The sequence below is a fragment of the Phasianus colchicus genome, chromosome 4 (genome assembly GCF_987193195.1).
Source record: "Phasianus colchicus chromosome 4, bPhaCol1.hap1.1, whole genome shotgun sequence".
NCBI lineage: Eukaryota > Metazoa > Chordata > Aves > Galliformes > Phasianidae > Phasianus > Phasianus colchicus.
Genome location: NC_143439.1, coordinates 46,837,433 through 46,909,132, shown reverse-complemented (window position 1 = coordinate 46,909,132; position 71,700 = coordinate 46,837,433). Strand labels below are relative to the sequence as shown.

Here is a 71,700-nt window from a genome sequence, read left to right as displayed (position 1 = left end):
GAAGTCAGCACCCAGCTGAATGGGGGGACATGCTGTTTCCCCAGAGACTTTCCCTTCACTGCCCAGGCCATTCTCTTATGTCATAGAAATGTAACATCATTAACTCTGGAAAAAGCCTTTTAAACTATTTAGTCCAACGGTGTCCTCTCATAGCCCTTATGATTTCCTCACAGAGGACCTCCTGGCTCCTAAAGTCACGTTGAGCCTTTTCTACCTGGAAGCTGTGAGAGGAGAAACTGACACTGTGGGTATCACAGTGGTGTCACTGGTGTTCCGAAGCAGAAGGAGCTCCAAGCCTGAGTATCATTGCACCCTTCTGCATCAGGGTGATGCTGTCACTAGAGCTGCAGGGGTGCTGCTTGTGTGTGTGTCTGTCCTCAGTGTAGCTCTGTGGAAGTAATTCAGGGAACAAGTGGGTATTTCTGTCTCTTTCTAAAGTTCAGCACCAGAAATGTGGGAATATTTCCTTGAAGTATTTAACGATTTCTTAAAAATGAGAGGGAAAAGAAACGAGCTTCTGTTACCTGCAGTGTGAATGGTAATGTATACTGTTCAAGGACTGAAAGGAAACAGTGACACTGTAGGTCACGGGACCTCAGTGTGCAAGCTGTGCCACTGAGGCAGCTGCTGCCATCACCAGACTTGTTTTTTTGATTTCAAAGTGAGCATCGGATGTGAGAAGAGCTCTCCCCATTCCCATACAGGAACAGAGCTATAGGTGTGCCCTGACGCATCCTGAAAGGCCGTTACAAAGGGAAACAGCGTTGCCAGGGCAGCCGAAGGCAGGGACAGCAGCAGAGGGGATGCAGGAGCTGTGGGGGTTTGGCTGAAGGGCCGCGGGACAGAACCCAGACAGCAGGTTTTTCCCTCCTCGATTCCGTGCTATTCCATCCTTGTTGCAACCGCTGTGAACGAACAGCAAGCTCTGCCCTCTTACTTTGGCACTTGTCACGGCGGTGTTTGGAGGAGCTGCAAACGCGGCCGGATTTAGCGCTCCCGCGGGAGCAATCCATCAATCGCTCTTTAGGAGCCCGCGACGGAAGGAAGGCTCAGCGAAACGCGCACGGCCGCTGCCGCAGCGGCACCAGCACCGCACGGCTCAGCAGCACCGCCGGGGACAGCCGCCGGCCGCGTCCCGGTGCCCCGGGTACGGGCGGTGACCCGGGGGCGGTGACCCGACGGGCACCGGGCGGAGCGGAGAGCCGCGGGGGGAAAGCGGGCGCTTCGCCCGGGGGAGGAAAAGCTGCACCGCCCTTCTCCGAGGCCCGAGGGGGCGGACAGAGCGCTCCTGCCGCGGGTGACAGTCCCGCATTGTGGTACGGCCCGAAGCAGCCCTCCGGGCTTAGGCTGCTGCAGGCGAACCCAAAGGGACCGGCAGCGTGTGCTGCGCGCTCTGGCAAAAGGACTGCTTGCAGATTAATGAAGGAGTGACAATTTCAAGGCTAACGTTGGCACTGCCCAAGCCAGAGCGTGGGGAGCTCGCCAGGCTTTGCTGTATATTGTCTGCTTTTCTGAAGAGCAGACAAAGATGGATAGAGGGACATTGAAAAGCGGGAGGCGTATTTCAAGCAGTCCCATAAAGGGGGTTGTCACTTAAAGACAAGAACCATAGTGCTTTGATGACTTTGTATTAGCCTCACCGCTTCACAGAAGTGACTCCGCTCCCTTCAGGGAATTCACCGACTTTCAGCAGATGACACGTCGGTGCGACAGCTTCGGGCAGTGACCGCAGCCCCTCGCCGCAGGGCAAAACTCCGCCCGGGACTTATTTTCTCGCTCCGGGGCTCGCTTTGCTTTCCGTCCCCAGACCGAGTGACCTCTATAAAAAGGTTTGCAGTGTATGAGGACCTTCAGCGCAAACCGCGTGCGCGCAGCCCTCGCGGCTCCGGGAGGCCCCCGGCACTCCCCGTCCCTCGTGTCCGCTCGTCCCCGTGTCCTCCTGTCCTCGAGCCCACGGCTCCCCACGTCCCCCTGTTGCCGTGTCCCCAGGGCGCCTCCCGAGACGCCCCCGCCGGTCCCAATCTCCCGTTCGTGTGCGGCGGGGCGGGAGGGCTGTGCGGCCGGGCAGGGTTCTCTGCCAAAACCGAGCATTTCTTCTTTTTTCTTTCTTTCTTTCATTTTTTTTCCCCCCTCCTCTTTCCTAAGACAGGGACCCCCGACCGCTGCAGCCCCACAGGCTTTGAAGGCACAGCGAAAGGGCTTCGCTGTGAGTTTGAGCGAACCATTTAGTCACTGTTTCATTAGGCGCTATTTGAACCTTGCAACATGTGGTAATTTCTGGGGCAAGCTGAAAAGGGGGGATTACGGAGGAGGGACACAAGGAAATTAGCCAACGGTTAATTTAACTCGTTTTCTGGTAGAATTTTCGATACATTCCTAATTGACGGAGGAGGCAGGTGAAGTCTTCGGCTCCCGGCAGACTCATTCACGGTGAGAATAAATGGCTCTTTTTAACTCACGCTGCTCACAATATATCATCGGGGAAAAGACATGCAATGAATATGTTGATTTTTTTATTATTATTATTAATGGAATTACACCCTGCCACGCAGGTGTGAGGGTAACAACCCACATCGCGACGGAATCAGATTAACGATGAAATGAGAATTTTATTGGCTTTCTATGTCTCATAGACCTGGATTCAAACTGTCAAAACAAGAGACAAGAGGGGGAGAGAGATACTGTGAAGAAAGTGGTGCCGATCAGCAAGCAGAGGCAGCGGTATCCAAATCTTGCTATCCAAATAATAATTAGCTGTAATTCGCAGTGAATATCCACAGCCCACACTCCACTCTGTTTATACCGCCCGTAGGACGTACTGTTAGCCTATAACGGCCAATCTCTGCCATTAGCCCCCACCGCCTCTCTTTGCTACGAAACCCGCCCGCGGGGTCCCACATATATCACCCCGTGTGGGACAGCGGAGGGGTTCCTGGGCTGGGATCGGTCCCCCCGCGGGCGCTACCTGAGCGATGCGGAGCCGCCCGCCCGCCGCCACCTCCGCTGGGGCCCCTTTGGAACCTGCTATAGAAAAGGGAGGTACTCTGCATGACAAAGCACAATTAAGCTCGCTATTCAAGAGCGCTGCAGCTGGTAGCCCATTGGGAGAGTGGGAGGAAACGCGAATATATTAATTATGCGAAGGGGAGGTGGAAAAAAAAAAAAAAAAAAGCCAACAATAACGCAACAACAACAAAACCAACAACAAACGTAGGTATGGGCTGGGTGGCTTGGCTGATGTATGTGTGCCGGCTTCTGTTGTTTGTTGAATATCTGACGGCACAGCCCCAGCCCTACTCGGCTATAGGTAACTGATATCCACCAGCCAAAACTCGTGTATTCCACCAGCAACAGGTCCACAAAGACAGGAGCACGCAGTAGGAGACAGCAACGGAGAAATTCAAAGATGTTTTCATGCTACAAGTACTCCTGACCTTCACAAATAGTGTGAAGCATAGGCCAGAATCAGCCAACCACTCGTGCAGTTGATGCAGGTTGCTTTGAGCTAAGAAACTAAAGTTTGTTACTCTAGCTATTCACCAGTAGAGTCAGCTTTTAACTAACCTATCACTGTTGTTCCATTCTACAGAGCAGTATCGGAGCAGTCACAGCTTCAGACTCTCAGTGTGGCTACAGAAATCTCACCTCCAGTCCAGGTACTGCAAGGGGGGAGTTCTGTAGTTCAGCTCCCTAGAAGACTCAGCCTAGCCTATAGTACATATTCTGGAATGAATAGACGAGTCCTACACCGGCTTTCATTAAGCTAACAATCATAGTAAAGACACCATGAGATTTTTAGACACATGAGTGACTTCAGTGAGTACAGGGGAACTCCGATCATAAGTCGATTCTGCTTGTGCAGAAACCTCATTACCACTAAGGGGTTGTAATGAGATAATGGGGAGCAATCAGAAGTTCCTATTTTTTCCAGGTATCAGTACCTACCAGTCTTTCACAGCTAAAAGATACAATCTCAAAAATCATTGTATTAACATGCCATTAAGGAAAGGCCCTAAGACAGGAGGCATTTTGCTATGTTTATTATCAAGTTTCCTCCTGATAAAAAGCCATTTTCACAGCCAGATTTATCTTCTGTAATTACTGCAAGACTGAGTGAGCTTAGGCAATGTGTGATGTAATAGACTGTGGCAGTTCAGCCCACTGGATTTTCATTGAGAGTTGTCAAATTGCAGTGAAGTTGTCAGAGCATTTTTTTCCCTTTCACAATTGCTGTTAAATGTGAGTGAGTGACTGAGCACACAGAAAGTAACTCTTAAGTTTTGGATTTTCCTAAACCAGGCACTGAGTTCTTTGAGAGCCTTGATTTGTGGCTTCAAGTTCTTTGAATACTCAGGAACAAGACTGAGGAAGTCATTTCGATGCTTGGAGTGTGCCTGTGTGGCAAATGCCATCAGAATGAACAGGGGAGCAGATGCGTCCCCATATGGCCCTACCAGGATGCTGCTGAGCTGAGAACAGCAGTATTGGAGCTCCTCATCCTGAGGACACTGCCAGGCAAACAGAGGGGAATGTGCTGCTTTTCGTTTTGAGGGAAATCCTGTGACAGTGAATTGCAAGAAACATAGGCTACCAGGCTGGTGTGTATCAGCCTTGTTTGTGCTGGAGGGTCACAAAAGAAGACAGCAGAGTTGTTGGAAAAGATAGAATCGTACAGAACAGCTTGGGTTGGAAGGGATCTCAAAGATTATCTAGTTAAAAAGATGGCATTTGCCTCCTGCCATTGCACGTCTCTTGTTTTCTGGCCTGTCCCCCCCTTTACTCCTCTTTATTTCATACTGAAACTTGTGCCCTTGCCTTCATCCCATTTCCTGAGAAGGACAAGAAAGCAGAGGGTACTACCAGGTCATCCTGTTTACAGCTCTGCCCCTGCAGGGAGGTTAGGGCATGAGTATATCCTTCAGAACTCTGCTCCTTTCCTGACCAACACTGGCTCATGGACCCCAGAACTGCCGAGCTGAGTGGATGGGACAAGTCTGGGAGACAGACAGGGAGGGACTGGCAGACTGCTCTCATCCATTTCATCTCCCTGGAAAATGCAGTATTACAGCTGCTGGCAGAAGCTGCACTCCCGGAGTTGCTGGATCAAAGTTGAAATTGTTTTAAAAATCGTCAGTGCAATTGCAGCCTTTGTAGGAGGTATTTCTTGCAGGAAGAGTGCTGCAGATGCTGGGGTACAGCAGTATCAGCAGCACCATGTTGTTCCCAGAGCCACAGGATGACAGACTTGGGGTCCTTACAGCTGGGGGTCTGACCTGCAGAGAAAAAGCTTCCATAAAGCCTCAGGAAGAGGAGAAAGTAAACACAGTCTGTATTCAGAGCAAAGGGCAGCACAGACATGTTTTCATAATTGGTTTTTCCCCTCTTAACTTTGTGCTGAGTTCTTCCTACAACTCTGAATGGAAGTGGAAGGGTTCTACTGTTTTTCTTTATGTCTGCATTTCTCCCCCTAGGCAAACCCAAGGGCGTATGAAGAAATCCGATCCTCAAAATTAGGGAGTAATTTCTGTTTCAAAAGTCAACACGAGAAACAAATATTTGAAAGTTATTTCTGTTTTATATTCATTTTCAGCATTCAGATTCAGCCTCCCTAGTGCTGGGGCAGAAAGCAGTCCTCACCAGGGCAGTCCATACACCTCACATCTCCCATTTCTATTTATCATGCATTTATCATGATCTCCTTGATCATCTTTTGTAGGAAGGAAAAATACAGGTTATCTATGACTCTATGTTTTTTTTACGTCCTTTTCCTTTTTCTTCTTTTCCTTTTCCTTTTTCCTTTTTCCTTTTTCCTTTTTCCTTTTTCCTTTTCCTTTTCCTTTTCCTTTTCCTTTTCCTTTTCCTTTTCCTTTTCCTTTTCCTTTTCCTTTTCCTTTTCCTTTTCCTTTTCCTTTTCCTTCTTCTTTTTCCTTCTTCTTTTTCCTTTTCTTTTTCCTTTTCTTTTTCCTTTTCTTTTTCCTTTTCCTTTTCCTTTTCTTTTTCTTTTTCTTTTTCTTTTTCTTTTTCTTTTTCTTTTTCTTTTTCTTTTTCTTTTTCTTTTTCTTTTTCTTTTTCTTTTTCTTTTTCTTTTTCTTTTTCTTTTTCTTTTTCTTTTTCTTTTTCTTTTTCTTTTTCTTTTTCTTTTTCTTTTTCTTTTTCTCCTCTCCCTCTCTCTCCCTCTCTCTCCCTCTCTCTCCCTCTCTCTCCCTCTCTCTCCCTCTCTCTCCCTCTCTCTCCCTCTCTTTCCCTCTCTCTCCCTCTCTCTCCCTCTCTCTCCCTCTCTCTCCCTCTCTCTCCCTCTCTCTCCCTCTCTCTCCCTCTCTCTCCCTCTCTCTTCCCTTTTCCCTTTCCCTTTCCATTCCCTTTTCTCTCAGAAGAAAGCTGACTGCATTATACCCTGGATTTTCTGCTACATCTTTTTACTGTAAAGAACCCAACTGCATTTTTGGAAAAAAAAAAAATGTTTTGAATGATTTGCTTTTTTTTCCCATTGCTGTTCCAGGATTCATTAAGGAAGGAGATAAGGAAAGACTTGCTTCCCTCTTACTTTCTGACATCTTTACCCTTTGAAGCAAGCAGAATAATGTTGGACACTGGTTTATAATTAATGGTTGGTTTTGTACACGTATTTTCAGTTAAACACAGAAGTACATGCACTGTTCTTTCCATGCACTGAAAGCTCTAGAATATCGCAGAAAATTGTGTTCTTTAAAAGATTATTCACACGCACAGAATATTTGCAAATTGTTGCAAGGTTTTGGCAGGGGATGCTGGCAGGCCCGCAGAGCTCGCAGCGCTGGGGGTGGAAGCCGTGCAGGAGCGGGGCGAGGAGAGCGCCAGGAGGCTGCTGGGGGCTGTGTGCTGTGCAAGAGGGAACCGGAGCGAATGCCACCTAATGGAGAGACCCAACCACGGCCAGCCAGGAGGTCAGCACTCAGGATCAGGCAGGGAAGCTGCAGCCGGTCCCTGTAAAGCCTCTCTGGAAGGTGTGGGGAAGGCAAAAGGCAAGATTTGTAAGGGCAAATGGAGAACAAAAGCTTGCCCGCCAAAAGGGATATTCTGATTCTCTGTCAAATTTACTGTTCTGCTGCCAAGCTATAAAAGGGGAAAGGGAATGACAGACAAATTAAAAAGCAGACAGGGATTTGAAAACTTCATTCTGATAGTAGTCAGGACAGAAAATGGCACAACGTGAATCCATTCTAGTCGCAATGATTGTAAATGGGAAAGGGACTGGCACAAAGGTAACCCTTTACAGCCTTAACAAGGTGCCCTTGTGTGGTCCCAACACCCTTTGGCTCTTTATGTTGTGGAATTTGCTGGTTTCTTTGCTGGACTGACTGTATGGTCACAGCTCTGGAACTCTGCATTAACAAATAGGTATTCATCTTTGAGGAGCAGGAGCTTCCACTTTAATTACATCTATGCCGATCAATTAACATCTTCATACTGTTCTATAGCATCACAAAAGTGATGTCACAGTAGTTAAGAACACATTTGCCATAGCAGACTATCCTGGTCACTTTGAGTGCTGCAAAAAGCAGATTTCTGTCTAAAATGTGCTATGCTTATTTTCAGCAGAAAAAGTCAAGAGACAAATATTTCAAACTGTGTGCCTTGGCTAGGACACAGACAAACAACAGTACCCATGAGCAAACAACACATGCAGTCTGCATACAGGCGTGCATTTGCACATACAAAATGGGATTCGTGTGTGTAAACAAGAGTCTGCTTACACACACTGATTAGCCGCAGCAAAACACAGTGGGAAAAAGTTGCTTTAATTGTTTTAGAAAGCGAAACAGGATGGTAATATTTGCCTGGAACATTTCATGCTGTTATCCACTTCCCACTCTCCTGGGAAAGAGCTGGGAAGGGTTCGTTGGGCTGCAGATAGAGCTCGCTTGTTTTGCATCCAGCTGGAAGAGAAGTGGGACGCAGATCCAGGGATGAGTGACAGCGAGAGTCAGACGGGTCTATGCAGAAAGGCTCCCAGGGACTGCTTGGGGGCTGCTGAGCCTCCAAGCCAAGGGTGGAGCGGTTCTGGAGCAGTACTGGGGGAAAGCAGGGGCAGGATGGGAGCCAAGGCTCTCCAATTAGGTGATGCTCTAACTCTTTGTGGTGTGTTTCTGTATCATGTCCAAATTTGTAAGGCAAACTTGTTAGAATTAAAATCTACGTGATTCCTGTAGGTGTGCTTGGCACCTAATTCAAACACTTTGGGAATCCTAGCATGAAGTGCCATTTAGCAAAACATGACAAATTCCAGAGATGATTATGAGGGAAGTATGCCCAGATTAAATTCATAAAAGTATCACATATTGTTTTAATAAAATATTAATACTATAAATAAGAAAATGGGGTGGGTGATGGCTTCATATTTAAGGTTGAATTAGGCTTTCCATCTAACACGAAAGATACTTTTATAAATGTGTTTTAATTATCCATGCCAAAGGCGTTAGCTATTTTCCTTCATTTGCATTTTTCAATATTTCTTGCTGCTTCATAAACAACAAATGCTCCTTTTTTTAGGATGCTATTGTCCTTCTGCTGGTGTGGTATTGGAAAACCACCCACCACGTACGTACAGTCAGTGATCTCATCTTAAATCTATTATCAGTATTCTGAGGAAAAAGAATAGATTTGGAATAAAAGGAAGAAAATGCATCTGTTCATTTGAAAAAAAAAAATCGTAATGCACTCCCACATTTCAACAACATTAGGGAAAAATAGTTTTCCATACGCAGATTATAAAATGTCTGGACGTGTCAAGTTCTTGCCTAACCAAAATGGCTTCTCTGTGAGGTTTGTATTTGAATGCAAATTTGAAGAGGCTGATGTTTGCACTGCTTTTAGATACCTGTAGGACATGGAGATCAGTGCTATCAGGGCACGTCCTCAGTACTGCTGTGGGCAACGCAACAATAAAAACAACGCAGGAGATTTTACACCACCTTCCTTTTTCTGTTCTGACAAGTTTTTCCTAAGCCAGTGTTAAGTGTTTGTCAGAGCTTTCACTGGCCCAATGCTTGGAGAAGAGCTATCAGCATGCTTAGTTGGATAATGGGGAATGAAGGAGCACCAGTACAGACTGATGACCAAAGGACACATTTTGGAACTGCTGTTGGATGTGTTACTCTCTGCTCAAGATCATCCCAGTTCTGAAGGCCTGCTGTGCATTTATCTGTATCCTTGATCTGTTTCCATTTCTGCATTTAACAGATTGCCACTTTCAGATTTAATAGGTTGTCTTCCAGTCTTCCACATCTTCCTCTAAGTTACCTAAATGAATATGGTTATCTGAAATCAGAGACAAGGATCTCTTTTGGTTTCATTTGCTGCAGGCTCACATCCTAAGGCAACATTGACTGACATAAGAACATTTGACATATACAGTCTGGACTGCAGTTGCACAGAAATCAGATATTCTTGTGATCCTCTTCAGTGCATTCAAACGTATTTTTCCACGAATGCTTAACCTCTTCCGACTGAAGATTTTTTTTCTGCTCTTCAAACAATGGAGTGAATGTACTCTACTAAATTCTCTCAGTGAGAAATTTTTTACATCAAATTGCTGTGCACAGAGGTTGTCCCATGTGACCAGCAGATCATTGCGTTTGGGATCCAGGAACACTACAAAGCCTTAATGCACATTCAGCAGATCACCACTTTTCTCGTATTTGTGATGAAATCTTGCAGACTTTCTTCTGAAGATGATGAGGCACTATGACCAGTGAAAAACAATCATAAATATAGGAAGCACTAACAAAGCTTTACACTGCAAGGCAAAAGTTTCATTCCTATCTATTTTGTTTTGTCTGTTTGTTTTCGAGTGGAAATATGTACATGGATTATTATTTTTTTTAATATATATTAAACAGTAAAAGTTAAAATACACACTTGAAAACAATTTTGTTGAAAGCATGGCCACTCAAGGACAGTGAAATAACATATACAAAATACAGTTTGAGGTCACTTCAGCTCACTTCTTCCATGGACTGTATCCCAATCTGTATACACAAATAGCCCACACTGCATGCCTGAAGTAAGGCAATATGGATCCCTCCCTGGCCAGAAGAAAACAAAAGTTCAAGAATTGGCTATGCTATATATTTTACAAGGTGTCAGAGCTTCCTGTTTTTTCACATTTACCCAGTCTACAGAAATGTGAGACTCGTGAAAGACCCCTCTGCCCTAAAGAATGATCGTAAAATGTTGTTAAGTATGTCTATGCATTTGTACCTATCTTACAAATGTATATATATACACATATGTAAGTTATATATGTATATTTATGTGATGAAATTAAGTATAAAACATTGTCAAGGAACTTTTTTTTTTTTTTTTTTTTTGTGCCTAGAACACCTGGAATACCCAGAAGTGTACTTAAACTCTTTGAGAAACATGATCATTATGATGCAGAGATTTCACCTTGAAGTGCTCAAAAAAGAGAGAGGGAAACACCATACACACACTCCACTATAAACAAACATTTTTCTGTAATGTTTCAAGTGAAACATTAGTAGATTCAGTGCTGCTGTTGCTAACTTCCCTCATCAGTCTACAAGGATTTCCCCTTGGGAACAAATCCAACACGACTCTGAACCAGAAGACTTCCTGATTTGACTTTCCAGGGCCAATTCTGCCTCCTCACAGTGAGATGTCCTCCTGCCACTTTCGCAGTAGTCCAGATGCAGGCTGTGCCTAGCAGAAGGCACTGCATGCAAGCACTCTCAAGAATCTTGCAGAGAATTTACATCATAAGGGAAGACTAAATTGATGCTAGTAGTACTTTGTGTTCGTTGATTTGTCTCTCGTCACTGTGGCTGTATGCTGGATAAGTATCCAGGATTTAATTAGAAAATTCAATACACACTTCAAAGGTTAAGGATGTAGTGAAGTATTTCCCCAACTCACTTTCTCCACCTCAGCTCAAGAACTTTTATGGTTCTCCCTGGGAAAGATTATTCCTTAGAGTGGATGGTATCCTCTCAAAGGAGGTTTATTTTGAATAAGGGGGTCTAACAGATGTGCTTCAGAGCAAGCTCATAGAGCAGTTCATGCTTGGCTGCAGGTGTGATGGAAGAGGAGTAGGTGGGATTTTCTGCTTTCCCTGTCAAGGAATCAAGAGCAGCCTTGGCAACAGGGCCAGGACTGGGCTGAAACCAAAGAGATTTGATTTATAACTACCATATTATTTTGACAGCTTTATAAGGAGAAAAAAAAAAGAGGGGGTAGTACTGTAATAATATAATATTTTAACTGCACATTAACTTCTGTGTGGTTTTATCTGAAAGAACATTCCCATATGATAGAGAGCATTTTTAGATGGAAGTAGGGCACATGGCATAAAACGCTAAATGTAGTTTTATTGAGGACATTACTTTTTTACATCCATGTTGACTCTAGGGTAACATCACCTCTGTAAGTTTCTGTATTGTGCCCCAGAGTTATTCCACTGGTGTGTTTTCCAGACCAGGTAGATTTCTTAGCGTTCTTTGCTTCCTGTTCCTAAACACTACTAATTCGTGTAGCACTTTTGCTTACCAGAACCCAACCAGGGTTGCAAAACCCACACTGTGCATGAGAAATCAGGGCTGGAATGATGGGAGAACTTGGAATGGTTAAGAGAGATTGATGACTTTTTAAACAGAAAGGAAGCTGTATTTTAGTATGCTGAACACATACACATGCCTATAGATACACAATAGGACAAACGTATAGAACATAAATTCCTCATACCTTTTTTCCCCAGGAAAGTAAAACTATTCCTTGATTTCAATGGTGCAGAATCTGGCCTATCAAGACATCAGTGTAATTCTCAGGTGGCATACCCCATTTTCAGATTTATGGGGTTAACTCCCTTACAGTTTGATTTAAAATACTGTTATAATAGGCCGTGTGAATGTTTCAAATGATTCATTATTGGAGTAATACTTCTTTCTGCAGTAAAAAGACCAACTGTTATTTCCATTCCTCCAGAGTACTGAAGAGTTATAGTCTCCTGGCATAATTTGGAAAATTGTGTCAATTCGCTTCACTTTAAAAGCAGTTTTAATGTATGATGGGAAAATGTCACATACTACATCTCCTTTTGTTGAAATTGCAATTGCTGTCTTTCAATATTGGGAAAGCACAACACTAGAAATGATGCAGTCATAGCCTTTATTTTTGCATAATCAGCTGTCTTGAGAGGGAATGATAAACTGAAGTCTGGAAAAATGTGTTGTTGTCCCTGTATATGATGAAGGAAATTTTAAAGCCAGAAACAGGTGGAACAATTGACTCTTCTACATTTGCAATCTCTTCGGTAAAAATTAACGAATAATAAAAGAAGACAGGAAAGGATTCTTCAATTTTTCTTTGTTGCATTTGCACTTGATACCAGCTTATTGATTTCAGGCTGAATCTCAGATTCCTGATGTCAGCCTGAGTTGCTGCTCCTCTCCAGAGCAGAAGAGTAGTGCCTCTACCTGAGAGTTTCACAGAATCACGGAATCATCAAGGATGGAAAAGATTCCTATGATCATCTAGTCCAACTGTCAGCCCACCACCACCATGCCCATTAAACCATGTCCATGTAACTCAAAGCATGTCTGAGTTAGACTGAGCTGCAACAACATGCTAGAATAAGACACTCAGGCTTTGGTGCTGCGCTTCTGTCTGTACCTGAAGCTGCTCCTACTTCACTTTACATAGTCAGCCCTTCATGTTACATAGTGAGGAGAGATGGACCAGGTTAACTTAATCACTTCAAAGAACAGAATTTTTCTAAGCTGACCTATTTTGTGGATAACATCAGAACCCTACAAACAGCTCAGCAGATAGGACAGAAACTGGTGAGGTCTTCATACAGAAATGGGAACATAAGAGATGAGAAACTATAAAGGCCAAGCTGCTCTGATGCTAACAAGCTCTGCTGCTCAGCAGGTCTTACTAGCCTGGGCACAGTGCCATGCAGCTGAAGAACAGCATGCAGGCTGCCGTGCCCCTGGGAGACCTGTATCGTGCCCCACCACTTGGTGTCTGCGTCTACTTTGTTTTCTTCACACCTCTCATGCTAGAACTGTTTTTAAGACGCTAAAAAGCCTCAGAGCTGACAAGGTATACAGAGCTGAAGTCTGAAATGAAATCATTACTTCATCCAAAGTGTGCTGCCATATATCTCAGGATACTAAATTTCACCTTTTTATTTTCTACAGCCTGGAACTGGCCCAAAGCCGACTGAAGCCCTTGGAAGTATTCCAGCCGATTCAATGGGTTCTGATTCAGGCTTTGAATTGAGCCTTAACTTTATACATTTCTGATTATTGAAAAGACTCTAATTCCCTCTTGCCTCTATGTGTGCTGATACAGAGACCTCATTTTCCATTGGTCCACACTAGAATTTGTCACTCCACAGGAAACATGCAACACTTTAAATTGTTGCAGCCAGTCAATGTACTTTTCTAATGGCCTCTGGGAGGTGTTAGTGGAGCTGTGCGATGCAGATTGAGGACACGGTTGACAGAACTGTGAGGTTGGAAATAGGAATATTGTCCTTCAACTTCCAAGTACATGAACACCCAAGAGCCACCTGTGGGGAGAGAGTGACACACCCACAGATGTCAACCAGCATCCCTCTGCTGGCACCAAAGCTTTACAAAAACTTAGCTGCCTGATTGCTAGAGCAAAGAAAAGTGGATGCCTCCATTGCAGCATTAGAAAAATAACAGAGGAGAGCAGAAAGTCTGGGCCAAGGCAAAATGTTTTGATTTCTGGATGCAGCAAAGAAAGAGGAGATTGGAGAGACAAGAATGTAAATGCACAGAGAGGAGGTGGCATTTGCTCTGGGAGTCAGAGCAAACATAGGGAAATACTTACCAGCACCTTGGAGAAATCTGGGTTTTGTGTCTCTCAGCAACCAAGAGGCAACAAGTACACATGAGTGAGAGGAGACTGGCACAGTACCAGCCCCTAGATACTCTTATTTGGAGAAATGTAGATGTGAGTGCTGAAGAGCAAGAAAGCCCCGAGAGCAAGTAATGATGGCAGCTACATACAGAATTACCTATGAAATATCCACAGATGTAGTTCCACTGTATTATTTTTAGAATAAAACACGGCTGATGTGTTGAAAGAAGAGAGCAACGGTTAATCACTTTACAGATACAAACAACATGAGGTCCAGATCACTCTGAGAATACAGCTTCCAGCTATGCCTGCTTTAATATCTTCCCTTTACTCCTGGCGGTGCAATAAGGCAATTCAGCACACAGCCAAGGTATTTTGTGATACGCTGTCATCTCCAGCCAACTTCTGAAAGGCTGTGTGGTGAGAAGGGAGGATTCACAAGCTGATACCTTAATACTGCTGAGCTGCTCTCAGAGAAGCGTGCCAACTCATAGTGGAGTTACCAGGTCGCAGCCTTGGTTTCAATCCTGTTGGTTTTTTGCCTCATTCTCCAGACTTTCTGATGACCTACTCAGTAAATGAGGAAATCCTGACCAAATGCTGAACTTCAACAAGCCAACTGATGAACCAGCAGCATCAGTGCTTCTTTCCCTTTATTTAAGACAATTAAACATCGAGATGAAGATATTACTTTCTCTCTGCACAATGACTTTTATTTTTTCCTTTCTCTGCTGTAAATTCTTGTCCCAAGAAATCCTATTATCTGTTTGCCTTCTTCTGGCCTTCACACATCTCAGAGCTCAAAGTTATGCTGTGAATCTACAATCTCTCTTCTTCCACAGCAAAAACTTTTAACAGTCCACTGTGTTATGACCTTGCACTTTCTTATCATGGATTTTATCTAATTTCTCTAACTCCTGTCATTAAGTTCCTCTTTTTGCTGCTGTCCGAGTCCTCCTGCCTTTCAATCAGTGTCAATACACAAGTCTTTGAGAGACTTTTGGGACTGTGTGTTGTTGCTGGCTGCTCAGCTCCTCTAATATTGAGTTTGGTCACAGCTTTTAGATAGGCAACATCTGGAACTGGCAACTTAACTGCTTGTAAACTCTAATTTCTTCCGACATTTTCATCTGCAAGAAGATCTCATATTTCTTAAAGGAAGTAAGCAAGTCCAAGGCAGGCATATTTTCACATTTCTGATGATAGATGTGGATGAAGGGAAACTTTAGTTCCTCAGCAATTTATTTATTTTGAGTATTCCCTTCTGTCCCTCATGAACCAGTGGGCCCTCTTTCTGATATAGGTTAAGAATCTCTTATTGTATTAAAAATTCTGTACTTTTCTTTATAAAATTTATAATTAATCTTCATATTAATTTCCTTATTTATTACCTGCTGTGATTTATGCTTCTCTTTAGTGGCATCCCTAAAGCTTTATTTCCTCATTTTGACTTTGTATTTGAGCCTTTCCAACGTTGCTGGTAATAGCTTTGCTGTCAGCAGTAATCATTTCTCCAGAGTATCTTTGTTCAGTAGCACTCAACCCTTATCCAAAACAAGGGCCAGAGCAGCTTCATTTCTGCACAGTGATTGATACAGACCTGAACTCTACTAAATTCTTCTAGGACTGAGGGCTGAGACAGAAGCAAGGGGAGCATACGTCTGCAGGCTTTGGGATTCTATCTGCAAGCTCTATCTATCCATCCATCTATCTATCCACCCATCCAACAATCCACCCATCCAACAAACCATCCATCTGTGTGTGTGTGTGTGTCCATGCAGAGCAGCCATCACTATAGAGCCCCAGCCTTGGTACCTTGGTGGTAAAAAGTACCGTGGTAAAAAGTAAATGACAAAATATTAGTGGTAAATAATATTGTTGGAAATGAACAAATAAATGCAGGACAAATCTAAATGAAAACCTAGAGAAATTAAGAAAGTTGCTGAAAAAAGTATGCCTGGACATCATGTACAGAATAGTGTTATAATAACTGACTTGTGAATGTAGCTGACTCATACAGTTCTCTATGTTTTGGTTTTATTTTCTCATTCATTTATTCTGCAGCCAATTAATTGGCTTTTGACACCTCTTGGATTAATTAGAGGAGGAAATAATGAATGATGGTAATCTTTCTCTAGAAGAGATGCCTTGCGAAGTTACCTACATTGCTCCAGAAATGATGCAACGCCCTTCTGTTCTGAAAAAGATCTGTGCTAAGGGATGGCAGTGCAGAAGCATTGCACAACATCTCTAGTTCATGGGAATTTGGCAGGTCATGTTAACTCAGTAGCGTTCTTGAAATCAAAGTCTAAGGTTCCACCGCCAACTGGAAATTATACCTGTTCCTGCAAAATACATCATCATCAAAGGGGCAGGTAATGTACAGTACACTACACAGACTGGGTACATGCATTTTTTCTCTGAGGTTGCTACTCAGATTTTTCTTCACTAAAATGACCCTTATTAGAATATAAAGCTCACAGATTAGGAAAATAAACTAGTAAAAGCAAATAGTGTGACAAAAATATTTCAAAGAGATTTCAAAATAAATCCCAGAGATAATGTTTCAAAACTGTGCTGCTGGGACTTGGTTTTCTTTTTAAAGTTTTTCTGTGATAGGAATCATAACAGGCTGATAGTGATTAAAGTTTGTAATGAAGCAAATCCGATGCCATGATATAACTTTTTGATCTATAGCACCACACCCACACCCTTCACTAACCTCTGCACCTCAAAACTTTGATACAAGCAAAGGAAATGAAAGATCTTTCCAAAATGCTGATTTCTGTTCAAAGTGGCTGTCAAATAAAATAAAAATCAACCTAAGTTTCTGGTATAGTCACATTCTTCTAAGTTTTTCTTGTATGACTGTTATCTGATTTACTGGAAATACTGCATATCTCATTTTCTTGAGGCAGCATGCTGCACACCTCTCAGTATTGTAAGGAAAGTAAGGTACTTTGTTATTGTTGTTGTTCATTTTTCTTTTTCCAGAATTTCCTCCCTTTTGATATCCTTTGGATCACTTGGGATTACAGACCCTACCTGTTGAGCCCTTGTCCTACACCTCAGCTTTAACCAGATGAGGAAGTGACAGAGGAGGGAGGAACAGGAAAGGAGCAGCTCGCATTTCTTTAGATCTGTTTCTGCATTTCAACATTTCCTGTTTTCAAAACTACTTAGAGGAGTTTTGGACCCATACATCAACCAAACCCACCTTCTACTGTCACAGATGTGAACACCTGTCTCAGTGTAGCATCCAGTATGTGGCCCACCTGTGTCCCCAGAACAGCTTGAAGACTTGGCACTTTCTCTGGACCTAATTTCCTCTGTTCCTGCTCCAACAAGTGGGAACATGTTTCAGCCTAAGAGAAGACAGGCAGAGGGAGCATGACAAGAGGCAGCTGTTGCAACAGCTTGATGGCAAGCCAGCGGGCTGCATCATTGCATAAAGGAGTAAACAAGGACAGCTCAAGCACATAGCTGGTGCTAGCGGGACAGGCAACCTTTAAAGGGGACTTCTACAATTCTCCTTTCTTTCTTCCTTTTTCTTTTCTTTCTTCTGCATGTCCTGGGTAAAAATGGAGAAAAGGAAACTCATTAAGAATTGCAGAAGATGAGGGCGTTTAAAATAGGTTTTTCTATTTTAAGGATTTGAGTCTGAACACACACACACACACACACACACACACACACACAAAAAAAAAAAAAAAAAAAAAAGATTTCTTGGAGAAAACTTAAAACTTCCACTAAGGCCTTTTTAAAATTTCCAGGAGTGATCTGTTTTGGCTAGTTGAAGTTTTTCCATTTCTGTGAGCAGCTCCAAGGGGCCCGATGTGAGCAGTGATTTTGTAGCATTTAGCCACAGAGGGATGTTGGATGGGAGCCTCCTGCCAAACTGCACTCACTGCCTGAGTTCCTTCCACAGGTGTGCAGAAAGGGGACCTCTAACATCAGGTGGTGTATGCATGCATGCGCTGTGCTGAAGTTCTTTACTCACCTTGTAGAGTGTTTGGTAACATGGATATTAACCCAGCCACAGGTGGTATGGCCAAGCAGAAAGGCTTTTATAGACTAGGCACAGTTCTAGACAAAACACTTATACAATCCTCGATTTACTCTCATGTTACGCTATTGTGTCTAACTGCTTTTTCAAGACTAAAAGCTACTACACTACCTCTGAGTACTATTACTGGTTGTTCACTACAGAAATATCTCAGCAACTTCAGAAAATATTCAGTAAATTATTTAATACAATATTTAGTATATTACAGCTTTTTTGGTGATTTTCTTTTAAATCTGACATCTGTAGAAACTAAGAGGAACCCCACAGACTTCAGAATGCTTTACTCCTTGTTATGCTACAGTCCTGCACTCTGGGACATCACTATCAGCAGAGTTTGGTGACATGAAGGAAAAGCAGCACAGGTAGCATACATCAGGCATAAGGATCCTACTAAATGTGAGGTTTCAATTGACCTTATTTTCCTCTGGATCAGAATCTCTACACTTTAATAGCTGTCTGGCTTCTGCACAAGTCCCTCAATTCACATCCTTCCTCCACATGACAGCATCTCCACCAGATGCAGCCTATAACCTCTTTGAAGAGCATCAGATGTCGCTGGTGCTGCATGCTGGGAGAGAGTCATCCCCTTTATTCTGCCCGGCCAGTCTCTCCCTCTGCAACACCCACATATGTTGAGCAGTAGGAAACATCAAAATGGATCATCTCGCTGAATGCGTTGTTCAGTCTGTGTCAGTGCATGGGAGCTTCACACCACTGCCCAGTGCTAGGGATAAAGCATAGAGCTGCTCTGTAGGCAGAATGGGTTATAGAATTGCTCACTTGGCATCACTTAATATTACCTTCCCTACAGGTGCCCTGGACCAAGAAGCAAACCTAGCAGGATTTGATAGTGAGGCATTCATTGTGTCACAGAGCACTTAGATCTACACAGGAGACATCTGCTCCAGACAAGAGAGTTTCTACATGTTTCTGGGAGGATGCATGCTAGAGGGGTGGGATGCCCTGTGCATTGAAAGTAGTGCTACGGAAGATGCTATCAAGAGGAATGAAAAAAACAATAACTGATAGCACCATGGAAGGGTTTCACAAGCCTTCTTTATAAGCCCACTGCCCTGCAGGATTGTGACCTAGAGTGTTGGCATGAGTTCCAATAGGATTTCCTGTCCCCTCTGGGAGATGGGCCTATACAGGTGTTGTGCCATACCTATGCCATAGGATCCAGATACTTTCCTCCCAGAGGCACCTTTATGTCTCCATGGGCAGAGGTTTGGATGGCACACAAGGGCGCACAAAATGCCTGGGGAGAGCACTCTGCTCTGCTGTGAGAGGCCATGGAATCTGAGCGGGTGGTCAGCTCCTGGAGATGAAGGAAACAGTCTGGTACTTAGGCTAGAGCAAAAGCAAATGTTGCTGGAATGGCAGATGAGGACGATGTGCTTCACTTCCTGGAATTTAGGGCTGGCAAGGACATAATCATTTTAATTTGCATCATATCAAGGTTTTCTGCACATTCCTTGTGAATAGGAGATGCTGGAAGTGGAAAGTTGGCTCTGTTTTTCATGTGTTTCCAAAGCAAAGCCTTGTCGGTAGTATTCTTAACACAGACCAAATGAGTGACATGAAAACAAAAGAAACTTTTCTTTGAGCCCCACCTTTCGGACAAGGATTTTTCTCAGAGACATCTAGCAGACCCTTGTAGATAACAGCTTGTTATGTGTAACATCCTTACAGATTCTCTGTTTCACAACTTCAGCTTTCCAAATGTGAGAAACATGGTGGCTGATAACTGTGACCTCCAAGAAAACATCCCCATCTTCTTTCCACACTAATGTGGTGCTGCTGTAACTTTAAGGATTTCAAGAGTTCCCCTTCCTTTACATCAGTAAATTCACTGCACTGTGAAGCCTTCAGTTTTCTTTCCCAATACAGCTAGCATCAAACACCAGCTGACTTGTTTCATTCATCTGATTAATGTTTATAAATATCTAAAGGGAGATGGGAGGCAAATGGATGAGGCTCTCCTCAGTGGTGTATGAGAATAGGACAAGGAGTAATGGCCTAAAACTTGAACATAGGAAGTTCCATACTAACACGTGAAAGAACTTCAAGGTGACTTCAAGGGTGACAGAGCACTGGAACAGGTTGCCCAGAGAGGTTGTGGACTCTCCTTCTATGGAGATAACCAAGACCCATCTGGATGCATACCTGTGCAGCCTATTGTAGGAAACCTTCTTTAGTGGGGGATTGGACTTCATGATCTCTTGAGGTTCCTTCCAACTCCTGCAATTCTGTGATTCATTCAGTCTAATCTAGTGTCTTGAACTGAGTCTCTAAGACAGCCCAAAGATTTTCCACAAATGGCAAGTAGTTTAAACCTGCACCTCTGTAGCTGTTCTGGAGAACTTCTGAGTGCACGATTAACTTTAATCCCAGAGAGAGAACACAAACACTGCCTATGCTTTCTCAACACAATTAGCTCTTCCTTCTACCCTGAATTTTCTCTGCTCTGACAAACTCATGCGCCTAACATCGACAATCCCTATCTGCTCTAATTGTCAGCAAGAATACACTTCATCTGTCCAAAAAGTTTGAGGACTGACAACACATAACAGTCAGTCTAGAGACCCATCACCTCTGCTGTAAAGAGCGAGTGAATTGCACATCGGGCATCTCCCATACTGTGTTCCTGACCAGATTTCAGGTACCTATGTAAGTCAGGAGACCAGACTGGGCCCAGACCTCTCCAACAGAGCTGGCCTGATCTTTAGCACTGAGGACATCCTGCCAAGTTCTGGAAGCTGGCAAACCTCTAAGTAGCAACAAGCACAGCAAAAAGGGAGAGAGATGCTTTTCATTTCATCACCAGCACATCCCCCTCACTTACACTCAGTCCCACTTCAGCAAAAGATGTTAGAGGGAAACAAAGCATTCTTGGCCATTTTTGAGCTTCTGTTACTCATTATGTTGACATACCCATGTATTGCATTCAAGCTCTGACATCAGCGTGACATCAGATCTATCTCAGTGCTGACTGCTTGCCAAAGAGAGCCACAAAGCCAGGATGCTTTTGGCTCCACCACCTGCTTTCAGAATCAAATCAAGGTCAAAGCAGTCATTCCTGGTGTGCTTTAATGTTTGTGAAGCTCTAGAAATGCACTGCTACGGAGGACACCTTGCTGTGGGATATTTGGGCCTGGTTTTGTGGTACCTCTGTGCTGCCATGGCTCCTGGCAATACTGCAGGCTGAAGCAAAGTGAAGCCCAGGCAGCCTGCAGGGCCATACTCAGCCTCTGCTGCTTTATTTTTGCTTCTGGGTGGGAATCCAGCAGTTGGTTTTAATCCTGCTTTGAAGGCATCTCTCTCAGAGTCTGGCTGTCTTTGTGCAGTGCAGAGATATTCCGGGACACTCTTACAAACCATGGCAGAGCTGCATTCCCAGAGGCTAGAGTAAGGGTGTTTTTCCATGCAGGCCCACATGTTTGAGTGATCCCAGCTGGGAAATCCACTCTCCCTGGTGGCCCAATGGAGCTTATTGCCCTTCCTAAAGCCATGCCCCCTTAGCAGCCAGCCCCATGGCCTCCTCCCAGCCAGGCACCCTGGGATCCCTGTCCTGGGCAGAGCAGCATGGGGCAGGGGGTGGCACTTGAGGTGGTGTGAGGACACGAAGCAACCTGTCCATGGCAAAGGGCTTTGCTCAGACTCTAGCAGTCCCCTCAAAGGATCCAACATGCATTTTTGAAGGCAGCTTTGTTACTTCTTTAATGCCAAGTAATCCCTGCTGCTGAGATGAGAGTTAAACATTCTCAGCTGTGATTCCACTCCTTTCCAACTCCAAATAATGGAGGGGCTACACTGACACAAGTAAGTGTATGTACACACTTAATCTTACACTTACACCTCCTGGCTTCTTGCAACCCTACCACCATTCAGATGCTAATGGAGTTTAAGCCAATGTTTGTGATTTGAAGCCTAAAGCAAAGTGAGGCAGAAGGTCTGTAGGCAGCGTAGAGCTGGCTGCTTCTAACTCTCCTCCTTCCCTAAGTCAATATTGGGACAAGCAGCAATGAAAAAGGCTTCAAATGCCTTCTCCATATGTCAGCTGGGAGAGCTTCAGAAGCCACTGGAACAAGCAGCTCTACAGGGCAGAGGGCAGCAGGGGCACCGGCAGGTGCTAAGTGGGCTGTGAGGCCATTTGTCTCTCAGAAAAAAAGGCACTCAACTCCTTAGCTATTTACAATGGCTTCTGTCCACCCGAGCTGTCTCACTGCTCATATATTTTAACCTCCTATGAGCAGGACCACGTGCTGCTGACTTCCTGTTCATGGCGGAGGACATGGCCATGCTTTCCAGCACTGATCTGACCAGCCCCTGGCTGCACAGCTGCTGATGTTCTGGAGGAAAGCATTTCCTCAAAGCCTTCCTGTTGTCATCTTGACTAAATCCTACTGCTTTGGAAAAGAATAATCTTGCAGGCATCTTAGATTCATTTGGATCTCCTGCCTTCTTAATGAGATGTTCCCAACAAAGTTTTGTATAGGAATGAATTTAAAGAACAGTTTTTGTAATAGAAATATAACACAAACGAAGAGAAAAATAGCTAAGAATAGGAAACGCGGGTTTGGTGACGGATAGGAATTTCAAGAATTTATTTGGATTTGCTTTGGCACCACAAATGTTTTCTCTTGTCACAAAAAGAGAAGAAATGGAAATTCTGAATTCTCTTGACACTGAGGAAAACACGTTTCTATTCCCCCTGACTGTAAAAATAGAAAATAGGGATGAAGTGACCTGTTCCTACCCAACTCTTTTTCTGCAGTGCCCTTGACTGACAAAGAGAGCCAGCAAAGAACATTGCTCTGATTTAGACATTTTTTGTATCCTTACTATGTAGGTCATTCCAAAAGTAATGCCTCCTATTTATTTCAATGGAAACTACAATAAACACAAAGAGTACAGTGACACTATTTGATAGAGCAAATTCTCAGCTACAAAACACCTTTTTTCAACGTAGTCACCACCACAGAGCCCATGTCATCCCAGTGTCCGAGCTCATAGATTCAGAGAGAATTTCTCTGGCCAGAATAGGGTGGACAAGTCTCCATGTTCCTGTGCTTTTGAAATAAATAGGATTTACTTCCCTACTTCTCCATCTGACTTAAAAAGCTAAAAAACCGCCATGCTGTGTTCTTCAGATGCCACAAAGAAAGAACCCAAGTCAGGCACAGCTGATGCAGTTTTCCATTCTTTTCTTCCACATCTTGAAGAATGTTCTTATTAATCTCTGGTGAATATCCAGGACCACTAAAAGCAGCATCAAACCTTGTGATTTCATTAGGGCTGAATGGCAGACCTGGGACACTCATCTAACTACACAAAGCAGCAGCGCCCTCTCAGCAATTGCAATAAAATGACAGTGAAGTCATTTTGATTGGGACACGGGACTAATAAATGAGGTGGCAGTGGACACAATGACCATTAAAGGACATCTTGCCATGTGGTTCATGAGAGCTAGAAAAATGTTCAATAATTTATGGATCTTCAGTTTTTCAGCATTCCTTTAGGGACTCCATTCAGGTTTGTTTCCCAGAAATACTCAACAACTGCCTTCTGAAAGTCGCTCCACCTCAGTAGGGAGTTTAACATTCAGATAAAGTCTTCACCATGAAAAAAAAACAAAAACAAACCCCGTTGACAAGCAAGTATAAATTTAGAGCCATTGCAATGCCTGCATTTCTTTGGGTAGGATAGTGAAATGTATGGCTTTATCCTCAGAGAGAGGCTTGCTATGGCAACAATTTTAACAGTTCCAGTGATTTTTTGAAATAATTTGGAGAAAGTCCTGCAAAGTGATGTTTGTGTAAGGCATTTTAGCCACACTTGGTTTTCAAGGGTTAACCCAGATTGTGGAACCAAAGTGAAAGTTTTAAAATACTGCTGCCATGGAGAACAAATGCCTTCAAAGAGCCTATAGCGTATGTTATTTAAAAGAGCACTGAAACAATGTTCTGGTTTGAATTATTTTTCTTCACAGTACTTCTCTAACTTTATTGCCAAAGAAAAGACTTCCAGAGCCAGTTTTTAATCTTAATTATACCAGATTCAATCTGGAATATTTTCCTTGAAGTTGGAGTTACACCAGATTTACACAATGCAGAATCTGTCCCAGTTTCCCCATTAGACACTTTGTGTTTGTTTCCAAAGGATATTTGAGACTAAAACCAGAGATACGCGACCAGAACAGCCACCAGTTTGAGGTCAAAGCCTACCTGGATGCTTCCACTGCCTCATTCTTGAGTGTCCCCTGAGCCATCGCTTCCCATCCTGGTTGGGGGGAGAGGGGCTGTGCCTGCCTTTCCCTCATCTCACTTTCTCATTTCTCCCTCTGAAACCGCCCCACTCAAGTGAAGTGCAAACAACTAAGCGCCCTAAAGGACTCTCGACAATGGACAGGCAAATAAACACGTAACTGGAGCAACAAGTAGTCCCTGGAGAATGAGATGAGGGACAGGCTAAAACCTGTTGACCTCAGACAAAAAGAAAAGCCTCATTACTCATTTATCGAAGTGACAGTAAAGAGAGAAAGGATTTTCCTCTACTTTTCAGTGTGTCAGTCCCACCTACGTAAAGAAAGCCTCTGACCACCTCCTGGAACTGCTCTAGATACAAATTCTTGATTTCCTCTGTCTCAGAACAGGGTTATAAGAATAACCTCAGTGTCACATCTGAAAGCAGGAAAAGCACAGCACTGCAAGAATGGCAGCTCCTACTGACGCACCTCCAGCACAGCCTCAGTGCTGCAGCAAAGAAGCAGCTCAATTCATTTCCCTGTCTGGAGCTTTTGCTGCGTGTCAGCACAGATGTTTATTATTCCAATCCCAAATGGCTGAACTAGTTTTGAAAAGCACTGGGTGAAACTTGCAGCTTAGGAAGCCCAGTTTTGCAAGCTTTTAGGAGGCACTGAGGGCTTTCTCTCCTCCTCACCAACAGGAGGGATGAGACCCATACTCAGAATCTCCCCATATCACATAAAAGGGAGGACAGTGCTTGTTTGACATAGTACTCAAGAGCAGAAAACATCCGGGGAAGAGAAAGATCCTTTCTGAAAGTCACTTGCTACTCAGAAACTGTGGCTTTAGCTTCAGTTATGCTACAGCAGATTGTTCCGAAGAGATGAGTACCTGAGGAAAAGTTACCATGGAATGGTGCCCTCCAGAGCTGGGCACCTGATGGTGCTCAGTTGCTGCAGTCCTTCCTTGCCCATGCAAGGAACACGTGGTAGACATGGGCAGTCTAGGCACATCTAAGGACCCAAACCCAGGCTAGCTGTGTCCAGCATAAGGGCAGTGTTGCCTCAGGCAGCTCCTCTGGGTACACCTGAAGGCCCTGAGCACAGCAGCCTGGAGGCATAAAGCCCACCCCAAAAGGAGCCAGAAACAGAGCAGCCTGGCTCAGCTGTACCTGTACCTTACTGCAAACCTTTAATTGTTACACTTCCAAAGAACAAGAGCAAAAATAATGGTCTGGGGACCTACGGATCAAAACCAAACCTGGGCTGAACAAGCAGAGGATGTCCTTTGATTTCGGAGGGAAAACATCTCATTTGCAGCGGGGCAGAGACTGCTCTTGTAGCTTTGCTTGCCGCTTCCCAACAACCCGTGAGCTGCTGAGGGCCGGACCCGCAGGGATAAAGCCCTCGCGCTGCTCTCCGAACCCGCTAGCCCTATAACCAAGACCAGCAAAACCAAGCAAACACCACCCCTCTAAACCTTGCTTAAGCGGGTGCTATTTAAGAGATGAGTTAATCAGCCCCAGCTGCGAGCCACAGGCGCGCACCCAGCGCTGCCCCCTCCCTAATGCGGGGGGCGGGGGGCTGCCCGTGCCCGCTCTCCCGGCTGGGTCGGGCCGCTCCTCTCGCGGGCTGCGGTGCCCCCTAGCGTCCTGCTGCACCTCTCCGCCGCATTGCCTCACCCTGAGCCAGGCTGGGACCGGAGCAGCCTGTTTATTCTGCCCCGGCCTGAACGCCAGGGCGGGAGCAGAAGGAAAAACAAAGCCTGTTTCTTTTCTCTCTCTCTCTCTCTTTTTTTTTCTTCATCACAATGAATAAAGCCTTCCCGGCTGTTTTGGCAACTTCTAATGTCGAAAGCCAAATGTAACACTGAAAGCAAAACAATTCGACGTCGCGGCAGCAGCGGCCTTAGTGGGAGCACGGTGGGCACAGGGAGCTACCTTAAACACCAAAATAAAGGTGGGGAGGGGAGGTTGGGGCCGGGGAGCTGCCTTTAGCTTCTTTTCTCCGGCTACTGCCCACCCGGAGATACCGAATCTCCGCTATGCAGATCCAGATGATGCTCGAACAAACAGAATGGGGGAATTGTGGAAAGAGTGAAAAAATAACCTCCCGATAAACTCCCGTGGACCGAGCAGCCCCGATGGGGCCGACGCATCCCTGCGCCTTGCTCCCGTTTGCCCCAGGCGGCCCTGGCGGCTGCGTTTTCCTTTCTCCGTGATAGATGTGAGCACAGATTGGTAGTGACAACCGAGGAGAGGCCGCTCGGCTTTCTCCCTCTCTGGAGGTCTGACGGCTCTCTGCGCCAGGTTGGAGCTGCCCTACACAGTACTAGGGTTCTCGCTTTGGTGAATGTTTTGTTAGGGCGGGACTGGAGCGAGCCGCCCCGTCGGGGCCCATGGGCGCTGCGAGGCCGGAGCGAGACCCTGGGTGCGGGGCGGGGACGCAGACGGAGGGAGCGGCCCCAGCGCGGGCGCCACGGTGCTGTTCGGAACGTGCAGCTCCCATCTGTTGCCACATAAACACACGCTCCGGGATGCCTGATGCGGCAGCACGTCGGGGGAGGAGGGGAAAGCAGAGGGGGCTGCCGTGCTGAGAATCCCCCCGCCCCCAGCCTGTCCTCTCGGTAACCCCGCGCCTCCTGGACGGGACCCCCCTGCGCCTCACGGGGCGGGAGGCAGCGCTCGGGAGCCGTCCTCGGGGGTTTGTGTTAACTAATGCCATGGCCCTCCTGCGCGGGACCAACCCGTAGGCACCGCCGCCAGACGGACGGGACCGAGGCGGGAGGTGGAGGGTCTCTCCCGTGGTCAGGGCCCTCGCCCCTTTTCTCTGCGGTGGTGGACGTGGGGGAGCCCCGTCGGGAGAAGGGGGGAAGGGGTACGGCCGGCCTCGGCCCGGCCCCGCGGACCACTTTATCAGACCCAAATTCCTTTTTTTTTTTTTTTTTCTTTTCTCGCTCTTGTGAGATCCCACATGGAAGCCGTTAACGAATGCTCGATAATGATCACGACAAAGGTATTATTCAAATGAGGCAGGTAATTGCAACCAGAAGGCGCCTTCTCCCCTTCCTTTTGCTCTTTCCTTTACCAAGAGCGCCTTTCGCATCGCATCCGATCCCGGCGATGCTCCATCGGGGATCGCCCCACCCGCACGTCCGCGGGGTCTCCGCGGGGCTCCCAGGCGCTGCCCACGGCCGCATCCTCGCGGTGCTCGAAGCCCTCGGCTCCACAGATGGGACTTTTCCAACTCAAATTCCAGGGTCGGGCTGCTGCGTGTGTTCGCCCCCAGGCAGAGAATCTCCGGGTGTACTGGTTTGTTTTGCTCCTTATTTTTCCCCTATGCTTTTGATTCACTCGCAGCGTTGTTTATTCACAAGCATTCCGGTATCCTGTTAGCATTCCGAGCAGAAGCCACTCGCAGATCCGACTCCGATGGTTTCCTGCAGAAACATGTGGAACCAATAGCGGGGACGTGAGCTCCCCCAAGCCGGGGAAGCCCCGGAGCGGAGCGTGCCTGAGGCTGGCACCCCTTGAGCCGCACCGGGGTGCTCAGCCCCAGCCCCCGCGCACACGTCGGGAATGGCGGCCTCGGTTTTGCTCTCGCTACATTCGGGGTATCTTCGCTTCGGAGGCTGAGCCTTAGGATAGGACGGAGAAAACCCGCCTAGCATCCTGTCGCTGGAAATTGAGGACCAAATTTTGTTTAATGTTAAGAGGGAAAAAAGAGGTGTCAGACGGAGAGCAAGAGGCGGGCGAAGACACGGGCTCAGCTCCGATGCCCTCCGTCCCCGGGGAGGCCGGGAAGCGCCGTGCTCGGGGCAGCACTGCCCTCTGCCCGCGGCCGCCGCACCGCCGCGCTCGGTGCCCGCGGGAGGAGCGGCTCCCGCTTATCACTAGCAGATAGCGGTTCGGCGGTACCCGTCGGGGATCAAAGCTCGCCCCGAGCGGCCTCAGACGGGACGGGCTCTGTTGGCGAGGAGCGAACCAAAGAGGGAGAGAAGAGCTGTCCCGGTCCCGTCGGAACAGCAGGGCTCGGGACGTGCCGGCGGCGGTTACCTCTCGTTGCGGCTCTCACTCATACCCACGAGGGCTCCGTCTCGCCCCCCGTGTGTCAGTGCCTCATGCTCCCGTGCCTCGCACTGTCCGCCCGCTCCGTCCCGAACCCCCGCTCTGCCGCGTACAAAGGACACGAGGAAGCCGCCAATTCGTTTCCAGCTCAAACCGCCCGGCCGCAGCCTCACACGGTGCCCGCGGCCACCGGGCCCGCCCCGCCGTCCTGGAGGATGCGAGGAGGAAGGCTCGTTCATGACATGGGGAGCACTCGGAGTTTACATGTAACTATTTTTTTTTTTTCTTATAGATTTTTTTTTCCCCCCGCAGTGCAAAACGCTCAGATTCCCCCCTCCCTCCCCCTCGCCTCTGCCATATGGCGGCCGCCCCCTCCCCTGCGAGGCCGGGGAAGGCTGGAGGCTGAGGCTGTCCCCCTGCCTGCGTAAGAGCCTCCGCCCGCGGGGCCGGGGGCGCGGGCCGAGCCGGGGCGGCTCTTATTGTGAAGGGGCCGGAGGGGGCTTCATTTCCTGACAGCTATTTACTTAAAGCAAATGATTAGTTTTGGAAGGATGGACTATAACATTGAATCAATTACGGGACGCGGGTTGTGAGACCATTGCAGTCGGAGCCGGAGGGAGGGCGAGCGGGAGGGAGCGCGCCTGAGCGGGGAGAGTCACAAAAGCCGTGGACATATTTTGGATATTTTACAATCTGCAGGACGGAATCTGCGCGTTATAAAGGAGGAGGTAAGAGGTGAGGAGCAGTTTTCCCACCTTTTGTTTTGTTTTGTTTTTGTTTTCCTTTCTCAGGTATATATATATATATTCTCTCTCTCTTTTTTTTTGTTCTCCCTACGCATTTATTTGTTGGTGTTTCATTTTTCCCCGACGCTTTGTCCAAGCGAGGCTGAGTCGGGCGCCTTCCGCGGATCTGCGGGCGCTGCCGGCTCCGGGACCGCGGGCCGTCGGGGCGCGGCGGCGGCTGCGGCGGGGCGAGCGGCGCGGGCAGCATTAATGACAAACACATTGGGACACGCGGCGGGGCCACCGCGCCGCATTCCTGCCGCCGCGGCTCCGCGGGCAGCGGCCGTGCGAGCCTCGGGGGGTCGGGGGAACGCGTCCCGAAGTGAGGCGGGGGCGCGCCCAGAGTTCTCCCGCTTCTCGCATCCGCACCTCTGCCCTCGCTTCCTTCACCCGCTCCCTTCCCCCACCCTTTGTTTTTCACCACCTCGGATCACCCTTTTCCCCACCTCACCCCCCGTCCCATTCCCCCGATTCCCTCGACGGGACGCGCACGTCTCCAACCGCCCCGTCCCCGCGCGCCCCGTCTTTTTTACACGTCTCAGCGGAAGGGAAGATGCTGAATTCGGGCAGGACGGGTACCTGGAGCCCTTCCAGCTTCCATTCCGCGCTCGCAACGGAACCGCCGCCGCCCCGCTGGACGGCCGGAGCCCATCGCCCCTAACCCCGGGGGTTCGAAATCTTTGCGGTCACCGTTTGGATTTTTGGAGCGCGGAGCTGCGGAGCTGCCAGCCGCTGCCAGGCTGGAGTCCCCTGGAAAAGTCCTGGGAGCGAGTAGGAAATGGCTTTTTGGCTGGCTGCGGCGTTGCTCAACATTTTTGGACGGATACCCAGCAGCCCAGGAGCCGTTCCAGAGAACAGGACTCGGACTGCTTTTTCTGGAGCGAGCAGCGACAGACCCAGCGAGGCGGCAGCAGCACCCGCCGCGGGGGGTTCCCTCTGCCCCAGCCCCCTTCCAGCGCCCCTCGACGGCATTTTCGGCGCAATTCTCGCAAACGCTCCGGCGTCAGGAGCCCGCCGCTGCACGGCCCGAGCACATCTTCGGGACGGGCGGGGACGGGCGGAGCCGTCCCGGGACCGCGGGCGCGTTTCTCCGGGCCGCGGCACAGAGCCCATCCCCCGGGGCACGGGGGGTCCGTGCTTCTCCTGACAGAGCGGAGAGGAGCTCAGCACACCTCGGGGCAGGAAAACACGGCTCTGTTTGCTCCTCTCCTTACCCTCTCGTCCTGCTTTGCTTTTTTCTAGTTACCTCGTGTTTAAAAAAAAAAAAAAAAAAAAAATTGCTCGGCTTGGCAAAGGCTTTCCTATTGTTTCCTGCATAAACAGCACAGTGGCCTGGAGTTACCATATTTGCAAGGTCCGCTCGGTGTCCCGGCAGCCTTTGATCCGCAGCAGCTTCAGCGGAGAGCGGGGAGCTCAGGAAGCTCGGGGGCACCCTGCTACCCGCCCCCTCGGGGACCACTCGAGCTCCCTGCGGACAGAGGGAGGGGAATTCCCGAGAATGGGGGCTGGAAAGTATGAACCCACCCCGTTCTGGCCGACTGAGTGTCCCCGCTGCCTCCCCACTGGGAGACGGTGGGCGGTCGGTTATTCCACATCTCGCTGGTGTTGCCTACTCTCGCTACAGCTCCCTCAACTGGTACGGCTCAGGGGAGTGGGGACACCGTGCGGCACCCCGGAAAAAGGAGGATACCCTCAGCATCTCTCTGTGCTGGTGTGGAGCCCAGCAAATTGCCTGGATGGGGCCAGAGACAGGATCAAAACAAGTAGAAGAGCATCAGTGGTCCCTCTCTCATTGGCGAATCAAGATCCCAACTGTGGAGATCTGATTTTTAACTTCGGATCTAGCAGTGATAGAGCAAGATCTCCCAGCAAGGCTCTTCTATTTTAGTTTCCAGTTAACAAAGAGCATTGTAGAGCCCTCAGCTAAACAGCAGTTTAGCCAACCTCGACGCATGAAAAAAAAAAAGTTTGAAAAAAACGAGACTGCACAAAGCAGTGGGAATTAGGAGTCGGCAAGCAAAGCAGATCTCCCAGCCTGCAGGCGGGCTCCCCTGTTGCAGAATGAGCCTGTTGTCCCAGTGCTGCCCCAAGGCACACGGGCAGAAGCTTCGTGGTGTGGCACCGGAGCCATCTTTGCCATTTGTTGGTGTCTTGGAAACCTTCATGTGGCTGTGAGAGGAATACGCGGATATTAAGTTTCAGGAAAGCAGAAAGCAATAAATATTTTAAATGAATACATCTCCATGGTACCGCAACATCAAGCTGGGATTTGAGTACCATTTATACAGATAGAAAAAGGCTTGTAGCTCAGATCTCGTTGCTTATTCCCAGTGGTACCAATTGGTCTAAAAATGGGTGAAACGGATAACCTTACAGAAACCTCCCCTCTCTTGTATCTTTAGGTCATCATGGCCAAAATGGCATCACTCTTGTATATCAACACTGCAAATTTTGTTGGGACATATTTGTTTCTCTTGTTTTAAAGACTAAAGTATAGTTTCTGAGTGGTCATTTTTCTGGTACTGGCAAAAATTGCTGGTAATTTCAAAGAAGCAAGCAAGTAAGCAAGCTGTCCTGTCTCTCCCTCTTGCCTTGCTCTCCTGCTTGACTCATCTCTTGCATGTCAATAAGGCTTTGCATGGACGCCCAAGGGAAAAGCTTGCAATGGTGAGGCTTCCTGGCTTCTGCAGTGGACAGAAATCGATTGTTTTTTGCTGTGCTTCTGAGCACCTACATTGTGATCTGAGGGGTTCTCTGAAGTTCCCGAACCTGAAAACCTAAATGAGATGCATTTCTTGGAAATGCCTGTCATGTCTATCTTCTGGGACCAACTAGAAAGTCGTTTCTGTGAATTCAGATGTTGTGAATAGCTCTCCACTGTCATTTCCTAGTCCGGTGGGGTCTGTCCCAATGGATTAGGCTGAAGGGTTGGGGCTGACCAGGAGGCTCACAGGGTTCCAGCACTCTCTAGGTATCCTGCATAGCGCTAAGATGCTGTAGGAGCCCAACAGGGGCTCAGCTTGGTGTGTGGTTGTTCCCGTGTAGCTCAGAAGAGATGTGCAGGCTATGCTAGAGGCAAACATTTGCAGAGGGTTGTGAAAGGAACCTCGCTTGAGGAGAACATTTATGCCAGATTTTTCAAATAAGAAATGTTCTTGCACTGCTTGTGTCTTTCCCCAGCGAAACCTTCAGATCCTCCTGTTTGCGCTGCAGGGCTTCTCTGTTCTTGCAGAGAACTGAGTTTGTAATTTGGGAACTGCAAACCAAGAAAACTTTCAGGAGGTCCCGACTGAATATTTACATTCAATCAGTGGTATATGCCACAGGGAGGAAACATTCTCCTCTTTTCCTGGGCTGGCCGTGGCTCCTGCTGGAAAAGACTTCCCAGAAGGACAGATTGCCACTCAGGCAAAATCTCCCCTGAAATTACCCAGCCATCTCACAACAAGGATAATCACATCATTACATGCCAAGATATGCAATTCACTTACCATCGTATAATTTACGTAAATACGAGCAACAGAAACTTTTTTTCCCAAAGAAGAAAAATCGTCAAATTCGCATGAAATTAAGATATAAGAAATTTTATTTTAAGTTGCTGTAGGAGACCTGGTTTGGGTTCCAGCTGCTGAGCTGGAGACCAGCATCTCCTTCTGCTGGACGGGTGATTTGGTTTGTCAACGTGGATCAACATTGTCATCGTGTGGCGAAGAGGATGAACTGCAGCGATTCGGTAGCGGACGGGAAATGAGTTTTGTCGTCTCCAGGCTCCCGGTAGATGGGATGGCTTTCTGACCTGAATGAGCTCTTTGTTTGATTTACTGCAGTATAAAAAAATATATACTGCTGGGTCTTTTTATTTCACCATCCTGCTTTCCCTCTAGGTCAAGCAGAAGAATCGCCTAGGAGTATCATCATCTTTTAAACACACATTTCCATCAGCTTTCTGGATATTGATTTTACTTTGTCTTCTGCTTGGCAGTCAGTGAAATCCTTCCTGGCAGAAAGCCAGCACTTGGCAGTGAGGATTCGGAAGATTGACTCCTTGCTGATAAAAGTTCTTCTGATGTTCTTTTCCTGACTTTCTTTTATCGTTAAAGCGTACAACAAAGATACCAGCTTTACAGCCAGTTCCTTCTGAAGCCCAGTGATTAGGGCAGATGTGGTGATTGCTTTACCCTGGGCAATCAGCCTCCACTCCTGTGAGCGTGGCAAACCCCTTATGGCATCACTGCGCTTTCACTGTGTTTTCTATTTTAACATGTTCAAGCTATGCACAGAATCAAGGTTGGCTCAAACTTACATTGCATGGGCACTGACAACACTTCCATAAATTTATGGCTTCACCAAGATGACAGCAACTCGTGGTTTGATGTGGTGATGCTACAAATGGACCCTGGTGTGTTTACTTGGGGCTGAAATGTGGGTAATTTGGGACAAGGAGGGTTTCCCTGCCAGGAAGAAGGTAAAAAAGCCAAGTAAGTGCAGAAAAAATAAAAAAGGTGTTGGTAGATAGCAACAAATGCTAAGCATCTCTGTCTGGAGTGGGTATGAGGAAACTCTCATTTGCCCAAAACAGAGGTGTTAATTGTGCCTATGCTAACCCATGATTTTGGCATGTGTGAGTCTGATGCACAAGGTAATTTAATCCAGGTCAAACAGATGTTGAGTATGGATGATGATGAGTCCTTAATAGGCTATTCTGTCTTTCACAGTGAATAAATATTGCACTGGGTTTTGCTGGGCTTTGCTAGATTAACGGGTCGTTAGGGCAAGATCAAAACTGTGGATTCAGAAAGAATAGCCTGCTGGGAAATGCAAATTCAGTAAATTCTTGTGTTATTTTAAGCTGCAAGGGTAGACTGAGGCATTCAGGTCTTACTGAACACTATGGCAATCTAAGACCTTAGATACCAAAAAGCACATTGGAAATGCCATCACCTGTCCTTAAACCAGGTTAAGCACAGAGCTGCAGTCCTCATACAGCTTTACAGCAGAGTAAGTCTGCTTAAGCAAAGCTTCTGCAGGTTTGTGTGTCAAAGGCGAGTTAGCTTTGTGTTTTCTCTCCCTGTGCTGCTTCCCCTGCATTAACTAGCCTGGAAAAACGTTACAGCTTGGGGAGAGAGATCTGCTCTTTCCTGACAGAAGGGGCAGAAGGAGAACTGGCAGACAGTGGGGTAACATTGTCTTGTGGATCTTGCTTGGGAGCTTAGAAATCATATCAATAAGGCTGACTACGGGAATTCTTTGAAGATTTACAGCGGGTTACTTTATCAGAAAAAATACTGCAATACATAAATGTGATGAAAAATAAGTAAAGAGGCTGAAACGAAGGAACTTCTTTGATGTCGGAGAATCTGCTATCAATGGGAGACAGATACATAAACACATGGCAATTATTGCTAATTCAAGAATGGGGCAAAACAGCTTGTCTCTGTTGGAATGTTGTCAGCTGAATTTCCGAGGTTGTTTCTACGTGTTTAGGGGACTGGTATTTTGTAAGTCTTCTAATTCTGCTCCTGAGACTTTTCAGTTTGATCAGTGTCAGATACTTTTTGCTTTGCAAAGGAGCACCGACTGCACCACACGTTGCAGGAGGAAAGAAAGTCTCGTTCAGAAACACTCCTTGGCATGCTGCAGTCATTTTGCTCCCATATGGTGTTGGCATTGCTTTAATGACTGAATGCACCTATGTGCTTTCCTGTCTCAGAACTGTGGAGCAGAAAACCAGAGGATGAATTAAAATTCTCTGGGACCTTTGAAAAGTCATCTCTATTTTGACACATCATCCTTTATTTTACTCCTTGGTCCATGTTTCAGGTTAGGGGTTCTGCACAGTCTTTTTAAAGTGCATGTTGGATTTGGGCCAAATCCAGTTACTATTAAAATCGACAGAAGTCTCCATTGATCTCAATGGGAGCAGGGGTTGTAGGAGCTGCTTCTTTGCAAAACATCCAGCAGTCTGCTTGAGGGCTTCGAGTAGAAATAGGTTCAGACTGCACAAAAATTACAGTGGTGCTTGATGTCGTTGTTGCCTCTTCACAACCGATGCTTTATGACTATTTGTTTGAAAGCTGAAATTATCACGTATGATGTATGGCTCTTCATACTGCAGAGGAGAAGAGCCGCTCAGTGATGGCAGTGCAGGCCTGCAGTCCATTGGGTATTTATTCCATCAGAAAATGTTGGCATATGTTTTAAATAGTATGTCTCTCAATCAAGGGAATTCTTGCTAAATAAGCAATAAACACTATTGTCTTGTATTGTATTCAGTAAGCTATATATATACATGTGTACAATGGTAAGACAAAAATATCACAACTGCGAGATTTATAATAAAAGTAGGTTTTAATGCTATACATTTTCTCCCCCCAAAAAAGCTGCAAGCAGGAACAATTCGGATGCATACAGCACACAGCCATTGTACTCTCACCAGCTTCGACCCCGCATCAGGGCAGGGTGTTTCTTTGGGCTCTGTGCCGGATGCCGTGGCAGCAGGCTGTGTGCAGGCTGTTTGCTGCGAGTGCCAGCTCTGGGCTCTGTTTCCAGAATTCAGGAGTGGGGTGGGCCAGAATGGGTGAGGAGCAGCAGTCGTGGTTCCTTGGCCATATCACCAGTACCACGTAGCCGCATGCACCGCACCAAGCTGTGCGTGCAAGTGGGGCCCCAGGGATGTGCCTGCCTTTAGCAGCGAGGGATCCTGCAAGCTGCTGTAGCTATTAACTGGCTCCCTGTTGCCTTCTTTCTGTTTCAGTTGTCGCTAGTTATGGGTACTCCCCCAAGGACGTTCCTGATCCTGGGATGTTTTCTCACAGGTAATATCCCTCACTCCTCTAAGCCATCCCTGCTCCTTCGTAAATCCACGTTTAAATTCCCCTTCGCTACGTCTACACTAACACACACCAAATGGCTGGCCAGCCACCTCCAGCTTCTATTTCTCTGCCCTTCCTATTGGTAGGCCAAGAGAAGGCAGAGCTCCAGCTGCCAGCCCTGCCATGCCGGAGCACCTCGGCACGGGCCAGGCTGCCTGTGTGGGCCCGGCACCCCCGTCCCCACCACAGAGCTGCCCGCATCTGCAGGACGCATGGCGCTGGGAGGGGAGGGCAAGGCTTGCCACAGGGCTGCCAAATATAGAACGGGCCCTGCAGGCTCAGATAACACATGCAGATGTGGGAAACTGGTTTCAAAGAACGTCTGGGCTCCCAGCGTTGGTTTGTTGTGCAGAGCTCACTTTCACACTGCTTCCCCGGTGAATTCCCCTTTCTTTTCCTTCAGGAACTGTGGGTGTAGACCTCATTTTCCTTCTGGGACTTGGCCCCGCACCAGCCCACCTTCAAATTACCTATGCTTGCAAATCTGATCACATAAACATAGATTGCATCTGAAAAGAGGTGCCATCTACAACATCTAGTTCAGCGAAATACAGTTTTATTTGGCTGTAAACCCTCTGTACGCTTTGGCTAGAGGTAGACCTGATGCACAAACTTTGGATCCAAGCCCCTGCTCCATCCCTCTGCAGAAATAGATGCCAGATGTAAAACACAGGTGCTGGCTTTGGGAAGCGGTTTCTAACTTTCGATTGCGAGCTTATTCGAAAATTGTCTGACTGCTGACTTCCTCGCCGTGTTGCACGGAGCGGCCGTGCAGCCCTGCGATGCCCACGAACCAGCAGCCAGGGCAAAAAAGCAGCACCCACCTCGGGGCAGGAAGCCGAGGTGTGGATTGGGAGCCTTCTCTAACCTCGCCCTCTGTCTTTCACCTCTGGATTTGCCAAACAGAACGCTGCAAGCAAACACCCCTTGCTTAGCATTTCAAAGGGAGGCCATTTGCCCTCCGCTGGGAACAGCTCTGGCTTTTAACAGGGGCAAATTTCCTGGGGTGTCAGCACGTCTGAAATGGCCATAAAGGTGCCTGCTCTGGGTCCTCAATGCCTCCTCTCCCATCCCCGTGCTGAGGATGGGCTGCGTGCTCATGTGTTCTTTATTTGCGTCTTTTTCCAGGACCGCTCCTAACACTTTGCCAGCTTCCTCTGCCGACTATTGTTCCCAACAGAAATGAGATGGTTGTACAGCTGAATTCCAATTTCACACTCAAATGCTCTGGAGACAGCGAAGTGAGCTGGCAGTACCCGGTGACAGAGGGAAGCCACAGGATAGACATCAGACACGAGGAGAACAACAGTGGCCTCTTCGTGACAGTGCTCGAAGTCGGAAATGCCTCAGCCGCTCACACGGGCATGTATGTTTGCTATTATAACCACACGCAAGTGGAGGATGGGGAAGTTGAGGGGAAGGACATCTACATCTATGTGCCTGGTAAGTGGGGGTGCCACAGCTCCTCAGGGGTGGGTGGGAGGGCTGCCCTGTAGGTATTCGTGGGAGGCGTATTGCTGGGGGCAGCTTGCCCAGTAAGGAGGGAAAGGAAATGACCTCTGAGCTGCTCCCTAACATGTAAATTGAGACCAGCACCTCTGAGTCTAAAGACGCATTCTTCTTTCTTTATACTGGTTTTCACGATTTTGGTTGAAGCTTCAGTTCTAAAGAAGGATGAATTTGGAGTCATACAGCGTAATTGGTCCATTCATGGGTGACTTTGGTGGATGTTCCGGGATTTGTGCTGGCCAGATTAGTGCCACGCCAGACATTGAAGCAGTCACCACCTGGGGAAGGCCATTTCTTGTTCTTCACTTAATTTAAATTGAGAATAAGGAGAAGCTCACACATGCACAGGGCCCACGAAGCGTAAAGCAGCAGAGCTGTCTTGCGGTGGCTGTTTCAAGAGAGGCAGAAGCAAGAAATGCTGCTGCTGGCCAGCAATCTTGCTGAGGCAAGATTAAAAATACGGTATTTCCATACAGCATTTCATGCAGTACCTGGTAATTTTCATGGCAACCACAGCCTTCCTAGTCCCTGTGCCACTATTCTCTGTAGTGGTGGAAAATCTGTTGGACCCAGAAGATATGGCATCCTTTCTTTTCAGAATTTCCTATCATCAGCTATGCCCTTTCACTCCCTTCTTCTGGCTGGAAATTCCTTTGAAGGATTTCCACGCTACCCATCAAATAAAAATGATAGGTTTTTTTTATTTTATTTTTATTTTTATTTTTTTTTTTTTTTCCTGTGATTGTGGTAGGCACTGCAGACAGCTGCAGCTGGCTGCCTGGCAAAGCACTGAGTATTTCCTCGGTGTGCAGAGGATGAGTGGCAGAAGAGCAGGGCCAGAGGAGTCCAAGCTATGATGTTTGCAGTAAATAGTTTGAGCAGGAAATGAAGGAGAAAAGAAGGGATTGTAGATAATCCTGCAAAACTTATTTAAGTTTTAGAGGAGATGATGTCTGAAACTGTAAGGAGAATTGTGGAAGGGGAAAAGGGCAGGAAAGTATAATGAGGCTTTTTTAAGGCTATTTTGAAGTGGTATTAAGTTTTTACAGTTCATGATGTGTGATTTGAATGCAGTGATTCTTCCAAGACTTTCTCTACATTTCCCACAATAAACTTAAAACATTTGTATTCATTTTTGAAGTAGTAAGAGGTTTCAGGCTTTGGCACATGCATTTCAATTTCCAACCAGGTCTACCCATATCACCAAAAGATTTTGTTGTTAAGTAGGCTTGTAATTCACCTAGTAAAAGGATACAGAGGCAAGAGATGGAAGATTTCCTCAAGAAGAGGTTTTTTGGTTTGATTTTGAAGAGCGTGTAGATTTCAGCCTACCACATTATGCAAGGCAGAGACGCCCTGTAATTTTTTCCACTCACCAAACATGAAGATGTCATAAATGCAGAAACATATCCTTTTCTCCAAATTACAGAGAATGATTCTGTTTCCACTATAAACTGTCTTTACAATTGTTTTTCCTGCAATGAATTAGGAGGGCAATGGGTGGCAGCAACCCACTTTGGCCAAGGAAGATTACTTTGAGACTTCACACAATATCCTAGTTTCACTAAAAGCGCAGAGAAAACTAAACTAGGTGAATCTTGTTTCTGTTTCAAATTAAGTCAGGAAAATGAATACAAGGATTTGGCAGGGTGTTTGGGATAGAGAACTGTGTTTGGACTATTGTTACAAAGAGCCTGCCAGTGCAGCATAAATACTATTGTTGGAGGGATTTATATTGCTGTTTATTAAATTTCATTATAAAGCTTCACACAGAAGCTTCAGGCTAGCAGGGATTATTTGTTTATTCCAAATGGCCAAGCGCAGATAATATGAGGGCTCTGCTTTTTATGTTTGATATGTTATGCAATTATGTTTTGAACTCAGTCTTTGGACTGGCCGGATAGGAAAGCTGGCATGTATTTTGTTGACTTTAAAAGAACTAAAATTACCAGGTGTTTGTTTGCTTTTTTATGGCTGGATACCACAGTCTGAAAACCACACGTTGTGACCATAATTAACTATGTCTCATGACTGCAATGTCAGATATGTTAGAAATGCATGAAGAGATGCATCCTGAAGTATTTTTGATGAAGTTGTGACTTTAATAGCATTAGTCATATAAGCAACACCAAAACTGATTTCTACTGTACTAATTTCAGTTAGGTCCTATACATAGTCATTGACATCCAATTCCTCTACATGGACTTTAAAAAAACAAGGTGATGTAAACTTATTTCTTATTTCTTACAGACCCAGACATGCCTTTTGTTCCTTCCTTACCAGAAGACCAGTTCATCCTAGTAGAAGAAGGTGATCCCACCGTTATCCCTTGTCGGACAAGTGACCCAAGTGCTGAAGTGACTTTGGTTAACAGTTTAGACAAGCCTGTCTATGCTTTCTATGACAGCAAACAAGGCTTCGTAGGGAACTTCCTTGCAGGACCATACACATGCAAAACAATGGTTAAAGGCATGGAGTTCAAGTCCGATGAGTTCCTCATCTATATTTTAAGAGGTATTTATTTATTTTCATTTGGAAAAAAAAGAAATAACAACCTGAGAAATAACATGTAGGCCAGTTCCTTTCTCATATGTAAGAGCTATATTAGCACCAGCATCATGGGTTTATTTCATATACTTCTCTGATACTCCTTGCTCCTGCAGGTTTTTTTTTTTTTTATAGTCACTTTTAGTTCCTAGCTTGCTTAGCAATTGCATAACTTTAAACTAAATTTGCTCTCTCTCTCTTCTCTTAGCTACTTCACAGCTGCCAGTAGAAATTGAAGCTATGAAAACTGTCTACAAAACAGGCGAGACCATCGTAGTAACTTGTGTGGTCTTTGACAACGAGGTGGTTAATTTACAGTGGAATTATCCCGGGAAAGTGGTAAATCTCTCTCTAATTTTTGTTTGTTTGTTTGTTTGGATGTTTATAGTTACTTATTAGGAAGAAGGTGGGACTGGAAATAATCTCTGCTCTGAATGAGGACAGCTGAGGAAAGAAAAACAAAGTAATTTATTTTACTTTCAGGGTACCACAGAAGAAAGCGGTATCGAAAGTTAGAGTGTTGTTAGCAAGTATGCAAAGCACGAGAGGAAGGTGAGGTGTGACTGGGAGCCCATGTGCAGAGGGAGGAATGCTGCCTCTCAGGTCTTGTGGTAGCTCAGAAAAAGAAATATTGTGGAAATAGAAAGATCTAGGAATGTGTCAGACATCTGCACCTACTGCTGAGGGTGTGAATCTCTAAAATAGCTCTCTTAAATCCTGGATTCTTCAGCATAATATAGAATGGTGGGGAATCAAGTTCAGAGCCTTAGTTGCATCTTGTGCCAGCGTAAATTAAATGACTCTTACAGTCAGGGTAATTACTCACTAAAGAGAACTTTCAAACAAAAAAAGAACATATGAGAAAAATGTTGTAAGAAAGTCTTAAAACTTTGAGACAGCCTCAGAACTCTTCAAACCTGCTTAACATCTTTATTCAGTGAAATTTGGTTAGTGTCTCTGTCAATTCCACAGCATCCCATATAAAAATCTGGTAATTCAGAGCATGGAGCAGTAGAAATGACTCGTGATCCCAAATAGCAGCTTGTATTTGAGTCAATTAAGATCCAAAAAGAAAAAAGGATTTTAGATTTTGTTCTGTTTTCTATGTTAAACATTGAAGCCTCTGCTATATGCCATCTTCCAAAACTATCTGCAAAATGTTTTTTATTCTAGCCTCTCATGGTTGACCATTCTCCTCATCCTTACTCTTGCAGGATTCTTCTCTTACCGACAAATTATTCTTGTTTTGAGAACAGGGAGGACAAAGCATCTAATAAATGCTTACTTTTTGTCTGGTGGAGGGGATAAAACTTCACCCTTCTTTAGGGGAGATAAAGAAGGAAAATTCAAAAAATGTCCTTCGGCTTTTCTGAGGAGAAAGTAGCAGAATCAGTGAAATGCACTTTCAGGCTGCTCACCCAAAGTTTGCATGATATTTTGTTTCATATTAACAAAATGTGAGCTCTAAATCTCCTCACTGGTCTGTGGCTGCCCCCAGAAGGACATTGTTTTTATAGACAGACCTTTTATGCCTGTGGCTTCAAGATATATCCCTGATTGAATAAACAATTCTTCTGACCTACAAGGTTTAGATGGTTGCTCTTGTTCCAGTGGCATCATAAATCCTCAATTTTCAGCTTATTTACTTAAGTAAGGTTTTTTTTTTCCTTCTCCAAACTACAGAAAGAAAAAGGTCTGATAAAACTTGATGATATCAAAGTCCCATCGCAGAAGTTGGTTTACACGTTGACCATTCCTGACGCATCAGTGAAAGACACAGGGGATTATGAATGTACTGCTCGACATGCAACCAAGGAGGTTAAGGAAAATAAGAAAGTAGTCATTACAGTTCATGGTATAGTCTGATTTCAGTGTCCAAAAATTATTAATGTGTTAGAAAACACTCTTCTTGAAAAATGCTGCACAGCATTGTTCATGCATGGCTTTTTCATTTACAGACAAAGGGTTCATTCATCTAGAGCCTCAGTTTAGCCCTTTGGAAGCTGTCAATCTACATGAAGTCAAAAATTTTGTCGTCGATGTGCAGGCGTACCCCGCTCCAAAAATGTACTGGTTGAAGGATAATGTGACTCTGATTGAAAATCTTACTGAGATTGTTACTAGTTCAAACAGGGTCCAGGAAACACGGTAAAAATACTCTTATGAATCTTTCTTTGCCACGTTGGCTTGAGAAACCCTAGAAACCTGAGAACTTCTGCTTTCTCTTTCCACTGCAGTTTGTTGCTTCTTCCTCAATAACATTTAAAAATCCTGTGTTTTCTGCTCTAAAGGGTAATGCTTAATAGCATAACATCTCCAAACCATACAAATCTTGGATTCTGGGTACTAACCCTCTTCAGTCCCTCAAAAAAATCTTCACTCCAATAATCTTTCGCTATTTCCAGAAAAATCACAGTCTTCGTTGGAGCTAAGCAGAATATAATAATGCCTACTTCTTTCTTGGTTGTGTTTTGGTAACTATTTACTGTTTGAACAATGATTTTAGTGCAAAGGCATGCCAGAAATGCTGAGTGTCAGCACATTATAATATCCACGTATCCAGATTATATGTTGCATTGAAGTAGATTTTTTATGCCTGCTCTAAACATACGAACAAAATACAAACATACAAACATACAAACCAAAACTCCCATTTCTGCAGGTTTCAAAGTGTACTAAAATTGATCCGGGCCAAGGAAGAAGACAGCGGGTACTATACTTTGGTTGCTGAAAATGAAGATGAGATTAAGAGATACACCTTCTCGTTGCTAATACAAGGTAAGGGCTCCCAAAGCCTTGCTCACCAGAACCGATGGGCCACAGCACAAACTTGATCCACTTACTCACCAACGAGTACTGGATTGCCTGAGCTATGGAGATAAGAGAAGTGTGAACTGGGGTTTCTGGAGCAGTGCATGTGTGCTGAGTCCTCACAGCTCTTGTACTCTAATCCTGGCTTTGACTTCTGCACTGGCCTTGTGCCAGAAAGAAACTTTATCCTCCCGTCTAAGTTATTCCAGCTGACAGCGGGAACGATAACTCATTTAGCATGACATGAGGACGTGGCATACACACAGCACTTTCTTTTCATGGCTCCAGCCTGGGATACCCCATGTTCCTCAGCAGACAGGGACCTCCTGGCCAAGTGGCTCTAGCTGCCACTAAGCTGTCAGACAAACAATACCTGCCCTGCTTTGTTTGAGATTCCAGGCTGCTTTTTTAGACTCTGTTGAATGTTTTAACAAATTCCTGACTCCTTTCCAGTTCCAGCCTTGATCTTAGACCTCATGGACGACCACCAAGGCTCTGCTGGCAGGCAGACAGTGAGGTGCTTGGCTGAAGGAACCCCGCTTCCTGATGTGGAATGGCTGGTTTGCAAGGACATTAAAAAGTAAGAAGAGGAGCTCTGTTATCTAAAACACGACTGCTTTGTTCTTGGCTAGCTTAACGTTATTAGTTATCGTACCATGTTTTCCTCAACAAGGGCCAGTAAGCCATAATTCTAATGTTTTTTCAGAGACACGTTGCTTATATTTTGAGAGGTTTTCAGTACCCTTCCTAGTGATGATGTGCAATAGAAGAATACAAAGTGCATCCATATAACTTTGATGAAAGCTTTGTCTTCATTAATTGAATGTAGTAGATCTTAAAGGTACCTGTCCCTCCATTCTGAGGGCTCCTGCTACTTCACAGGTAGCTCAGATGCCTCATTAACACTCTTGCATGCTTCTAAATTTTCAATTGAACAATTTCCCCCCAGATTATAATTGTCACCTTCTAAGTGTTCTAGACATATGTAGTAATTGTTCCTGGCTTTGCTGGTTCTAGACTATTTCCTTCTGTAGCTGCTGGGAGCTGTTGAGCTCTCTCTGGGAGGCTGTGTATGCCAAGGAGAAGGAGACTAAACATGGAAGGAGTCTAGGAGCCCTGGGACCTCCCATCTGTGCTCCACTCCCATTGCACTAAAATCTCCTCCTGCCACCTGGGACAGTCATCCTCTTAGCCCTGCCTCAGGAAGCCTTGTATGGCATGAAGGATTTAGGTAGAAGTAGAGATCCATCCACTGCTATAACTCTACAGGATACCTAGCATCACCAAGATCAATCTCTGCTGAACCCACTGGCCTACATTATCAAATTTTCAAAGTGTCATCAATAGTTAGGACCAGAAGGCTGATAATTCCAATGGGAGGACGATGCAGGCTTTTCACAGAGGTGGTCTTAAGCATTCCTGGTCTTTAAAATTATAATTGATAGAAAAAACACATGGGAAAAGATGATTCCTATTGTGGTGACTCTTTATCCACACCTACACCCAACAAGTGTTTCCACTGTTACTCTCTGCAGATGCAGCAATGACACTTCCTGGACTCTTCTGACTAACAATATCTCTGATATACACATGGAAGCCCACCTGGATGAGAAGAATATGGTGGAAAGCCAGGTGACCTTCCAGAAGATAGAGGAAACCCTGGCTGTGAGATGTGTAGCAAGAAACGACCTTGGTGCTGTTACTCGGGAACTGAAACTTGTGGCTCCCAGTGAGTTTGCTTTGTCCTTCTGTAAGATTACAGCAGTCAGCTTGACCTCTTGCTAACACACCTTATTTTAGTCTATAAGAAAGTTTAGTAGATAAAAACATAAACTGCTGCAAATAAAAATAAATGAAAATGGATTTTATCCACCCAGGAACATCTGAGAATGAGGCATTTTACAAGTCTTTATGGAATATCTGATTCATTTTATCATTTTATTATGAGTGGCTGTTCTTCTAAACAAAGACTGTAGCTCTGAGAGGCTCAGAGAGGCTTAACAGTCACCAGCCCAAGTGCTATTTCCACTTCTGTAGGATATGGGAACTACAAAGGTGTGGGAGATGTGTGTCATGCTTTCATGGCTCAGGAAGAAAATATGGCCTGTCTTTTTACTCCACAGCCTTGCGATCAGAACTGACGGTGGCTGCTGCCGTTTTAGTACTGTTGGTGATTGTGATAATTTCACTGATTGTCCTGGTCATCATCTGGAAACAGGTAATCTAGAAAGAAATATTTCAGTTTGGATGCTGAGCCCAGTTGGGTTTTGATCCCAAGTCAGACATAAGACTAATTATTATATTCAATATGCTTTGCAGAAGCCAAGGTATGAGATAAGATGGAGAGTCATTGAATCTATCAGCCCTGATGGGCATGAATACATTTATGTGGACCCAATGCAGCTACCTTATGACTCCAGATGGGAGTTTCCTCGAGATGGGTTAGTGCTTGGTAAGTTTCCTCATGGCCATGAAGGGCAGAGTCTCTCTTTATCTGTTTTCCATTGTTCTCCTTCCACATCCCCTTCTTCTGCATTGGTGTCAGCCTGGAGCAACTCATGTTAGTGTTTTCTACACCTTCATTCCAGCACTGCAGTGCTCCAGATGTGCAGTGCCCATCTCAACGTGACTTAAGTGGTCCTTTGCCAGGGTTAAATTCCAGCTCCAACAGTCACTGCTGCTAAGACACTCACAAGAAGTGAATCAGTATTTTTAATTTGCAAGACATTTATGTTTATGTGGAGAGGCCAAGGAAAACCTGCAAGTAGTTATATAATTTTATTAGAAATATTTTTTAAATTATTAATCCATGATGCGCATGTGTAATTGCTGAGTAACTGCATAATGTGTTTTTGTGGCTTGTGCCCTTCTTCCTTCCGCCTTTGCTTTCTTGTTTTGTTGTCCCTGCATTAGAGTTCATACAGAATTCAGCTAACTGGCCTGATTTGTCATTTATATCAGTTGAAACTGTAGTGACTATAAACAATTTTAATGTTCTATCCAGAGAGTGCTTTAAGTGCACAAATCAGCCCTCTCTTGGAGGTGTCCATGCATCAAGCTGCATACAAAAAATGCAAAAGAGAACTGAAGGGAGAGTTTTTGTTCGATGCTGTTTACAGAATGCATTCCCCTGCTGTTGTTCTCCTTGCCCCACAATAGAGAAAGAATTGATGCTAATTCTTAAAAGAAGAGGCACAATTTTTTCTGGTTCAGGAATGACTTCCTTTGATTAAATTCATGTTGCTAATTGAAAACTAGGAGAGGGTGAATATTTAATGGAATTATTTTATTACAATTCAGACTTTAATTGTCTGCCTAAATAGGATTTGTCAGATCTGAGTTAACAGACCACCGCTGTGACTTTGTCTACCTCTGACTCATGAGCACCAGTCTCCTTCAGTGCTTTTCTGTTTTCAAGTACATTCATGACAGTCAGAGCTTTAAATTTGGTTGCTACTTGTCCTGCTAGCAAACAGGACTGTTCAAGCATTCCTCTTGACATGGTTAACATTTCTCTGCTGGTAGTTCTGCCTTTTTAAATGTTTCCTATCAGGCTGATGGGGACCTGTTTTGTTTCTAAATCTGGTAATTCTGGTCTATGTGGGTTTTCCCTTGTTGAAGTGGAAGATGGCAGCAAAGGAATCACACCTTTAACTCAAGGAGGCTCAGAAGGAGGATGAAAAAACATTTTGGCTCATTCAGATGAGTGCTTCCCACTCTAGCTGAGTAAGCCAGCTGGTGTCTATTTGTGTGTATAGTTTTTCTTCTTTCTTTTTTTTCCAGCTAGTAGTGCCTGGAGTTTTGAGCAGCATTAAATGCCAACTCTGAACGTTGGCTGGCTGGAGTTACCATTAATAAATTAGAGTTACACTGCACATTTCCCTTTGCTATCTCCTCTCCACTATGTGTGTAATGCTCTGCTATTTAAAACACCCAGCAGCCAGCACAGGACTAGGGGATGTGCAACAACAAGAAATTGGATAATGCAGTGAGCTGCTTGTGTGCCATTCTCCCTGGCACTGCTGAGAAGCAGTGAGGTTCCCTGCAGGAAATCCTCCTTCGCTGGGGAGGCAGAGGCCAGGGCCCTTTGAGGAGAGGGACCTGAGTGCTGTGGGATCCCAGGGTTTTGGGATGGCAGTAGAGGCTGCAGAGTTGCTCCCATCACTTCCTAACAACCCTCCCTTTTGTCACAGTGGACTTCATCAAATGAAATGCTGGTCTAATAGAGTCAGACCCATCTCCATTTTCAGCTTGCAAAAGGCAAGTTAAGGTTCAAGGTTTATCGCATTTAGGGATGTGGTACCTAATTTCTCATGAGTCTGGAAGCCAGGTATAGGTTATAAAGCTTGTTTGGCTTTTGGTATTTGTCAAGAAAGTTTGGTTCAGTATGGGGTGAATCCAAGTTTAATTTTAGCCAAAGAACGGTCTAGTCAAGAAAACCATGTTTGGGACTTCATTTCTGTAGGTGTGTCCTCTAGATCAGAAATATGGCACCTCTGCGCTGGTCTCAGCAGACATTGCAGACCTGGGCAGAGGTTGGACTAAAATTAGCTCTCACCCCGAGTACAGTTCCTCTAGAAGCTTCAGGAGCTTGGAAGTGATGCTGTCTGCACAGTCCCTCTGTCACAGAGAAGCAGTCCTGTTCCTCCAGCAGGCAGATCCCAGTCGTGCCTTTATACTAAGAATAATAAATACACAATTTAATTTTGGTCTCTGCTGAAGGCCTTGATATCCAGAATGTGATGGAGCTGGTTGCCTTACAGATGCCTCCAACTTGTAAGCAGTTAGCTCCCACCTGGCTCTGAATTTCAAGTGCAGAACAGATGGGATGTGCGTGGAGAGGGGTGAAAAGGGGAATAGCAGCAATAGCTCCCTGCCACTCCGGAAGCGCTCCCCCTGCCTCTGAATGCACTCAGGCTGGGCTGAGGGACGGGAGGGAGATGTGTGTCTCATGGTTTGGGGAGGAATTGGCTCGTGAAGACAAGAAGATCAAGGAGCATCAGCAAATGCGATCACTTTCTGAAGGGCTGCATCCTGCCATGTGGCTCCCAGATTTTCAGGCTGAAAAATTTCAGGGGCCGAATTTCAGGTTGTTTGAATTAGTCTGAAATTTAGTGGGAAGATTTCTCACATCCTGACTGACTGGAAAGAATAACTTGGAGCACAGGAATCTTGAGAAGAAACAGCATGGTTTTTGTGTGCATGACAAACTACACTGTCATGATCTTGGAGAAGTTCTTAGTTGTAACTCATCTAAGCGCACACCATTTCTTGTGTTTGCTAATGATGTAGATATTTATTTTTGGCTGGAAACTTTTTCCCTATAGAGTGTATACAATAAAAGTGTGGGCTGTAGCCTTAGGATAACAGAAACATGTGGTATTGCATGCCATATAACACCTTCAGATGCTTAAAAGGCAGAAAGTTCAAACTGCAAGTGAACATCATAGACAAAATGCCATTTATCTCCATAGTAAAAAGCCCTATATAGTCTCCTCATGTTGGAAGTTTTAAAAAAAAAAAAGAAATGAAAGAGCTCATTGGGAATATGAAAATGTCCTGGCATCTGGAGCTCATATAGGGGTTTGTTCACTGAATAAACGTTGCCTTAATGAACTTGCTGTCCAATATGGAATCAATGAATTATAGTATTTTGGATTATGTTTGTGCAATTCATACTTCTCTAGAATTGTGCTCAATCTATACACAATTTTTCTGCATGCTGCATCCATAATAGAAGACAGGATATAATAATCAAAACTTTTTGTCTAAATTGATTTGTGGGAAGAGTAAATATGTATAAACATTAGCTGTTTCATCATAGCACTTGGAAATTTGCAATAAAATTTATTCGACCAGATGAAACACACTTGTACGTTAAACTTCAGAGGAGTTTCCCTCATATGTGATCAATATGTATTTCAGCTTCCTTCAGATTACTGATGGTCCCGCTTGTCTATTTCTAAATGTTCTGCTGATTCCCGTCAGCCTGTCTTGTTGCTAGCTGTATCAGCATCAATATAGCAGCCTAAAACCGCAGCTGGAGAGCCTAGTTCAGATCTGAAGTGAAGGCCACAACTGTGCTGTAGTCGGATACCGACTGAGGCAAGTTTAGGCATAGCAAGTTCAGTGCTTAGGGAGGGTGAGGGTGGAATGGCAGAATAAGGGACAAACGAACTGCACTGTTTCCCAGAGCTTTTCTCCTACAAGATCCCACATATAGATGTGCTTCTAATGCTTGCTTGCTTGCTTTTATTTAGGAACTGTACTTAATTTCTTTAAAATATATTTGCATTTTCTGTTTAACAACATGACATATTATTATTATTACTATTATTATTATTATTAACATCAATGTTCTGTCTAAGTGAGTGAACTCATAGCCCAAAGAACAGCAGCAGAAAATGAGGCAAATTGCTGTTACACACTGGAATTAATAATGCTCTTTCTTGTGTTCAGGTCGAATCCTTGGTTCTGGTGCATTTGGAAAAGTGGTGGAAGGGACAGCATATGGACTGAGTCGTTCTCAACCAGTGATGAAAGTAGCTGTGAAAATGCTGAAACGTAAGTTATCACCATTCCATTTTCCATTCTAGCTGGTGCATGTTCCCATTACATTATTTGAGCACTGCTTGTGTATAAATAGCTTCTCTATATCTGAACCTTCAAATCTACCTGCAGTGTGGATGGAGCTGGTTTGTACCAGTTGCTCAAGAACCATGAGGAACTTTCTAGTGCTGAAAAAAGCAGCTTGCAAAGTGCATCTGTGCTACATAGGCAATCTAATGTACCCCTGGAAAAGGGCAAACAGACTGGGTCAGCTCTAGAGATAGATCAAATAAGTCCTCTTTTCTGATGGATATCTGAAGCCCTTTTGTTACTTACAATGCTTCTCAACCAGGACATTTTATTTTCTTCCTCCTACCTTTTGTATCTTCTGCTCCATAGAAGAGGCCTCCATCAGCAGAGCTGATGGTCGTTCATTAGGTGTTCAAGAATCATGGAGGGGGATATGGTTTAGTGGGCAAAATTGATGGTAAATGGATGGTTGGGCTAGATGATCTTAGAGGTCTTTTTCAACCTTAATGATTCTATGATTCTATGACTTATGACTCTTCTCCAAGTCTTAAGATGTCCTATTGTCAAGAAAAGGACACAGTCTTCTTCAAGAAATCATTTTAGAAATGCTCTTCTGAGGCAAGCAAAGAGAGATCAATTGTTATTGTGAAGATGGTGCTTGCTCTCACTCAGTGGCGGGTGTACTTTTTCAACAGCTACAGCTAGATCCAGTGAAAAACAGGCACTCATGTCTGAACTGAAGATAATGACACATCTTGGGCCCCACCTGAATATTGTGAACCTGCTTGGAGCTTGTACAAAATCAGGTGAGTTTGGCTGATTAAATGGATGCTTGTTGTGGAGTTGTCATTCACTGTTTAACAATCACACAAATATCAAATGTGATTGACCTTAACATTAAATATAAATAAATATGAGATTTCACAAGCCTACTTGTTACTTGGCAGTAATTACAGTCATAACTTAATCAATTGAAATGTACTAACTCCTAGTAATCTCCATGTTTTATATTTGATTTTCTGTTGTCTTTGGGAGCTGTCATTTTTGAAAGATGCATTATTTTGCCTTATTTCATCAGGTCCTATTTACATAATCACCGAATACTGCTTTTATGGTGATTTGGTGAACTATCTGCACAAGAACAGGGACAACTTCCTCAGCCGACATCCAGAGAAACCAAAGAAAGATCTGGATATTTTTGGGATGAACCCAGCTGATGAAAGCACAAGAAGGTGGGAAAGAGGGGAAAAAAATGTATGACCTACAACGTAAGGAATAGCATTACTAACTCTTATTCCTTTTCTTTCATTCCTTGATTTGGAGCTCTCCCTAATTCATCTCAATGGGCTTTTGTTTATAAGTAATGTTAGATCTAAAAAGATTTCAGTGGCTTCTGTTCAATACACCTGACATGCATCCTAGAACCATGTTTCGTCTGTGCAGATGCCCACAGCCCCAGGACCACTGTGTGTTCTCCATAGACACAGCTGCTTACAGTCTTCCTTCTAAATAAAATACATGGGAGAACACAACACACAAACAGATTTGCAGACCTTTTAAACAAATTTCACTCTGCTCAAAGTAGTGTGAGAGATATACGGATTTAGAGGAAAAGCCATTATCTTTACAAGACAACAGTAGCCCTGCACCTGCCTTATTCCAGCATTTCTGGAGCCCACAGTCAATGTCGTCTCTCCATTCCCTCTTCCCTATCTGACCCTGAGGTCCCAAAGCATGTTTCCATTAAGAAAGCACAGCCTAGTGTTCCTCCTTTCTATACAGACGTCCTTTTGTCTCTGTCCATCCAAGTATTACAGGTAGAGCTCAGATATCTGATTTCCTTGTTTCCTGTTCAGGAATTTTTCACTGTTTAAAACTCCTTTTCTTCAAATAATGCAGCAGAGCTTGCTATCTGTGTTCAAGCATTCTCCTTTATCTACCAATGGTCTAGCTAGTCTCATTGTATTGTTTCGAGCAGCTTTTGCCAGATGATGGTGGAGGAAGCTTGTCATTATGCGTTAAACAATCAAGCGATGTCATAACATCAGCCAGGTTTAAGAAGGGGTCAGAAATTCCTTCAAAAAACCACACTGGCAAATAGACCAACTGACTCAGTAGCTAAGTCCATCTGGGACTATTCTTCTAAGCATGGGTTTGCTCAGCTTGACTGGGTTTGATGCAAACTGTGTGAGTGAATAAATCAATCTGTCTTTTTTAACTCATTGAACTAAACACCCTATGTAGTAATAGCTGAGTTCAGTGCGATTGCTGGAAGTTAGGCCAGATATGTCTATATACCTGACTGATGACAAAAGGACAAGTTTGAAGCACTTGTATAAGTTCGACTACTATAGTCTGTGGTAACGTGTGTGTGGTAATACATTGCTGCGTTGTAATGCAGGATTATTATGTGTGTTCCCTATCAATAAATCAGCTCTTAAACCCTTGTATTTCTTAGCAGTGCAACTGTATGTAACTATCAGAACATAGGATGCTATGGCAGGGAAGCCACCTTCCTTGATAGCTGATACTGATAGCTGATACAGTTGCTTTTTTTTTTTTTTTTAAATTTCAGCTATGTGATTTTATCATTTGAAAACACTGGAGAATACATGGACATGAAACAAGCTGATACAACTCAGTATGTGCCAATGCTGGAAAGGAAAGAGGGATCTAAATACTCTGATATTCAGAGATCTGTATATGATCGACCTGCTTCATATAAGAAGAAATCTTTGTCAGGTAACGTAGAGTTGTCCTATTTGCATGCATCACTAACACAAATAAACATGTCTAATTTTTGCCACTTACGACATGGCTGTAAATTACTCAACTGTGTTCTGCATGTGAGAATCAGCTATAACTAAAAGCTGTTTCCTTATGATTCTGTGATTCTGTGGCTGTCAGCGTGCTCTGGTGGCACAGCGTGCTGCTGGGGCAATTTGTTTGCTTCTGTACTGAAGTGCTTAGGGGCCATATTCTGCAGTGGGGCTGCAGACATTCTTTGGAGGCAGTGGTTTCATTAGTCTTGTAGTCTGCAAGATTTTGAGCAGTAGGAATGAACAACAATAATGGCAATTTATATTGCTCTGTTTCCACTTACATTTCACATTAACTGACACCAAATGCTCAACAATCCCAAATACTTTCCTGGATTATGTAATGAGGATAATGAATACATCCTATTCCCTGTTCCTTTTCTCAGAATCTAAATATGCTTTACTTAAAAATAGGCACAGTCACTTCTGGCTCTAGGCCCCAGGAACTGAAGCATAGCCAGCCCCAGATTTACATGGCAGACTAATGTACTCATATTGTGCTCTAGGACAGTAGGGATAAATGAATCACAGAATCATGACTGTTTTTTTGCCGACATCTTTCATAAAAATATAAGATTAGTTGCCATAGAATTCCTGATCGTTTTTGCTGGTATTGGATCTGTTCCAATGAATACTCGTTGGGAAATACAGCAGTGTTCAGAGAGCGTAAGTGGATAAGAATGTATGTGTATGCAAAAAAACCTGGTGAATGTTTTTGAACCACACACTGAGTATTAAAACAACCTGTGTAACACTTCAGTGAGCCTTTTAAATTTCTTTTTTTCCTGCAATTTTGTGGGAAAAAAAATACAGACAGGAGAAAAAACAAAAGTTATATTTAACACTAAAAGCAACGTATGTCAGCAACTGATGCAGACATCATCATTGGTTAGTTATTGTGAAGACTGTTTTGGTCATGGCAGCCTGCTAAAGTCATCAGCTCAGAATCATGACAGGTAGAGGAAATGGATGCTGCTTTCACACTTTGCAGCACAAATGTATATATACTTTTCTCTGTTTTTCAATAGAATCAGAAGTAAAAAACCTTCTTTCAGATGACAGTTCGGAGGGTCTGAGCCTACTGGATTTGCTAAGCTTCACCTACCAGGTTGCACGGGGAATGGAATTCTTGGCTTCTAAAAATGTAAGTAAATAAAACAGTAAGTAAAAATGCAAGAAATGTCCAAATGTCTCAACTATGGGTTTCAGTTTAGATTCTGAAAACAAATACAATATAATCGTGTTTTGGGGTTCTAGCCAGCTTTTTAACTTACCTGGAGACTGAGATTGCCATGATTTGAGAAATCAAAGCAACATCTTCTTCCTTGTTTTCAGCCTGTGTCATTGGTAAAGTCAGGGACATAGGTCAGTGGTGGATCTCAGCAGGGTCTAGGTGGAGGATCCATCCAAGCACAGGCCAGTGTGGTGCAAGCACAAACTATCATTAGCACAACGTGGGTGGAGAGGACAGGCATCACTTTTGCATCCTTCCCACTGTTGTAAATGCACACGAGCCCCCTCTGTTTCTGAGGACTCATGATTCCATGACTCTGTTAGAGGACAGTATCGGTGCCTGTGCAGTAGAAGAAGGTTAAGAACTGTAGAAGAAGTTAAGACTGTGCCCAGAAAGCCAACATGATCTGGGTGTTTTCAGAGAGTTTTGGAAGTGAAACAGCCTTCTAGGAATTAGCACTTCCTTGAAAGACTTAATTTCTCTCCATGCAGTGTGTACACCGTGACTTGGCAGCTCGTAATGTCCTTCTGGCTCAAGGCAAAATCGTGAAGATCTGTGACTTTGGGTTGGCTAGAGACATCATGCATGATTCCAACTACGTCTCCAAGGGCAGCGTATGTATTTCTTAATCTCCTGAGCTTTGCTTTAACTGCAATGAGAAATGTCAGCCTTAAATGCCTGTTAGCAGTATTGGTTACACTAATTAACTGCTGAGATGAGCACTCTTGAGAACAATTTTTCTTCAGTTCATTAATTCTTGTGACTTTCCTAAGATTGCTTGAAAGCTGGAAAGTTCTTTGGCCTCACTTAGTGCTTCACAGGCTTACACTTTAACTGGCAAGTTTTGTGAGTGGATAAATTAAGGATCTGTCACTATGTAGAGTGGTAACACATCCATCAGTGACATATCAGATCTAGGACATCAGTACCACCCTTTGCATTATACATCCAATCAGCCTAGTCATTTACTAGTGAGAAAATGAATACAGTTGTAGTTTAATAAACTCTTGTGGGGATCAGAGTAGGGTTGCTTCTAATCCTGATATCTCCTTGTGAAATGGAATTAAAAATATTTACTAGCCACATTCACAAGTTTTTCTTATTAAAGAGAAGCTAATCCGACTGTCAAACAACAGTTGTAACAGGAAGCATTTCTTTAATGACTAATCTATGTGGTTTGGGGTTTATTTCTTTCTGCTGCAGACTTTCCTTCCAGTAAAATGGATGGCACCTGAAAGCATTTTTGACAATCTGTACACAACGTTAAGTGATGTCTGGTCTTATGGTATTCTGCTGTGGGAAATATTTTCTCTTGGTATGTACTGTGAACACTTTCTTACATGTTGTAATTAATTTTTTTCAGTCCAAGCTGTTCTACATACAGCGTTTCAAATCTTACAGTAGGAATATAGGTGTGAAATCAACTTTTAGTTTCTTCTACATGAGGTTTCAAGTCCCAGCATTAAGTTTGAAGAAGTCCCTATTCTCCAAAAGATTTGGTTTTATTTATTTATTTGTTTATTTTGCAAGTTTTTTTTTTGTTGTTGTTTTTGTTTGTTTTGCAACAGAAAATTGAAAGCAGAGAGTGAAAAGCTTTTGTGGAAAAGTATTGGTGCCAGGATGGAATTTCTGGCCAAATTGTGGAGGAATGAACTTCCTCATGCATCAGGGTGCCTTAGCTGCATCTCAGCCAAGTGGCTATTTAGAAGCAATCTCTTTGTATATGTTTCAAAAGATCCCATCTAAACCCCATTACAGAGTGAAAACAAAATGTCAATCTTCTGGGACACTGATTTCTCATTTCCAGGTCAGCACCATTCTCACAGTTGGTTTATGGCAGCGTAAAGTGGTTATGACAGTGTTTAGCAGTTACAGACAATATACATTTCCCAGCTGGGAGCAGCCTGGCTCTCGACTCAGGCTGATTAATTAGCCTCCTGGGCGGGTGGCTGGCCTGCTTCAGTAAGTGTGCTTTGCCCAGATTTACTTTGAGCAGAATTAATCACGCCTGTATGTATCTGCTACTGCCCCATGGCAACCCCAAGCCTAACATTATTTTCTAGAATAAGTTGTTATTGAGCTGCTTTTAAAAAACAGCATTTGCACTCCTATTTATAGTATTGATAACTGCAATCTCTGGACATCACAGGACCCTATAAATATCCATTCACAAGCATCACTGGGGTCACAGAAGTATTATTTAGATGTGGAATTGAAGCACAACTAAGTCTGTGCTCATTGTCTTACCTGTAAGGTAGGATCTGAAGCCTATTTTTAGGTGAAAACCTTGCTTTTGAAATGGAGGTCTTTGGAGTAAACATTACAGCATGCATGCCTGCACCTGAGAAAGCCCACTCTTTCTTGAAAAGTGAAGCATACACAAGCAAGTGACTTGCTCAAAGTAGCGTGGGAAGACAGTGGCAGAACGTGACCTCAGGTTTGCCAGATGCAGGCTGACCACCTGATCTGGGTATCATGCAAACTCTGTGCTCAGTCAGTACTCTTCAGAAACACTGCAAGGGGATTTTTTTTTAAGTGGTACCAGCCTCAGTCTCTTCTAGACAATGTTTCACTTCAGAGAATACCAGAAATACCTTGCAGCTGACGCAATACAATGTACTTCATTTATTTTTGTCAGCTTTGGTTTAGTTTCATTAATTTTGATGTCATGTCAAACTTTGGTCTGAGCAGCTAGTAAGTATTTGGGGACGCTATCTGGGGACCATTCCCCATTGAAATGTCAATATTTCAATTTTATGATCAAGTTCCACTTTAGAGCCACTGGACTTTGCAAGCAGTGAATTGCAAAGCTCCAGTTCTGTACAAGTAACCCCTCATTGAGAGGAAAGAATATTTCATACATGAAGGCACACTTGCCTGCCAACAACTTCCGGGCTTGTTTAATGCTGCTTTTAAAGTTCTTATCTCACACCACAAAACATAAAATGATCAATAACTGGAATAACTATATGAGCCTCTGAACAGTTCTCAAAAAGATTTTAAAAACCACTTGCATCTTACCCTTCTAGGCTCATAGGCATCCTCAACACTCTCTGGAATTTAAAATATATCCCAGTGGGGTATTAACCAGACAATTGAATTGTCTCTTTTCTCCAAGTCAGCATCTTTATTTAATTCAGCGAACACTAGCTAGTTGGTATTTGTGGATTTGCAAACATTTTTATTATCATAAGCTGTGGTTTATTTCAAGGCTACACAATGTAAAATAATATTTTTAAATTCAGTTTTATATAGTATTTTTTTCTTCTGTTTTATCTGTAGGTGGCACACCATATCCTGGCATGATGGTTGACTCCACTTTTTACAATAAGATAAAGAGTGGCTACCGAATGGCAAAACCTGATCATGCAACCAATGAAGTGTACGTGCGTATTTGGCTTTCCCATGTCTGGCCAGCCTCTGGACAATTTTGCCTTTTGTTTTTGCCTGATAGCTTGTTTTCCTTCCCAGTTGATTAAATTGTTTTCCATCTTATCTGTAGGTATGAGATCATGGTAAAGTGCTGGAACAGTGAACCAGAGAAAAGACCTTCATTTTACCATTTGAGTGAAATCGTGGAGAGCTTGTTGCCTGGAGAGTACAAAAAGGTCTGTATTTTGTGCATGTTTTTAGAGGGAAATGTGACTGTTGCTCCATCTATCAGAGCCATGAACACTGGACTGACACATCCTAACCTGTATGAGTTACATGATGCAGGCAGGGGCATTACATGTTCTGGGGAAAGCAAGCTGAGGTTATTGAGAAAAGCAATTTTGCAGTTTTATTCAGTGATATCCTACCAATTCCATGTTTCTAGCAAAACATGTTTTTCTTAATATATTTTCATAGAATTTTCTAGGCAGTGAAAGTATTCCAGAAAAGGAACTATATATTGCCCATATGTAGAATTTCTCTCCCTCCCTCTTCCAACAGAAGTTTGAGTATGGATTCAAATTTCTACTGCTTCTGGAAAAGCTTTGCCTGCTACATCATTTGGTGTTCCATTTCTCAGTCTGCCCTTCCTTCTTTCTCTATACCCCTATGTCACATCTGTTTGTCTGTTATGTTCTGCCACACTCATTCCTGTATCTTCTAAAACCAACTTGTCACTTAGAACTCTCAGTAACTTGGTGGTGCTGGGCTTTTACATCCAATGTTGCAGACTCGTTGAGCAAATGTTTTGGGGGTTAATGAATCAATAGCTACTCAACAGAAGAAAAGTTGCCTTAGCAAATAACATCTAATGAGGTTGTTGAAATGAATATTTTCAGAGCTACGAGAAAATTCACCTGGACTTCCTGAAGAGTGATCACCCGGCTGTCACTCGAATGAGAGGGGACTGTGACAATGCTTACATTGGTGTCACCTACAAGAATGAAGACAAGTTAAAGGATAGAGAGAGCGGATTTGATGAGCAGAGGCTGAGTGCTGACAGTGGGTACATCATCCCCCTGCCTGACATTGACCCTGTTTCTGAAGATGAACTTGGCAAAAGGAACAGGCACAGGTGAGTACAGTTTGCAAATCAGGTAGCCCATGGTCATCTTTCGGGGTCGCATTTGGTGACATGCATTAATATGTTTTAGAATCCTACTCCACAATTCATTTCCTAGGCTCTGTTGGAGTTATGCATTAGGAAGGTTCTGTACAGTATGGCAGTGTTACTGGCCATAATGTTTCCAATGTGAAATACCTTATTTTGGCTCTTCTGTGACTGCCAGAGGAAGGCAACTGCTAACTTGGCCAAGTCACAGCAACTGTCTTATGGCTCAGTTGGCACTTTTTACATCACATTTTACATCACATTTGCCTCTACAGCTCAATGACTTTGAACCAGGGGAGGTTTAGATTGGATGTCAGGAAAAGCTTATTTACAGAAAGGGTTGTTAAGCACTGGAATAGGCTCCCTGGGGAGGTGGTTGAGTGACCACCCCTGGACGTGTTTATAAGCCATTTGGATGTGGTGCTCAGGGCAAAACACTGTTTTTCAACATAGTTATCACCATTAACATGTATTTTTGTCAGCAATGAACAAGAGCTTGCATGCCACACATTGGAAATTTTTGCACTATTTTGAATAGTGTGACAAATGACATTTCTAAGGATCACTAACCAGATTAAGATTTATTACCTCTATCTGTAATTCTTTGTATTATCTTAGTGTCTACTGCTTTTATTGTTATCTGTTGTCACCCAACCTAATCTACTGTCCCAGCGTTGTCATAATGATATTCTTCTAATGAGTCAGAAAGTGCTTGGAGGTACATATGAACAACTTCCTCCTTTGAATTTCAAGGTGGTTCATTACCCTTGAGATACAGGATGTATTGCATCCTAGGAAACATGGTCAGAGTACGATTATGTCATGCATCAGAAAGCAAGTGTAGATGTGGTGTTCAGTTCATAAATTGGGGTACTTATTTGGTGCCTTTTAATGTGTATTTTAGCTCTGAGATCGTTGTCTCTTCCAGTTCACAGACATCTGAAGAAAGTGCCATTGAAACTGGTTCCAGTAGCTCTACTTTTATCAAGAGAGAGGATGAGACCATTGAGGACATTGACATGATGGATGACATCGGAATTGACTCCTCGGATCTGGTAGAGGACAGCTTCCTGTAATCCCAGACACCTTCTAACTGCACGTGGGGAAGGTTACTGTGCTGTCTACAGACTTCTGCTACACAGAGAAAACCACTTCATTGCAATGTCAAGGATGTGAAGAGAAGATGGATTTGTACGGAGAGATGCCCAATGATGGGCAAAGGAATCAGCCTGAGAATGAAAGAAAGAGAACTGTCAAAGATGAATTTTTTTAGTGTTGCTTCTTGCAGTACTTTATGAGCATCTCAGCATTGTTTGCCATTCCAACTGGTAGAGGACGACAGAAAGACCATAAACAGACTAGTTTTGTGTTTCAAGGGCATTCCTATGACTTTGATGGATAGAATTTCCACTGCAGCAATACTTCAACATTGTAATTATGTAAATAACTATCAGCTCAAGGATCTTTTGAGGTGCACATTAAACACACTCATGGATTTTAGAAGAGATCACCCATGAATTTTGTGCACTTTTTCCCTCAATCTCAGTGTCAGCTGCTGTTGAACTATCATGTGAATCGAAGAACATGCAAAAACCACTTTTGGACCAAGAAGGTCTGAAACCACAAAAAACTGACCGGTACTACAAAACATGTTACTTTTTAACATTAATGCAAGGGGAATAATAATAATAATAATAATTAAAACCAGTCTATAATAGGCGTTAGAAACCTAGTAAGTCTTTATTAACTATAGAAGATAGCTGTTTTCATGATAATACTACTACTGTTTTCCGTAACACTAAGCCTGTATTTTATAATTCATTGTCCTTCAGTAAAAGTACAGTCACAAGAAACATTATTAAGTACAAGGAAAAAAATTACGACCTGAAACCTGAAAATTTGATGAAACAACATTTATCAGGCCCAAAGAGAATGATAATTACTCTGACTAGCTAAAATGACTTTAATATGGAGAAGAATTACATCCCGTAATACACTAAGATTTAGTTTTCTATTTTGAATAGAGCAGCTTTTTAAATCAGATGTACTAGAAGCAATTATTGTCCTCCAATTAAATGAACTTCTAGGCATTCAAAAATTTTTTTTAAATTTAAATTTATGCCAGATTTCCAGGATTTTGGAGGGTGGAAGATTATGATAAACCAGCAGCAACATCCCACTGTTAGTGTTCCAAAGTTTCTCAAATTTTATTCCATGTTTAGGTATGAAAAATCAATTTTATTTTTGAACAGCTCAAGGAAAGAAGACATCTCTCCCAGGCTTGAACTCCAGATTATAAAAAGCAGAAACAGTTCTGCAACAAGTATCCTTGTCTTAGTTTTGAAATTTAAACAGGAGCAGAAAATTGACTATTATCTTTGCAAACTCTAACTACAAATAATAATTGCCTTCAAGTGTGCTTTCTGGATGAAGGTGCATGAAAACAAACCTGCTCTCAGCTTGCAATAGTCATTTTTTGACACCACTTACAAGAGCAAAGTATTATGATTACTGCTATCACTGTTATTGATATTTTATGTTTTGGAAGACTTACATGTGAAAGAAAGGTACATCACTGCAAAGGGCTCCATCCTTTCTGGTGCTCATCTTTTGAACTTAACTCTAATTCAGTGCGATGAGTGCCTAACAGGGCGCGCTCAGCATCTGGTATGGCAGAACCAATGCAAATGTGGTACAAACTCGTCCCTGCATTGCAGTATTCTTCCTAGGAAGTATGAAAGATGGACCAGCAGCAATTGACAACACACACTACCTGGATCTGAATAACAAACTGAACTTTACCTTGAAATGCCGCTAAGGAAAACTACACAACTCCCCATCACTTCATTTGTGGATGGTTGTGGATTGAAGAAAAATAAATGTAATATTGTCATTTCTACAGGCAACTAATTTTGGCTCTGAGTTTCAAAAATGTCACCTGGCTGCGGCCATATACAAATGTCCTGCAGATGTGGAAACGTGACCTGAAGTGAGGCACCTGCATTTTCAGCCCTGGTGATGTTTGACAATCATAACAAACCATGAGAATGACATGTTCTCCTTTCTCTGCAGTCAACAGACCAATACCGAGTGTCATTCTGAGCTCCATATGGGGACAACTGTGAAATATAAAGACTCTTGATATAGCCTGGACACACAAGATGGTATAAAGTCCCCTTCCAGTTATGAACTATAAATTGAGGAAACACAAATTGTCTATTGGATATCCCAGATATCTGAATGGCCATTTGAGACCACACATGCCTTAATTTGCATGTGTAGTCATTACAACTGCATGCTCAAATTAGGCAAGTGATTTCACCTGCATTTTTGCACATGGCCCAGTGTTCTTTGGAGTTTGAAAATCAGGCCTGGCATGTTTTACCATACCAGTTACTGGAATACAAGGACATTTTCCCATGGTCTCCCCTTCCCCTCACTGATTTCATTCTGTATTGCACAACATACTTTGGGGCTAGACCCAAATGGTGGATGTGGACCAGAGCCTTCTCACTTTATGATGAGTGATAGAGTTAATTTTCTATCCGCTTATGAGTGTTTGTGTACCTGTGGCAAGAGTCTAGCCAAACCCAGTTCATTTCAGGGTGGAATCCAATAAACTTGCCTATAAACTGGAATGAGAGGCAGAGGCAGAGTGGGGTTTATTAGAGAGGGAGAAGGGGAGGATATGATTCCTTTAGTTTTACAGTATTTTCAGTATTACCAACATTTTAGTTTATGGCTTAATTTTTGAGAAGCCACTGGAAAACATATTCCCAAATCTTACTCTAGGGTAATTGTATAATGACAATCAGTGTTAGCCTATCACAGCATTTGATTTGGAATGGCCAACCAATTCCTTACAGTGTGGTCTGCAGCTTGTACAAAATGGTCCTAATACATGGAGAAGGACGTGAGATATGGTGATGTTATACATCAATATGTATATAAGTATTTTTATATAGACTTTTAGAATACTGCCAAAACATTTATGACAGCTATATCACTGCCTTTGTTTATATTTTTTTTTTACTGTGATATATTCCACAGGCACGTTAACTGTTGCACTTTGAATGTCCAAAAGTTATATTTTAGAATAATAAAAAAGGAAGTGTTTCCAAAATGGTGGCTGTTGTGAAATATTTGAAGAAGGGCAAACTAGCCTGAGTGATGGTAGGCACAAAATGTATTACAAAATGCCCCTGTTGATACTTTGTCTTTGAAAAATCAAATCCTGTAAATTAAGATCTCTATATTTCAATAAATGATATATAATTTAAGGATATGTGAGGGGTCTATACTCACTTATTGAAAGATTGTTACAAGAGATCAGTCTTGCTTGCTTTTTTTTTTTCCTGCCTGAGATTTTGGGTTGGTAGAGTCATCAGGCAGCAAGGACAGTTCCCTGAGCCCTTCTGGTGTGCACAGTGAGGAACTGCCAATGAGCAGGTAACTTAACTAATGAATTCTGTCCATGTGAAGCCCCTTTGACCCCAAATGGGTGGTAGGTTTAGTACTCCAGTGACTGATGTCTGAGCTCTCCAGAAAAGATAAAATCCTTCTGATTTCAGCACTGGTAGATGTTCTGATATGTTCAATGCCACCTGTCTGCATATGCTGGGTAAAGGGGTGCATGGGTTGCAAAAGGCAGCACTGTGTCATGTATCTCCTATATACGCTCTGCTTCTTCTGATACAAGTGTATAAGAGGTTTTATGCAAAGGTGGTTTTTAACAAGGGACTAAAGCTGCCTTATGTCAGCCTTTAGTCTAAAGCTCTTGATGAACATAGAGGATGGATGAATCCAACTTCAAATTGCCATAGTTTCTCTACTTGTGTGCCCAGGTGGCCAAGAGGGCCAATGGCATCCTGGCCTGGATTAGAAATAGTGTGGCCAGCAGGAGCAAGGAGATAATCATCCCCCTGTACTCAGCACTGGTGAGGTTGCACCTCAAGTACTGTGTTCAGTTTTGGGACCCTCACTACAAAAAAGACATTGAGGCCCTGGAGCGTGTCCAGAGAAGGGCAATGAAACTGGTGAGGGGTCTGGAGCACGTCTTATGAGGAGCAGCTGAGGGTGCTTCGATTGTTTAGTCCAGAGAAGAGGAGGCTCAGAGGAGACCTCATTGCACTCTACAACTTCCTGAAGGGAGGCTGTGATGAGGAGGGGTTTGGCCTCTTCTCCCAGGCAACAAACAGGACCCAAGGAAATGGCTGAAGTTGTACCAGAGGAGGATTAGGTTAGACATAAGGAAGAACTTTTTCTCTCAGAGAGTGGTCAGATACTGGAATGCCCTGCTCAGGGAGGTGGTGGAGTTGCCGTCCCTGGCAGTGTTCAAGAGGCGTCTGGATGAGGAGCTGCGAGATCTGGTTTAGAGGCTTGTGGTAGCAATGGCAATGGCAGGATGGTTGGATTAATCTTACAGGTCGTTTCCAACCTTATGATTCTATGATTCTTCTGGCCATAGATGCAGGTATTTTTTTAAACCTGTGCTGAACTGAGCTTCTTTATGAACCAAACCAGATTTTGCTCTATGATGCTGTATTCCCACAGTAGTTTATATAACTGAACATGAACTTGAGAAGAATTAAATAGTATCAGTCTGAAAACAGTATAAATGTTGTCAGATGGATTTTCTGCTCTGAAAACTGCCTCTTTTTGCCAGCAGAAAACAGGAAAGTGAGAAATCCTTGTTGTGGGAAAATCCTGTGAATGGGCAAGTTAGTAAACTCCTGTCCAGGGAGTAGTCACTTCTATGTTAATATTTTTGGGGTAAACCCTCCATCTAACATCTCCTTCTTCACAGCTTCTTCAAAAAGCAGAACTCCTCCTTGCATCAATCACAGTACAGCAGCCTGGGCTCTTGCCTTAGGTAAGGAATTATGGCAGGTTTCTTCTCCTTTGCACTCTTGTTTTGACAAGAGTTTTCTTGTCAAAGAAAGAGGATTCCTTCTCCCACAAAGCTATGTGGACATACAACCCTTTCCACCACTTCAGGTGCTGTGGAAGCAGTCATGGCGTTGTTGTGCCCTTATATTTGTCTCTCTCAGCTTTGCTTTCTGGAGGGGCAGCACCTGTGAAGGGAGTGACAGATTCATTAATTCTCAAGCCATGATTAAGGGGGTAATATCAAAATCCCTCCCTACATAAGAACCTGCAGCTGGATGCGGAGCTCAGGTTCAGCTCTCACTCCTCCTTTTTGCAGAACAGGAATACATTCTCCACTGCATAGGGTGTGACTGCATGTGTATGAGTGTGTCCACTCAAGGAACCCTCCTGTTGAAGCAGAACCTGCACAATAGCCCCATTCCTCACTGCACTGGAGACATCAACCAAGATACTTACGACCCTGCTCCGTTCCTCAAGGCCTCAGCAAATATTTGGCTACCAAGGGAGCCTGCAGGTTTGTGGAAGAGGCATTTGCCCAAGAGGCTGGAGCTGTGGTGAGGGCAGCATTGTGCCCTGTGCAGCAGACAGGGGTGGACTTCTGGCTAGGATGGGAAGGGAAAATTAATGAATCATGTAATATGTGGGCATTAGGCAGGACACCTCAGTGTGTACTGGTGAGCAGACCTTTGGCTAACATTCTTGCTTACTATGAGCCATGCCAAAGGGAATATTTCTTCAGGTGGAAATAAGCTGTCCAGCCACCCTGAGAAGTTTCTGATGGCACCTAAGGCATGGTGACCTTGTACCTGTCCCAGTGAGAAGCCTATATCCCATCACCTTTGGGTATGGGAGCTGTGTGCTGGGATAACCCTTGGGAAAGATCAGAGAAAATGGAACGTAAGCATTTTGTATGTTCAAGAATAATGAACAAGGAAAGTTATCTTGCAGACCTGGGCTCTCTTGTGAAGCTGATAGCTGGATGAGAGTCTACATCATGTGAGTTCTGGCATCGATTTCACAGCAAGAAAAGAGCCAGGCTTGGCACCCATGGCCTCATCAGCCCAGTCCTGTCTGTGCCCTGTGCCCTTTGGCACTGTCAGCTCTCCTGAGTTCAAAACATAGCAGGTGATGGAGAAGGAACCCAGACCTTCCTCTGACAGCATTTGGTTCCTTCAAAATGCAAAACACAATTGCAGTTCATCCCCTTTCATGTAACTAGAGGAAGTGTTTGGGACACCTTTACAAGCTTTAATGTTTGCTTGCATTAGTTAACACCTTAACTGAAAAAGCAGGCTGAAGTTTTCTTTTCTGAGTTGGCCACAAGATGGAAGCATCAGACAAAAATCTGTTTAATAGTTCCTCTTTTCCTCATCTTTTTTTCCTCTTTTGGTTTCAACAGAAGCACAGATATGCTTCCACTGCAGAGGCAGAGTAACTGGAGCCTTTAGGGAAATAGAAGGTAAAGTAATACATATGTTGCCCATCAGCTCCAAATGTTTGACTTGGAAGTACTTTGAATTTGTGTACAACAATCATAACATAAGACCTATGGAAGATGCTCATGTCTAAGAATAAAATATGTGCTTGAGTTTACATGTACCAAGAAAAACTGGAACTGCACCATGGAAGACAAGGAAATTGCCAGGTATATATTTGGCCATAGTTATCCATTTTACGTTACAACAACAAAAACTCAGCAAAGCTGGAAGCTTTACTGGCTGCTGCCATGCTATCTCACTGCTCTGGTGGCTGTGTGGTGCATTCTCACTCTTGTATCAAAAAACCAAAACAAAACAAAACAACCTAGTGGAATCATTCTAATGCATGGAGCTGAGCCTCCAAACTCCCAACAGGAGTTCAGGTTCAAATTCATATTGAGTTTATAAACTATTCCAAATCCAGCAACAATCTCATGTATCACACATTTCAGTATCCTGCCTGCCAATAGCAGTGCTGCATTCCACCAGCAGGAGCTTCACCTGCTCCATCATTTCTCCATGAAAGGGATCTAAGTTTTGGACGAACAGAGATGTGGTTTGTCAGACCAGCTGATGTAGCCAATAAAAAATCAGAAGTAATTCACGTTGGGACTTGAGGTCAGATTTGGTATCTAAAGCTGGACTGTACTTTCCAGCTGCACAAAATAATCTAATAAAAGACATCACTGGACCATCAGAACATTCTCTTTTCACATTTTGAATTGAAAGACCACACTGTACACTTACTTCTGGGTGTCTGAGACAAGAGCCATTGTGTTGCCAGCAGCAGCATGTGTCAGCTGATGCTTGAATCTGAGAAATGCCAATTGAAAGCAAGTTTTAAGCTTTGAAGTCAGAGCCACCTTGCTGAAGGTAAGCCAAGGATGGATGTACTATCAGTGATGGCTCTGTGAAAAAGTGGCAACTACTAGTAAGTGTATTTGGGTGTGCTTGTATTTATACAAAGTGCACTGGTGAGCTCTTTGATTGATGGCTTTAAAAGGTAGAATTTTATTTTGCTCACAGTCTATTTGGCATGCAAAATGAAGGGTGCCTTGGTAGGTAAGATTGCTCCTGTCTTGATGTGGGAACGATGGCAATAATTTAAAGCCAATCTTCCATGATAAAAAAAGAGTCTGCTGTCATCATTTAACCTGGCATGCTCTACGACACAGACCAGAGGGTTTTCCCAAATTAATTCCCATTTGAACCAGAGGCTGTCATCTAGAAAATAAAAGCAGTCTTTTCTCATCTCTGTGAATCCTTCTGTAAATATCAGGTTTTGCAGCTGCTTACATGTGAGACAAGTGCTATTAGTTCAACACTCTGGGCATAAACCAAACCACGACTTACATTTCCATGCTGTTTGCTCGGAGGAGCTCAGAAACCTGTTAGCCATCCTTCAGAGTCTGGCTGGATGAGCGGGGGAGTGGGATTTCATCAACACATTGCCATCACTTTCAGTTTAGCTCCTCATTGCTATCTTTGGCAGTTTTGGCTACGTGTGTATAATACTCTGATGCTCTGTATATACAACAGGAGCTCCTCTAGTTGAAAGTTAGCAGAGGAGGAAAGATGCCTGTAGCCAAAAAAATGGTATGACATTTTGACCCTGAGTGAACTCAGTGAAACATGAAGGTTTTCCCTTTTTTTCCTAAGAGCCCCTGAGTCTTTTCTGAGCTGTGCCATCCATTTGCACTGAGCAGAGCAGGAGGGATTCTGCTTGGTGTTTGTCTTTCATATGTGCAAATGCAGTAATAATAAAATCATAGAATGGCTTTGGTTGGAACAGACCTCAAAGCCCATCCAGTTCCAATCACCTGCCATGGATAGGACTGCCACCCACCAGATCAGGCTGCCCAGAGTCACATCCAACTGGCCTTGAGCACCTGCAGGGATGGGGCATCCACAACCTTTCCAGGCAGCTTGTGCCAGCATGAGTAATGGATGGAGAATATTCATTACACCAATCCTCTATTCTCATCCCCTGGACTGGCTGGGATAGGATCTCTCTGGCTGCAAGGTGGCTGAGGAGATGCTGTGGTATGGCTTATTCCACTTTTTCTGCTGTCTTTCAAAGTCAGGGTGCACAAGGCTCCAAGCACTGCTTGAAGTCACTCCCAAGAATCAGCAGAGCTAATGCATTCCCACAGCCCTTTCCTGGCTCCTTGGCTATTCCTCTCACAGTGAGAAGCCCTCAGAATTAAATACCATGAAAAGCGTTATTGAAAATGTTCAGTGAAACAGCATTTGAAAGAAAATGAGTCTGAAAATGTCAGCATTCTGTAAAAGAAGAAGAAAAAAAATAGTGCGAATATATGTTGCTTTACTGTCAAAAACTGAGCAGCCCAAACCTGTCCTAAGCTGCCAAAATTAAAAACTTCATATTTTGGCTTGAATATTTTGGTATTCAAATTTTCTCCTGAAAATGCCATGCTCACTATGGAAAACGTAAGCAGAAAGATTTTTTTTCTCCCAATGAAATCCACTCTTTGCCCCTTTTTCCAGAAAAGAACTCTCTTTCCCTTCTCTTGCGGGGAGCTGCTCGCCTGCTTTAATACCTTGTGCCAGGACTGAGCCCACACCACTGCAGGGACTGGTGGTAGGAATGGCTGCCAGAGGCTGCCAAAACAGGAATGCTCCTGGAACACGTAGAGGGACAAAGGGACAACTGAGAATTTTGTCTTGAGGAAACCACCAGAACTTCAGAAAACTGTAAAAGCATCCACTTTGTCCCAGCTCTGCTCTCAGGGGCTCTTACAGGACTCAGAAGTTTTTCTGTTCTATCTTGATGTTGCTCAGTTCTAGATGTGCCTAAAGACACCCTTGTTGGGATTTGTGCATTGATATCTCTCTTCTAGGAAGCAGTCTGAGGGATTTTATGGTGCTGTCTGGAAATAAGAGTGATGAATAGTCTAAAAATATCAGATTAGTCCACTGCCCCATTACATATAAGCCAAACAGCTGTCAGATGGCAATGGTGACTCCATTACTATCTTTATTTTTGTTGGCAACCTGGGCTGGATTTGAGTGGCTGACAACTTATCCTCCTATCAACACCCAAAAAACACTTCTCCCATTTGGCTAATTTTACGTCAAGTAGACATGCAGTAGCTAAAATACCAACAAATTATGATTTTATTTCATTCTTATGTTGTTGCAACTAAAGTGGAGACAATGCCCTGAGATTAGATTGTTTATGCTTCTGAAAGCATATATGTACCAGTATCTTCTTCTCTCTTTGAATGGTCAAGCACTCCCGATATTGGTTATCTTCTGCATTGAAATATATGCTCTTCATCCTTTTGATTATTTTCTATTTCCTTAAAATATCCACCAGAAAGTCTTATGTGACCCAGAACCTGAGCCTAGATCAAATCATTTTCATAGTCTTGAAGATATGCCTTTTTCAATGACCTTCTGATTTTTTCCAGCTTTAGCATTTCTGTGATTGAAAGTGCTCAGAGGATGAACTGAAAGCATAAGAAAATGTTAGTTTATTGCAGAAGTTATACATCTTCCAAACTTTTCAATGTATCAATATGACTATGTCAAAAGGATTTGCTGAAATTTTGTCTAAAATCTAGACATGTGCTGTCAGCATACCAACCTTTGCATGTGGTTTCTTTTGTAAGTCATTCTGTAGGACAGATTCTGATAAATACATATATGTATAACTATACATCCACTTGTGCCTTTTCAAAAGGGGCAGTTTCTCTCTTGAGAAATGATTCTATTTTTGTGGAATTTGAAGCTATTGCATTGGAAGGAGCAGTAGAAGCAAAGGATGTGAGGTAATACAAGGGCCCTAGGGGAGCAAGAGGAGCAGGATCTATCTGTGTAGTGGTTGCAATGTCTGTGTTCTCCCATCAGTGTGTTCTGTCCCAGGATAACGCTCCAGGTTAGGATTCAACAAGCTCATTTCTTTTTTTTTTTTTTGTAAAGAGAATGGCAGAAAGTCCTCTAGCATGCAACAAACTGAAAGTGGCAGCTGATAAATAATTATGTTCCCTGCTTCCCTCCCTTTTAACTCTGCAAACATATAATTAGGGAAGACATGAAAAGCTGTGCCTTTCTCCTCTCTTGTCCTTCCCCTCACTGAAGGCTGCATCACCCCTGTGGTATGTCAGTGGTCAGTTCTTTGGAAAATCAGTCTGACTCCTCTTCCGCCCCTGCAGGTGCTGTAACTCATTCACAGTGTTCTGAAAGACACCGAGGCTTTGCTCTGTGCTCACTGCAATGTTTTGAATCACAGCTTGGTCTTGGGTTTGGAACCTGCAGATTCTGAAGTGACACAAAGTGAGTGATTGTACAGAAACACAGGTAGGTCCCCTCTTTAAAATAGAAGTGTTTGATATAAAGGCTACCCACTGGAGAAGAGAAATAAAAAAATAGAAAAAACAGTGTAATAAAAACAAGATGTACCTGCACCCCGATACTGTCTCCAGATCCTGAATCCATCACTCTGCAGTTCTTTGTAAATGAGAGTCCATTTTCTTCTTAGCTTCCAGTATAGACTGATCCTCCAAGGCATGATCTAACAACAACATAGAACAAGCTGGATTCTTTCAGTTCTGCATGGTCAATGTTTGCTTCACGTTACGATATTAATTTGCAACCAAGAGAGTGAGAAACACTCTGAATGGAAGTGAAAATACTGTGGTTCCAGCAGCTGGGGCTGTATCACCCACTGCAAAGCCATGGCAGAGCAGAGTGGTGCAGCACACTGCCCTGGCAGTCCAACTCTTCTGCCAGCACAGCAGTTCCACAGGAGTTCATAGAAGATTAGGGACTCCTTCTCTAAGACTTTATTCTCTGGGAAAAATACCAGCAATCAGATGATTTAGTATCATTGTGTGCGCAGCTATGTGCTTTGGCAGGAATAAAATTTCCTTCCTCTCATCTTTTTCAGTCTGGTAGTAACTCTTTAAGACATGTTGCTAAACAATCATATATTTTATGATTCTTGGATAATCATCTTCAATAATTATCAATAATTAGACTAAAACTGAAGGAAAGTCCAAGGGTTGTATGCAAAAGAGATCCAGGCACTGCCTTCAGTCTCAAGCATTCATGTCCATAAAACAGGGAAACAACTCCTACTGGTCTCCCCCATTTTCACAGAGGCCAGGTTTATATTCTGGCTCATGTGCCGTCATTAGCATGCAATAATGTAAATATCCAGGCCGCCTTATCGAGTTGAGCTTCTCATCTGCTTTTTGTCTCCTGCGGGTTCAAAGAGCTGTGTGTACACAATCACAGGTGTACATGCGGGGTTTGTTTGGGATTTGGCACTTCCTCTTCCACCTTATCCATTCCTTGGGAGGCAGAATGGAGCATTTTGTATCTCTGAAGTCCATTTCCTCTGGCTGCTCCTTGTCATTTCCCAGTGGGATATGCCTGTGTATGTGAGCACACATCTGGGGAGAGGGTGAGGAGCAGCATTTGAGTGGGACCTCAAGTTCTTTCCAGGATACAGATCCTCCCTGGTTTAAATTTGGTACTTCCAGGAATAATAGTTTTCTGATTGCTTTCACTATTTGTCTCTTGGAAAAAAAAAAAATAAAAAATAGAGAAATAGAGAACTGTCTCAGGCTAATTAGAAAAGGTAGGAGAAGAGTGGGGATGAATCTCTAGGTGGAGAAGATGCTGGAGATGAACTAAAGTCAAGCTTGACCCAAAGTCTGCAGTAAAGGAGCAGCTGAAGGTAAGGAAATGGCAAAGCTGATGCCAAACAGCATCTGTCAAACCAAGGGCATATACTAATAGACCTGCTTCAGTTTGTACCACACCATAACTGCCATTTAACAATAGTGTTAAATGACACTGAAAATTGAATTAAAAACATACTTTTCTAAACTGATTTTACAAAAAATGGCCACCTGAGCTGTGATAAAGCTGGAACTCTCCATTTTGCAACAGCATGGGATTGGGTCTCCTTGCTCCCTCCAGGAAAACCACGCCTTGCCATGAGGCTCTGCAGCTTTGCATGCTAGTGGGATGCTGTCAAAATGATACCTGCTTATTTCCTGAAATGAGTTAAAAGTAGCTTGAGGATTACACCTGTCTTTGCCAATATCTGTCATTAGACAATTTCCTGTCTCCAGCTTTGTGCTTTATTTCCTGCTGGCGTCTAAAGGATGCATGCTGACAGCAGAAGACAGCGGCTGTTGTGAAACATGGGTGCTGCCTGTGGGGCTGTGTGCAGCGGGACAGACTGGTGATCCCTGGTGAGACTGCTGCCTTTGCTTCAATCAGTTGTGCAGCGTGAGAACACAGTGGCGGTGGCTGGTTTGGCCCTGCTCACTAATTGGACTGAATGTGCAGACTGACTAAAGCATGTGCTGAAGGTTTGGGAGAGGCA

The 71,700-nt window shown here is 44.0% G+C and overlaps 1 protein-coding gene across 4 annotated transcripts; it reads left to right on the top strand.

Annotated features, from left to right (window-relative positions):
* The first annotated feature begins 28,421 nt into the window (after positions 1-28,421).
* PDGFRA (platelet derived growth factor receptor alpha) lies at positions 28,422-62,236 on the top strand. 4 transcript variants are annotated; one of them, XM_090139432.1, is made up of 24 exons: positions 28,493-28,536; positions 28,812-29,005; positions 35,810-35,870; positions 37,056-37,370; positions 39,687-39,950; positions 40,192-40,322; positions 41,667-41,838; positions 41,942-42,131; positions 42,646-42,761; positions 43,248-43,374; positions 44,330-44,523; positions 44,918-45,012; positions 45,114-45,246; positions 49,254-49,358; positions 50,069-50,179; positions 50,452-50,605; positions 51,949-52,115; positions 53,221-53,336; positions 53,918-54,040; positions 54,630-54,741; positions 56,709-56,808; positions 56,929-57,034; positions 57,698-57,933; positions 58,898-62,236. In XM_090139432.1, the coding sequence occupies exons 3-24, from the start codon at positions 35,822-35,824 to the stop codon at positions 59,043-59,045; spliced, it is 3,264 nt and encodes a 1,087-aa protein (XP_089995558.1). In that variant the 5' UTR covers positions 28,493-28,536; positions 28,812-29,005; positions 35,810-35,821; the 3' UTR covers positions 59,046-62,236. The 4 variants fall into 4 exon arrangements, with proteins under 4 accessions (XP_089995557.1, XP_089995555.1, XP_089995558.1 ...); XM_090139431.1 differs by lacking the exon at positions 28,812-29,005 and having other exon boundaries at positions 28,422-28,536; positions 53,248-53,336; XM_090139429.1 differs by lacking the exon at positions 28,812-29,005 and having other exon boundaries at positions 28,422-28,536.
* The last annotated feature ends 9,464 nt before the right edge of the window (positions 62,237-71,700 follow it).

Bases quoted from the DNA above. Each gene is read 5' to 3' on its own strand.
- PDGFRA (XM_090139429.1), top strand. From the start codon at position 28,486: ATGCGAGGAGGAAGGCTCGTTCATGACATGGGGAGCACTCGGAGTTTA. The intron at 41,839-41,941 runs GTATAGTCTGAT...TTTCATTTACAG, and splicing joins AGTAGTCATTACAGTTCATG to ACAAAGGGTTCATTCATCTA. The intron at 56,809-56,928 runs GTACGTGCGTAT...TCTTATCTGTAG, and splicing joins GATCATGCAACCAATGAAGT to GTATGAGATCATGGTAAAGT.